The 59514-nt window shown below is 49.1% G+C and overlaps 1 protein-coding gene across 1 annotated transcript; it reads left to right on the top strand.

Moving 5' to 3' along the window:
* Nucleotides 1-25370: 25370 nt before the first annotated feature.
* Nucleotides 25371-59313, top strand: LAG3 (lymphocyte activating 3). The gene is made up of 8 exons (XM_073681301.1): nt 25371-25463; nt 42812-42944; nt 44125-44342; nt 49157-49402; nt 55168-55422; nt 55919-56170; nt 57839-57954; nt 59115-59313. Exons 1-8 carry the CDS (start codon nt 25415-25417, stop codon nt 59196-59198), a joined length of 1353 nt encoding a protein of 450 aa, XP_073537402.1. The 5' UTR covers nt 25371-25414; the 3' UTR covers nt 59199-59313.
* The last annotated feature ends 201 nt before the right edge of the window (nt 59314-59514 follow it).

Raw genomic sequence — 59514 nt, 5'->3', positions numbered from 1 at the left:
TCGGTCGTGCCTGCACTTCTGTCTAGTGGGAGCACCGTTGAGCTGTCCCTGGGAAATGGGGTGTGTGTGCTGCATGCAGCTAACTGAGCCCTGGTCCATACTCCATCCTTACCTGGGAGTGGAATATCACACCTCTGGCAGAGGTGCAATACCCCTGTAGCGGCCGAACCCTCGGGGCGCTACATTCCCCCCTGGTAAAGCACAGCACGTCCTCGGGCTGGAAAAGAGCAAAAACAGGTAATTACAGGACATGCAAAACTTTTTAAAACTTTTCACATCAGGAAACAGGTAACTTGGTTCAATTCCCTTTATGGGAAACACTCTCCTTTTCTTGTTACACTATTATAAAACATGTATTAATACTTCCGGAACTCTTTTGACATATCACACTATAGAAAACATTCACATCAATATCTAGCAGCATATAAAAACTTTTCATATAAAACACTTTTAATTAAAGCACATTCTTGTATTCTGGCTGCGGTGCAACTTGCAACCAGGTGCTCTTTCTTCTTCTAAGTGCAACAGTCCAGCAAATTTGCCTTGAGGTAGACGTTGCAGTCTTTTTTATAAAACCAGTAGGGGGCGCTTTAAGAAGCGCAACTATATACAAAGGGGTGGCCGCTCTCAGTCCTCGGCCAGTTTTGGGAAGGGAAATGGCTGCTCACAGTCCTCAGTCTGGTAGGGGATGTAGGGGATAACTTTCACACAGTCCTATATCAGTCCCAACGGGGACCACACTCAATTTGAAACAGTCCCACACAGTTCCTTTGCACCCTTACGGGTAACTACTTACAATGCCACTTGACCGTTCACTGGTAACGGTGTCTTCGTGACGCTCCTTCTTCCTCCTCATACGGACCTTCAGGCCCGTCCGGGCCCTCCTGGTACTCGGCGTCCGAGTAGTGTTGTTCCTCCTCCTCTACTACTCGGCGGACGTGTAGGGCGTACCATCCCTTCACGCCTTGGTGTCGGGTGTAAGAATAGATCCCGCCCACGATGGCCTTCCGGTAGGTGACTCTCCACATCTCTCCTTGTCACAAACACGTCGCTGATGGTCTCGGGGTCTCGGATGAAACCCCAGCCGCGCTCCATCTGGAACTTCACCACAGTCCCGGTGACTCGGGGTCTGCGGGCAGTTCGGGGATCTCGCCGCGCCTTCATTTTCTGCTCCGCGCTCTGGACCTGCAGCTTTTCTTGCTTCACCCGCCGCTCGCGCTGCTCCTTTTCAAACATCTCCAGCTGTTGGCGGCAGGCCTCTCGCCGCTCGGCTGCGCTCGCTCGCGTTTCCTTCGTGAACCCCATCAGGTCCTCCCCTGTGGGGTCCCATTCAAATTGGGCGTCTTCTAATGGCAGCTGGGGAATTTCTTGAGGCGCTGGAGCAGGTATGAGGGGCTCAGAGGGTACGTCGATCTCCGCGGACGGGCTCTTCCGGAAGCGGGGGTTGACAAACTCGGGGGGCCAGATGAAAGGCAGCCCCTCCGGAGTGGTGTGCTGGGCAAAGAGATCCGCGCCCAGTGGTGATACTGCAGCAGCAGGGGGCGCAAGTGGGTTGGCGGCGCCCGGGGGCACGTGACCTTGCGACCAGGCCCGTGCTGGTCGTTTCCTTGTTGCTCCCACAAGTGGCACAGCTGGTGCAGGAGATTCCGTCAGGGCAGCGGCGCCCGGGAGTGCAGGGCCTTGCGGCCGGGCCTGCGGTGGCGGTTGGCTGAGCACGCCCGGGGTCAGAGGGCACAGCGTGGGGCGGGGCTCGCTGGCAGCGTCGACGGCCTGGGGGCTGGTTGATGGCGGTGAGGGCACGGTGTCAACAGCGGGTCCCGGTGCGTGGGGCTCCGCGACGGGGTGCAGGGGCAGGTCGGCGGCCCTAGGATTCGGTGCAGGGGCGTCTCCGTTACCTGCCTCTGCTGTCGCGGCCTCCTCCGCGGCGTCGTCCTCGGCCTCCGCTCGGCCCTCACTGGCTGGTGCGCTGCTTGTTGCTGGCGCCTTCGGCTGCAGGATCACAGCCCGCCGGGCCACTTCCTCCTTCCATCCGGCGATCACTTCTTGCTGCGCCCGGACCATCCTCCGGTCCAGTTCTTCTAGCGCCGCCCGTGTGTATTCGGGATCCTCCTTGGGGAGATGGGCTAACAGCTCGGTCAGGCTGCATGGTGGTGTTGCTTGCAGCAGGCCCTTTACCAGGGTACCGGCACTGATTTCCCCCTCCATCTCCGGGTGCGGCCTGGCCACACTGATCCAGACCGCGCCCTGCCCCACAGTTTTCTTCTCTTTCCGCCCAGAGGGGGTGGTCCTGGGGCATTCTGCTGACAATCACTTTCAGGGGCAGCCCCCCCATGTTGATGGACATCTCCACTGCTGCATTCATGACTGGTGGGGGCAGGCTCCTTCTTTGGCGCCATTCTGGGACCTGGCCCACGATGGGAGGTGGCTTCCTGATGTCTTTTGGTGCGCCCATAATGGCGTCCGCTCTGCCAGGGCGGGAAAGACGGGTGAAGATGGCGGGAAACGGTCCAAGATGGCGTCTGATGGCGGGAATCGGCTCCGGATGGCGGGAAACGACTCCGGACGGCGGGAAACTTCTTTTTAAGGTACATGTGTAATTCTCTTCAGGCACGCAATACCCGTTTGTGGCGGGTTGGTCACGATCCTGCCGACTACGCCAAAGCTGACTCGCCCCCTGGGCCGTGGGGCACTCGGATCCGGGCAATTAAGGGAACGGTGGGAGTAGTAGTGGCAACCCGGTTCCGTGGCTCAGGGTGGTCAGGCCAATGGTAGTCTGCTACGTGCTTTAGATAATGTCCGACTACGCCACCCGTGGATTGCGGTTATTAGGAACCGCCGCTGCAAGGCAGTCCGCTGGGGCTGATGATGGGTGCAGCTGAGGTGATGTGACTCGCCACGGGAAGAGTGCAGCCCCAGGGCAGTGTAGTGGATGGTGGGAGTGATGGTAGTGAGAGTCCCAGTACCAGTAGTGCCGGAGGAGCGAAAAAGCACACAGACAACGTACTGCAGTCCAGCGTCTTTACTCACGGTTAATATCCAAGTCACTTCAGCTGGCAATGACTGCCCGAGCCGTGCTGCGTCCACCAGGTGTGGGGCTCGGTCAACTCCCAGGCAGTTCAGGAGCATGGCACAGGACCCCCTTTTATCCTTTCTCTGGCCTGCCTCACCAGTGACCCACTTTTGTCCAGCTGCCGCGGACCTGTGCGGTTAAACGTGGGCCCCGTCCTCCGCGGTCCTATATGGTGCCTTCCTAGCAGGTTTGATGAGGTGTCGCACCAATATATGATCACGACGACCGGTCTTTGGCTGAGGGTTGTTTCTCCTCCACCAGCTTGGGATCCGGTACCCTTAATCTGCCTGACCCTGCACCCTGGATTCTCGTGGGTTCTTAGGGTCCCTTCCACCTTCTTGTTCCTCAGCCCTTCTGTTTCTCTGCCTCTCCTTCTTTGCAGTTCCTTTCTGCTCCTTTTCCTTTCTCTTGGAGCTGAGATGAGCTAGAATCTCAGCTCCCCTTCACCTCCTCCTCGGCCTCTTCTCTAGGCCCACTTCTCCTTCTCCTCTCAGGCTCCGGCCTCTTCCCTAGGCTTGCCTCTGGAGCAGCACTCTGCCCGAGCTGCTGCTCCCTGTCAGCTCTCCTCTCCTCACAGACTGAACACTGTTCTAAGATGGTGCCCACCTTTTATACCTCCTTCTAGCCATGAGCCCAGGTGACCAGCAACCAATGGGCTCCTTCCTACGCTCGGGAACCGCCCCCTATCTGCCCCTACAGCACTGGGTGTTCCACCCCTCCCTCCCCACTCCAGCAGGGACATGGTCGGTCGTGCCTGCACTTCTGTCTAGTGGGAGCACCGTTGAGCTGTCCCTGAGAAATGGGGTGTGTGTGCTGCATGCAGCTAACTGAGCCCTGGTCCATTCTCCATCCTTACCCGGGAGTGGAATATCACACCTCTGGTCTGAGGTGCAATACCCCTGTAGCGGCCGAACCCTCGGGGCGCTACACATTAACCTGATGGAATAGAAAACTAATCTCACATGTAACTGACGGCACATCAGGACGCGTGTCTCACAGATCTGCAGATGCATTTGGGACGTCAATCCAGCTCTGCCATATCTGCGGGTTTTTACAGAGTGTGATGTCTATATCCGCGCCGCTGACCCAGATACGGCTGCAAACAACTTTCATACTATTTAAAGGGACTCCGTAGGGTATGTAGACTTTTGCAAAAGGCAGATTAATAGTCTAAAAGGAAAACTTCGTTGCCCCCGAAGCAACCAATCACAGCCCAGCTTTCGTGTTACCAGAGTTTAAAAGGGTATTCCCATCTCCAAGATCCTATCCCAATATGTAGTATGTGTAATTATAATAATATTAGCAAATACCTGCAATTATAAATGTAGTATAGTTCTTCTGATTAGCTATGTCACTTACCCCAAGTGCAGGGTATTACAGGAGCTTAGATATCCATGACTACGGCTGTTCGTATAGTGACAGTTAGTTGTTAGATATCCATGGTTACGACCACTTAGCTACTGCAATGCACTGCACATAGGGTAAATGACTTTTATGTTTGTTTTTTTAACTGTTCTTAAGTTTTCAAAACTTTTTTTTTTTACTTTTCACTTTATTTTTAACTTTTCAAAACTTTTTTTTTTTTACTTTTCACTTTATCTTTAACTTTTCAAAACTTTTTTTTTACTTTTCACTTCATTTTGTAGCCCTCCTAGGGTCCTGATACAGTTTGATCTCTTGAACTGTATACTGCACTTTATAGTAAAAATCCCAATCTGCTATGAAGTCCAACCTGGTGAGGGGCATCGCAAAAGCACCAACATGGCGGTAACTGGAGTACTGGACAGGCCCATGGCTGCCATGTCAACCCATCTGCACCCCCCGCAATTGCATTATTGGGTGGGTGGATGGGCACACAAACAGATGCTCCACCAGGATGGGGACATATAAGTAATTAAAGCTCCGATCGCCGCTGTTATACGTAGGTCCCCTATGGGGAGTGGGTTCAACTCTCAATCCCACACCATACACCTGAACCCCTTCCAAGGTCCAATAGTACATCATGAAGTGGGAAGGGGTTAAAAAGTGAAAGCTGAGCTCTGATTGGTTACGGTGTGCCAAAAAAAGCTTCTTTTTAGACAGTTTTGGTAAATGAGGCGCTAAGCGATTCTATTGAAGGATTGGTTGGTGTCTCGGCACCTGGAATCCCACCGATCTACTGCACGTTTATGGGGGGTACACCATGTCAGAAAATCATTTTAATAAGTGGTAGGCACACTTTAAAAATGTCCTGCCGTTTTGTGTACACAGCTCCTATGCAGAAATGCAAACCTATGTGTTTCCATAGAATATTAAACCTTGTTTTGTCTGAATCTGCAGTCCCAATCCCATTTCTTCTTGATACAGAGGCAGTGGAGTAATACAGGACTGAGGGATCAGGTTACACAAGGTCTGTATGGCTATGTGCACACTGAGTTTTTCAAGGAGTCTTTGGAGCAGAAACTTGAACGGAAACTGTCCAAATCTCAAAACCTTTTAGTTTAGATTGTTTCTGCTCCAAAAACTCAGCGTGCACAAAGCCTAACCATCCAACCATGGAAACACATAGCCTTACCTTATTCCCTGTATACACAAAACGGTAGGAAATATTAAATAAGGAATAAAAACTCAAAACTAGAATGAAGGTTTTCTTTTTACAGATTACCCGGCAAATGAAAGAGGATTGTCATTTAAAAAATCGGGGCATATCGGAAACATATTTTTTTTTTTCATCCCCCCCCCAAAAAAAAATCTAATATACATATAATAAACTCTAAAAAAAACTTTAAAAAAAGTAAATTAAAAATATAAAAAGATTTTTTTTTCCAAATCCAATTTGCATATAATAAACTAATAAAAAATAAAGAGAAGTAAATTAAAAATATAAAAATATAACATCATTAACGTTGGAGATACTTTATATTATAGTAATGATAGAAATAGAAAAAATAATAATATAAAAGTTGTGTAATTAATATTGTAACATAAGGACGATTTGCACATTTTAGGTGAAGTATGGGGGTAATAATTTGGTAATTATCTTATTTTTTTTTACAATTTTTAGATAATAATTTATTAATAATACAGATTATTAAAATAATAATAATAATTCTAATAATAATAATAATATATCATAATTATTAGAGTGCAGATAATGGCTGAATATTTATTTCAGCACTTTTCTGTTTTCATCATAAAACCAATAACCGTTATAAAGACCATAAATGAGTATAAATAACCTGCACGCTATATAAAACCATCTTACCAGAGCGAGTTGGAAAAAACTTATAACACGAGGTGTTAAATACTGAGCCACATGACGGTCGAACGTGCAGATTTTCCGTGCAGTTTAGATAAAAACAGAGAAATACAAATTGCTCAATCCAGCAGATTTTATTTGTGAGGAGTATGACAAAATATAGTGATAACTTTGCAAAATGAATGAATACATTGACCCTGATGGTTAGCTCCTAGGACAAGAGACAGACTTGGATATGTTTGCTGGTTAGTAGTAATTTAAGCATCGCTCAATGCCAAGAAGCTGCTGCGAAAGCAAGTACAAATTTAAGGGTGAATAAAAAAAAAAGGAACAATAAAGAATTGCGATTCACATATAACAATGATGCTTTATAGATTCCTGGTAAGAACATTTGGAATAGGGGGTGGCATAAAAAAAAGAGATAGGGTTCAAAAGTGGGCAGCTAAGACATTTTACTTTATTTCTTCGAGCTATAAAGGCACAACACACTTAGTAGTTACAGTGCATGGTCCTGGGCGCAGAAGTTTGACGGTTGCAGTACACACTAGGAGGCGCTATTTACTTCGGTTGATGCAGAATACTAAAACTTTCCAGAACATGACTATAAACCGTTAAGGGTTAAGTTAGAGCAGACCACTGTTGACTTCACACCGGCCTCGGAGGAATAGTTTTGCCTTCACACCTCTTTCTCCGGAACTTGACACAACAAGTGAAGTAAGAAGTTCAGAACAGCTTGTTCAGTGGAGAACTCCTACACCCAGCTCTAGTCCTGACAACCCTTTCTCTACCCGTCTCTCTAACCAGTCACGTACAGTCAACTACACAACCAAACGGGACCATCCAGATGACTTCACCGGCCCCTGAGCAGCCAATATCCCGGCACACAATGGTCACCAGTCCTTCCCAGGCTGATGTCCCACATAACTTTCATGACCCAAATCACCAGTCCTGTAACTTAAAGCTTGTGGCCCCCCAACATGAAATCTTCTAACTATCACTGGTCTTTAATAATCATGGTCTTCTCGTGGTCTTCTAGCGGTCTTCTCATGGTCTTCTAGCGGTCTTCTCGTGGTCTTCTAGCGCTCTTCTCATGGTCTTCTAGAGGTCTTCTCGCAGTCTTCTAGCGGTCTTCTTTGTCATACAGCCCAGTACCTCTCTCTTTTGAACAAACCTCTGTGATCTCAAGCTCAACAATTCGTTACTCATGGAGAACCCAGTCCTGACAATGACACTGACTAATCAGAGGTCTTCCAGGCTAAAAAGGCTCCCCAGCCCGTCCATGTAGCTTCAGCCACGTATGACTGCAGTTCCTGACAGAAGCCCTTTTTATAACCACCTGGATTCTGCTACAACACTAATATCTATTGGCATCTCTTAATATTCCACCTATAAATGCAATGGATTGCACACAGTGAGACGCACAATTCACATGAAACAATGGTCATGACTGAGTCATCTTAGAAAATCATTCAGGAAAAGAGAGATAAGGGCTGCAGCCCTACCATCAGAACAAGATCACTGACAGGTTCACTGTACACTCATTCTTTACCTTGCTATGTACTGTGATACATAGAGGATGTAGAAGCTCAAAGGTCCAAAAATCTTAATGAAACCTTATTGCAAAAGTTTTGTTTTTTTTATGAAAAATGCATGCGTTTGAGTAAAAACAAAATCTGTATCCTTTAAAAGGCTCTCTTATCGGGCCAGTGAGGTTGTCCTTATGGGGTGTGAAGGACCTGTGTAAGTCGGTTTTTGATTATTGGAATAATTGCAGCTGTCATTATAGGGCCACTGTGGCCGGCTCTATTGTGAGGGCACTGCATTAGTCTTTATGCTGGTGGTATGGGGGCAATGTGGAAGGCTCTGTTATGGTGGCACAGTGATGGTTGTAGCGTCGGCGTCCCTGCCTCCTGCTAGGCAGGGACGCTGTTCCCCTCACCTCTCCGCTCTGTGCCCGGCGTCTTCCTCCTGCTCTGCTGGCAGCGCGCGTGTGGCACCCCAGGGGTCTGGTTTCCACAGTAACAGCAATGTTATGTCTGAGAGCAGGTGGGAGGTCTCTTGGTCAGGGATCCTGTGCATGCCACACCTCCTGCCCAGTCCTGGGAGGGGAAGAACTTCCCCTATATAAACCTAGGACTGAGGCAGGGTTAGTGTGTAGAGAAGAAGTAGAGACAGAGAAGAGAAGCAGATCTAGGAAAAGAACATCAGGAGCTCTGTGGGAGCAGTGCTATAAGGAGTCAGGGCTGGCAGCTGCAGAGCTCGCCCTGACTGAGAAGCTATCACCGGACCCGGAGTCCGAGGCTGTGGGGACTAATCTTTACCCAGCAGCAGAAACCGCCCGGCAGGGGATTTCAGGTCCTCTGGCCAAGAAACCCGAAGGCACGGTCACACGCGTGGGACCAGCACCGCCGTCGTGGAGCGGACGCCACTAGAAGGCCCCGAGTCACCGGCCATACGGGTGAGCACCACACGGTACACTCAGGGACGTGGGCTACTTATACCCGCCTCTAGCAAGGTAGCCAGAAGAGTACAGTCAGTTTGGGAGGCCTACAACTCCGCCTGGACAGGGGAGATCCCATCTTCTCAAGGACTGACCAGGCCCCGATCGCTAGCCAGTACTCCGGGAGGGTCTATCTTTATCACCAGTAAAGACCCTGAATTACACCGCATCGTCTCTGAGTGATTCCTGCTACCCCCATCATCCACGTCGGCTGCCCTGAGGCCATACCCCTCCCGTTGGGGGTGATACTATCACGCTGCACAATCCTACCACCGGCCTCAGCGGTCTGCCCTGCAGCGGCAGCTCCTTCGCTGCATTCAATGGGTGGCGTAGTCGTCCAAAATCTACCGCTAATACATCGCCGCTCAGTTTGACTCCCTGGGCACGGACCGGGTCACCGCCACGAGACTACAACCCTCAACAGATCCGGCTCCGAGTAAGCTCCCGTGCGCGCGATGCCGCGCGACGAAGGCCCAGGGGTGCGTCACGCGCTGCTTCCCGGCCACGGTGCTTAGGGCGCGCGCGCTCCCCCTCTCTTAAAGGGGCCGCGCGCGCCGTCCTAAGGAGTCCCCGGCCAATGGCCGGAGGACTTCACCATATATAAGGCACCTCCTCCAAAATGTAGGTGCCCGAGCAATGGTGTTGCAAAGCCTTCACTCTGCTTCAGCCCTCAGGTCCCGTTTCCAGTTACCTGCCAGTCACCTGACAGATTCCTGCCTGTTACCTGCCAGTCACCTGCCAGATTCCTGCCTGTTACCTGCCAGTCACCTGCCAGATTCCTGCTTGATACCTGCCAGATATCCGTTTACCTGCTTGCAAGCCTGCGGTCCGACGGTCTGCCTTCCGACACCTGTCAGTCTGTCTATGGACCAGCCTGCCCGCTCACCTGGGAGCGCTCATCTGCTACCTGCCTGCTAGCCTACCTGGAGGCTCCGCCGTCACTTGCCGTGACCACCTGCCTGTCCAGAGACTCTTGTCTGCTCACCTGGGAGCGCTCACCTGCTACCTGCCTGCTAGCCTACCTGGAGGCTCCGCCGTCACTTGCCGTGACCACCTGCCTGTCCAGAGACTCTCGCCTGCTCACCTGGGAGCGCTCACCTGCTACCTGCCTGCTAGCCTACCTGGAGGCTCCGCCGTCACTTGCCGTGACCACCTGCCTGTCCAGAGACTCTCGCCTGCTCACCTGGGAGCGCTCATCTGCTACCTGCCTGCTAGTCTACCTGGAGGCTCCGCCGTCACTTGCCGTGACCACCTGCCTGTCCAGAGACTCTTGCCCGCTCACCTGGGAGCGCTCATCTGCTACCTGCCTGCTAGCCTACCTGGAGGCTCTGCCGTCACTAGCCGTGACCACCTGCCTGTCCAGAGACTCTCGCCCGCTCACCTGGGAGCGCTCACCAGTCACCTGCCTGCTGTCCTTCTACCCAGAGACTGTCCCTGTCACTTGCCGTGAGTACCTGTCCTTCTACCCAGAGACTGTCCCTGTCACTTGCCGTGACTACCTGCCCTTCTACCCAGAGACTGTCCCTGTCACTTGCCGTGACTACCTGCCCGTCTTCCCTGGGAGCCACCTGCTTCCTTACAAGGACCGCCCCCTTGTATAGTTGCTCAGAGGTTCCGCCTCCCAGACCCATTACAATGGTGTATTGGGGTGCTGTGACTGTTTCAGCTATGGGGCACAGTGGCAGGCTCCCACTGTTATGGGGGCACTGTGTCTGGCTCTATTATGAAGGCACTTTTGCAGTCAGTGTGGGGGCGCGACGAAGGCCCAGGGGTGCGTCAACTTTTGGCGTAGTCGGCAGGATCTCGTGCCCGCAACCACCGGGTACTGCGTGCCTGAAAAAGACTGTTCAAACTTACCAGTGGTGAAGATTCCCGCCATCCGGCGCCATCTTCTGTCTTCTTCCCGCCATCCGCAAAGTTTTCCCGCCATCCGGCGCCATCTTCTGCCTTCTTCCCGCCATCCGTGGAGTTTTCCCGCCGTTGGACGCCATCTTGAAGACGCCGCGCGGGAAGAAGAGGGGCGTGGACTCCGAAAGCGCGCGAGAACTGAAGCCCCGCCTCACGTCCGGACGTTGCGTAAGGTCCTGGAAGGAGCCCAGCAGACGCCGACGTCACAGGAGCGCGACGGAAGGTCCTCAACCCTGACGATCCACTGCGGAGCCGCGGCCTACGGAAGAGGATCATCGCAAGGTAGGCCACGGTCCACCAGGGGGGAGGAAGATGTCGGATACGGAGGAGAGCTTCACTGCCTCAACCCCCGCCAGCGCCACCGCTGCTGCAGTCATGCCTTTCACCATGCCCTATATCCCGGGAGCGGCCTGGCTACCCCAGTACTCAGGGGAGTCACATACCCTGCATGACTTTAGAGAAAAGCTGGATAGCCTCTTCCAGGTGTATCCCCTCACAGAAGAGCAAAAAGTGAGCATCCTGGTGGCCCAATTAACCGGGGCAGCCCAAAGGGAGGTAAAGTCCTGGCCACCTGGGGGAAGGACTGTTGCAGGGATACTAACCCGGCTGAGGGACACCTTTGATACCCGCACCTCAGCCGAGATCAAGCTTAGATTCTACGGGTGCAAGCAGCGAGCACACGAGAGTATAAGGGACTATGCCCTGAACCTACAAGAGGCCCTGAGAGCCATTAAGCAGACCGACCCTGACGGCGTGGGAGACGAGGACAGGCTGTTGACTGAACAATTTATAGAGGGTTTATATTGCAATGCCCACCGAACCCAGTTGCGGGCAATGGCCTTACAGGACCCTCATCTGGGATTTGCACAGTTCAAGGACAGAGCCATCCGGGTGCTCCGAGAACCGGCACCAGGTGGCGTTGTGACCCACAGACGCCCCACTACCACTTACCACCAGGAGGCGGCACCCTTGTCGGCAGGGCCTGTGGGAGCTGATGCGCAGGCTTTGAACAATGACCCGGCTCCAGACCTGCACCATCAGGTCCAAGAGCTAGCTAAAAGCGTTGCCGCGCTAACCCGAACTGTGCAGTCTTTACAGGTTTCCACTCCAGGGAAGATCCAGCTGGCATCCGGACCGGAGGACATCCCGTGGCGTCGACCAAGGAGGACCCCACCGGCCAGAGGAAGACCCAGCGACCGATACAACGAGGACGGACAACCCATCTGCCGCCGCTGCAATCAACCCGGACATATGGCACAACCTGGGGTAGAGGGCCAAACCCCAGGAAAAAGATCATCAGGCCCATCGAACTGGCGCGACAAATATGTGGGAGGACGTCCAGTCTTGCCCGTGGTACTGGATGGCATCCCCATGAGTGCCCTACTGGACACCGGGTCACAGGTTACCACTATCCCGTACGTGCTCTTCAAGCAGTACTGGAATGACTCGGATATCACCCGCTACCCTGACGACGACTTGAGTATCATCGCCAGCAATGGTCAGCCCGTGCCACAGATTGGATTTAAAGAGGTGACCATTAAAATCGGTAGAGTCGAATTGGCGGCACAGGGACTGATCATTGTAGACATTGACAAGCGCGAGAGTCACCCAAAGATAACTCTAGGAACTAATGTAATTGAAAATTGTCTTGCAGAGGTGATTTTCCTTTTACAGCAGGTTGCCAAGAACGCCAGCTCCGGCCAGCAGCGAGTGCTCCAGAAAGAAATCCGGGCACTGATGCGACGGCAACAGATAGAACTCTCCGGTGGTGAGATTGGTAGCGTAAGAATGTGTGACCCTTTTCCTATTGCCATGCCCCCAAAAAGTGAAATGATGATTTGGTGCCGGGCAGCTATTGGTCTGAGAGGTAGAGATTACCAGGCAATGGTAGAACCAGTTTACTCAGACAGTAGGCCCACCATTTTGACAGCACGGGGGGTGGTCAATGTACGCCATGGGAGGGTGCCTGTTCGCATAATAAATATCGGGAAGAGGGAAGTGTACCTGCCCCGGTATGCCACGCTAGCCAAATTGTATACCATCAATCAAAATTCCATACAGTCCGTAGAACCCTTGCCTCCATCTTCCCCGGAGGAAAGTAACGGCTCTAAGGAAACAATGGAGGACTGGTGTCAGCAACTACATTTGGGTACTGACTCCACTCCCTCACACCAGAGACAGGGAGTCTATCGGGTGGTTCAAGAGTACGAGAGAGTGTTTAGTAAACACCCGTTAGACTTCGGGCGAGTCAAGGGGGTAGAACACCACATCCCCACGGGAGACCATCTTCCCATAAAAGAGAGGTATCGACCCGTACCCCCTGCACACTACCAACACGCCAAGGGGATGCTTAGGGACATGAAGGAGGCTGGGGTGATCAGGGATAGCTGTAGCCCCTGGGCAGCTCCACTAGTCTTAGTCAAAAAGAAAGACAACACCATGAGGATGTGTGTAGATTACCGGAAAATCAACCGTATCACACACAAGGATGCGTACCCCTTACCAAGGATAGAGGAGTCTTTGGCTGCTTTAAGATCTGCTAACTTCTTCTCTACCTTGGATCTCACTAGCGGGTACTGGCAGGTTCCTGTAGCAGAGGCGGACCGGGAGAAGACCGCATTCACCACCCCGATGGGACTTAGCGAGTTTACCTGCATGCCGTTCGGACTCTGTAACGCACCAGGAACCTTTCAACGATTAATGGAGTGCTGTCTGGGCCACAGAAACTTCGAGACGGTCCTGTTGTACCTGGGCGATGTCATCGTATATTCCAAGACTTATGAGGACCACCTGAAACACCTGGCGGAAGTGTTCGAAGCTCTGGCAAACTACGGCCTAAAGGTAAAACCTCCTAAAACCAAAGGTGCAGTACCTGGGACACGTGGTGAGCGCTGACGGAGTGGCTCCCGACCCTGATAAGATCACCGCAATTAAGGAATGGCCAAGTCCCTCCAGTGTAAAGGAAGTGCGGCAGTTCCCCGGGTTGGTAGGCTATTACCGCAGATTCATCCCCGGTTTCACCAAAAAGGCAGCTCCTATGCAGGACCTCCTGATAGGCCAGTCCCGGAAGGCCAAGAACCAGAAGCCGCCCTTCAAATGGGAGAAGTTAGACGAAGAGTCCTTCCGCCAGCTGAAGATGGCCCTCACGGGGGATGAAATCCTGGCGTACCCTGATTACAGCCAGCCCTTTATCCTCTACACCGACGCAAGTAACATCGGGCTAGGAGCCGTACTGTCCCAGATCCAGCAGGGGAAAGAACGAGTAATCGCTTACGCCAGTCGAAAACTGCGACCCACCGAAAGAAACCCTGAGAATTACAGCTCATTTAAGCTAGAGTTCCTGGCAGTGGTGTGGGCAGTCACCGAACGCTTTAAGCACTACCTCGCTTCTTCCCGGTTCACCGTGTACACGGATAACAACCCGTTGACACACCTGGACACGGCAAGACTCGGTGCCCTAGAGCAGAGATGGATGGCCCGTCTGTCCAACTACGAGTTCACAATCAAATACCGGGCAGGACGCTCCAATACCAATGCGGACGCCCTGTCCAGGATGCCAAACCTACCGGACGTAGGAGAAGATTCAGAGGGATTGGAAGAAGTCGAACTCCCCGCGTTCCACCGTTATGGGACTATCCAGTATTCCCATCGGGTAAGGAGTAAGCAAGCCGCTATGTTTAACCCCTTGCCTCACTACAACTGGGAGGAAACGCAAGACAGTGACCCTGCCGTCCGACTGGTGAAGGAGATGCTCACTCAGCCAGATGCCCGCCTTGACCCAGACGCTCCGGAGGAAGCCAAACAACTGTGGGCTGAGAAGAGTCGACTGTTCCTTTACAAGGGGAAGTTGTGCCGCAGAATGGTTAACTCCCGGACGCATGAACTAATCTGGCAAGTAGTGGTGCCACGAAGAGACGCAGCCATGGTGATGGAGGCATACCACGACGGGGCTGGACACTTCGGATGGAAGAAGCTGGAGTTCCTGCTGCGCGGGCGGTTCCACTGGGTAGGCATGAGGGGAACCATCGAGAGGTGGTGCAGAGACTGTGGCCCGTGCAACCTAAGAAGGAAGGACCGTGCCAGCCAGAAGACCCCCCTTCAGTCCATTGTCACCAAGCAGCCGTTGGAACTGGTAGCCTTGGATCATGTAAAACTGACCCCAAGCAGAAGTGGCTACGTCTACGCGTTAACCATTGTGGATCATTACTCCCGGTTCTTGGTTGTCGTCCCCATTAAGGACTTAACAGCTCAAACAGCAGCTAGAGCTTTCCAGCAGCACTTCTGCCGTCCACACGGGTACCCGGACCAAGTGCTGACGGACCAGGGACCTGCCTTTGAAGCGGAGGTCTTCCAGGAATTCTGCAATCTGTATGGCTGCCGGAAGATAAGGACGACACCCTATCATCCGCAAACTAATGGACTTTGTGAGAAAATGAACCAGGTGGTAATGGATCTTCTGAAAACGTTGCCCCTGGAAGAACGCAGTCTGTGGCCTGAGAAGCTGCCCGACCTGGTGGACCTATATAACTACATCCCTGTAGGTTCCACCAACTGTACCCCGGCTTACCTAATGAGGGCAAGGCCTGGTAAGCTACCTGTTGACCTGGAGATGGGAGTCCTGACACCCGAGGACACTTCACCGGAAGCAGACTGGGACACAGAGAGGCAGCAGCAGTACCGGAAAGTACAGGAGAGCGTGGAGCGAAGTCTCTGTCTCGCTAGGGAAAGACAAGAGAAAAATTACAACCAGTATGCTCCCGCTGTTCCCCTGGTACCCGGAGAGCAGGTCTTGAAGAGGAAGAGACGGCTCCACAAGTTGGACGACCAGTGGGAGAAGGACCCGTACACCGTACTGCCCTCAAGCCACGACAACCCAAAGGTTTGTACCATCAGTAAAGACGGAGGGGAAACCACAGCCATTGTATCCCGGGATCACCTGAAGAAGTGTCCCGAACAGCTACGGAACCCAGAAGGAGAGCAAGAAGACCCTCGACCCGTAGAGGAAAGGGAAGATATGGTTAGTACTGTGCTCGGAGACTTCCCTCGATCCTGGACTCAAGTCAATGGTGCAGTTGTGGTACCCGTCCTCATGTTCCTCCAACCAGCATCCCAAGTGCCTACGGAGCAACAGGTAGAGCTGGAAGAGCAGCCGGTCCAGGAGGAAGCAGACTCCACACAAGCAGAACAGGAGGATCAACCCTCTGCTCATAGTGAGCCTGCCGTACCCCTAGTGAGCCAAAGAGCCCGTAGACAGCTGCCCAGTTTACCCTTGACAGCTCCTACACCCTGTAGTTCAGGGCCAGACAGTCAACTCCGTAGGTCCACTAGGGCCACTAGAGGCCAGTTACCCGCACGTTGGAGGATTTGAAGTGTTTAAATTGTTTTATTTGTGGTCACCTGTCTGTTACTTGTAAATAATTATGTGTTTCTAGTTATTTTTAGGAGTCCTTGGTGGATTTACCGGGAATCCTTGTACAATTGGTTGGAGCGTAACCCAGGAATGGACTAAAAGACTGTTAAGGACTCGGGGCAGGACAGACCCCTACCTGGTTACGTCTCCCTGTTTTGGTGAAATGGACACCTTTGTTTTCTTCAAAGACTGCACCCGGTTGCGGACACGCCGTAACCATCTTTATGTGTTTTTCTTATTGTATTATTATTGTTTATACCTTGTTATGTTTTTCTAAAAATATGTTTAGTCCCGGAGTACTAAATTTCACTAGGGGGGAATGTGGCACCCCAGGGGTCTGGTTTCCACAGTAACAGCAATGTTATGTCTGAGAGCAGGTGGGAGGTCTCTTGGTCAGGGATCCTGTGCATGCCACACCTCCTGCCCAGTCCTGGGAGGGGAAGAACTTCCCCTATATAAACCTAGGGCTGAGGCAGGGTTAGTGTGTAGAGAAGAAGTAGAGACAGAGAAGAGAAGCAGATCTAGGAAAAGAACATCAGGAGCTCTGTGGGAGCAGTGCTATAAGGAGTCAGGGCTGGCAGCTGCAGAGCTCGCCCTAACTGAGAAGCTATCACCGGACCCGGAGTCCGAGGCTGTGGGGACTAATCTTTACCCAGCAGCAGAAACCGCCCGGCAGGGGATTTCAGGTCCTCTGGCCAAGAAACCCGAAGGCACGGTCACACGCGTGGGACCAGCACCGCCGTCGTGGAGCGGACGCCACTAGAAGGCCCCGAGTCACCGGCCATACGGGTGAGCACCACACGGTACACTCAGGGACGTGGGCTACTTATACCCGCCTCTAGCAAGGTAGCCAGAAGAGTACAGTCAGTTTGGGAGGCCTACAACTCCGCCTGGCCAGGGGAGATCCCATCTGCTCAAGGACTGACCAGGCCCCGATCGCTAGCCAGTACTCCGGGAGGGTCTATCTTTATCACCAGTAAAGACCCTGAATTACACCGCATCGTCTCTGAGTGATTCCTGCTACCCCCATCATCCACGTCGGCTGCCCTGAGGCCATACCCCTCCCGTTGGGGGTGATACTATCACGCTGCACAATCCTACCACCGGCCTCAGCGGTCTGCCCTGCAGCGGCAGCTCCTTCGCTGCATTCAACGGGTGGCGTAGTCGTCCAACATCTACCGCTAATACATCGCCGCTCAGTTTGACTCCCTGGGCACGGACCGGGTCACCGCCACGAGACTACAACCCTCAACAGATCCGGCTCCGAGTAAGCTCCCGTGCGCGCGATGCCGCGCGACGAAGGCCCAGGGGTGCGTCACGCGCTGCTTCCCGGCCACGGTGCTTAGGGCGCGCGCGCTCCCCCTCTCTTAAAGGGGCCGCGCGCGCCGTCCTAAGGAGTCCCCGGCCAATGGCCGGAGGACTTCACCATATATAAGGCACCTCCTCCAAAATGTAGGTGCCCGAGCAATGGTGTTGCAAAGCCTTCACTCTGCTTCAGCCCTCAGGTCCCGTTTCCAGTTACCTGCCAGTCACCTGACAGATTCCTGCCTGTTACCTGCCAGTCACCTGCCAGATTCCTGCCTGTTACCTGCCAGTCACCTGCCAGATTCCTGCTTGATACCTGCCAGATATCCGTTTACCTGCTTGCAAGCCTGCGGTCCGACGGTCTGCCTTCCGACACCTGTCAGTCTGTCTATGGACCAGCCTGCCCGCTCACCTGGGAGCGCTCATCTGCTACCTGCCTGCTAGCCTACCTGGAGGCTCCGCCGTCACTTGCCGTGACCACCTGCCTGTCCAGAGACTCTTGTCTGCTCACCTGGGAGCGCTCATCTGCTACCTGCCTGCTAGCCTACCTGGAGGCTCCGCCGTCACTTGCCGTGACCACCTGCCTGTCCAGAGACTCTTGCCCGCTCACCTGGGAGCGCTCATCTGCTACCTGCCTGCTAGCCTACCTGGAGGCTCCGCCGTCACTTGCCGTGACCACCTGCCTGTCCAGAGACTCTCGCCTGCTCACCTGGGAGCGCTCATCTGCTACCTGCCTGCTAGCCTACCTGGAGGCTCCGCCGTCACTTGCCGTGACCACCTGCCTGTCCAGAGACTCTTGCCCGCTCACCTGGGAGCGCTCATCTGCTACCTGCCTGCTAGCCTACCTGGAGGCTCTGCCGTCACTAGCCGTGACCACTTGCCTGTCCAGAGACTCTCGCCCGCTCACCTGGGAGCGCTCACCAGTCACCTGCCTGCTGTCCTTCTACCCAGAGACTGTCCCTGTCACTTGCCGTGACTACCTGCCCTTCTACCCAGAGACTGTCCCTGTCACTTGCCGTGACTACCTGCCCTTCTACCCAGAGACTGTCCCTGTCACTTGCCGTGACTACCTGCCCGTCTTCCCTGGGAGCCACCTGCTTCCTTACAAGGACCGCCCCTTGTATAGTTGCTCAGAGGTTCCGCCTCCCAGACCCATTACAATGGTGTATTGGGGTGCTGTGACTGTTTCAGCTATGGGGCACAGTGGCAGGCTCCCACTGTTATGGGGGCACTGTGTCTGGCTCTATTATGAAGGCACTTTTGCAGTCAGTGTGGGGGCACTGCATCCATTTTTTCATGAAGCCATTGATTTGAATGGGTGAATTTGATCTGTGACTCCGATCAAAAATGGACATTTCTTAGTTGTTTTTTTGGACACTCGGTCTGCAAAATAATCTGGACACATGAATCTCCCCTTTTGCTAAGTATGAAAAATGTACCATTCATCCAAAAAAAAATTCTGTTTTTTCATCCCTATTTCATCAATTTTTTACGGTCATTTAAAAAAATAATAAAAGACCCTATTTATTATTTATTTATTAATCTTTGCGCACGGACGCCGTCCTGGTGGTGTCTGTACGGCTCTCTTATTTTTTAAGGGCCAAGTCTCCTCCAAAAAATGAATGAGTCTAGTGCACGCTGACATTTTTTTCCACATGGTCCTAGAAAAGTTCATGTGAACTTTAGCACCTGATTAACATCGGTCCACGTGCTGTTTCCGTTTTTACACAGACAGATAAAAATATATATATATATCTTTGTAACGTGTTAGCCAGTAGATAGAAAAATATTTAGATTTGAGAGTCCTCAGTGGTTGATACCTTTTAATGGATAACTGAAAAGATGGTAAATAGCAGCTTTCGAGACTCCTCTGGTCTCTTCATCAGGCTAGTATAACACAAAATCTGAAGAGTCACATATTTATACACAATAGGACACAGAAATAATGTAATAGATGAGACAGGTAACGTAAAGCAGAGCTGTTACTATGGGAGAGAGATAAAAATTCTGGCTGTAAATATTGGATTTGTTCATAGATAAGGACTGTTGATGACCCCAGCCAAGCCATCAGATACAATCGGATATGTTCCAACCTTATGAATAGAGACAAACACCTTGGTGGCCTCAGAAAGGCTATGTTCCCACGATGCAGAAATGCTCAGGATTTTTTCCTGAGCGTTTCTGCATCTCCCTGGCAGAAAAAAATGCATGCGGATTGTACATGCGGATTGTACATGCGGATTGTACATGCGTTTTCCTGCCAGGAACATGCGGATGTGAAGCGTTCTTCACATGCATTTCCGCATGCGGGTTGACAAGCGCTTCCCAAGTGATTTTAGCATCACTTGGAAAGTGCTTGTGACAACTAGGTCACACTATATAAATCCATGCTGCCGACATGGATTTATATACTGTGACCGAGAGAGTGGTTAAAAAAATATATATATATATACTTACCCTCCGATGGTCCGCGCTGGCTTGTTTTGCTCGGTCCAGGCTGCCGGCAGCGGTGAATTGAAAGACCTGCCGACGTCAGCGTCGCGTGACCCGTCACATGACTCTGACGTCAGCGCAGGTCCTTCAATCCACTGTGAAGTGCCAGGAAGCAAGTAGGAGCGCAGCGCGGGCCGCCGGAAGGTAAACATTTATTTTTTATTTTATTCTTTTTTTACAGATTTTATAATGGTACCTGGGTGTAGATGAGACTCTCCTCTCCTCTACACCCGGGTACCATCCGCACATTAGAACGCGCCAATTACGCAAGTACAGATGCAGTCTTGCGGTATTGGCGCGTTCTAATGCAAGTCAATGGCGGCGAAAACGCAGCATTTCCGCAAAATAATTGGTAGTGCTGCGTTTTTTTCCGCAATGATAATCCGCAGCCGAAATTTCCGCAGCATGTGCACAGCACATGCGGATTATCATTGGGGAACATGGCAGACCTTCTACCATGCGTTTTTAATGCGTTTCTGCAGCATTTCCGCAGCTGCAAAAACGCTGCAGAAACGCATTAAAAACTCATCGTGGGCACACAGCCAAAGACCTTCTTGAATTAGGGCTACCATCCAAGAACAATTGAGAACCAGATTACAAGAGCCACCAGAATATCAAGGAATCATCTCCTACATTGCAAAACCAAACAAGAAAGCAACCGGGTGCCTCTAGTAGTCACCTTCAACCCAAATCTGGAGGTGCTAAGAAGAGCTGCCTGGGAACTACAACCCTTACTACAAAAAGATGCCCGATTACAATCCAGATTTCCAGACCCCCCAGTTCTGTGTTTCAGATTGCCCCCAAATCTAAGAAGCATCATTGTCAGAAGCTCCCTGTCATCTCCACCAGCTACAGGAACCTTTCCCTGCAACCAGAAAAATGTGAAACCTGTCCATTTATAATGACCACAGACAAGATAAAGATCCCCAATTCACATCAGGACTACAAGATCCTAGGTACTTTCAGCTGCATCACATCTAATGTAGTGTACTTAATTATATGCACCAAATGTCCATCAGGGGGTCTGTATGTAGGGGAGACGGGGCAAAAACTTAGGACAAGGATGAATCATCATCGCCACACAATAAAAGAAGAAAAAATAGATCTACCTGTGGCCAAGCATTTTTATTCCACTGATCACAACATCACAGAATGAAATTACTGGTATTAAAAAAAGGTAACTTCAAATCTCAGAGAGACAGAAGAGTCTCGGAATAGAAACTGATGGTGACCTTTCACACCTTCAGAGCAGGAATGATTGTGATCCTCAGAACTTTGAGATCATCATAACAGTCCTTATCTATGAACCAATCCAATATTTACAGCCAGAGCTGTTTATCTTTCTCCCACAGTAATAGCTCTGCTTTCCGTCACCTGTCTCATCTATTACATTATTTCTGTGCCTTAATGTGTATAAATATGCAACTCTTCAGATTTTGTGTTATACTATGCCTGATGAAAAGACAGGAGGAGTCTCGAAAGCTGCTATTTACCATCTTTTCAGTTAGCCATTAAAAGGTATCAACCACTGAGGACTTTCAAATCTAAATATTTTTCTACACAGACAGAAAAATTGCTCGTGTGAACGCAGCTTTATACAAGGTATCGATTGGAAAAAATCTAAAAATTTGGAATCTGAGAATGGAAAAACAAAAAGGAAAAAAAAAGTGCATCCTTAAGGGGTCAAAATTCTGTCCCCGAGGGGTCGCCTTGGGGTCCGTGACCTCTTCGTGAGTTACATTGATGAGATATATCCAGAGTTCCCCCGCAGCCTCTACGGACGACGTCTTCCTTGTAGTTTTTCTGCCTAACTTTTTGACATTTTTAATTACCAAAGATGAAATAAAAATCTTGAAGTCGCTGGAACGGAGACTTGTGAAAGGAACAGACAGGGAAATTATTAAGCAGCGATACGAATCTGCCAAGTACATTAATCACATGGCTAATTAATTGAAAGTGCTAACATCAATGTTTCAGTTCAGCGGAAATCGTATTTTGTATTCTCATCTCCCATCTGACTCGGAGATAACGAGCAGAATCGTTCTGACTTCTCCGTGTGATTTACATAAAGCTTCTGGGTTTTTGTGTTTTTTTTTAGCTTGAATTTCCGTAATGTTAACACGGAATTTCGTCTTTAGAAAACACAAGCCGAACAAACAAAATAATATAAAAACAGACAAAGAGTGCAATAAAATGGAAGGAGGGACAGAATGTCACTGATTGCTTCAAAGGGTTTTCCAGGATTGTGTCCAGTATTGCAGCATAGCTCCACTGTGGCCGACCTGCAGTACCATACACAACCTGTGGATGTGTGTGGCGCTGTTTTTTGAAAAAAAAAAAAAAAAAAAAAGAGTTTCACTCCCAATAGGACAAAAACTAGAGAACAACTTTGGATTAGCTTTCCCCTGAGCTCCTTGTCACCCCCTGGTGAACGTGGTACTTTACGTAAGCTGCCAAGAGGAGAAATGCCTGGTCAATCGGCTGGCAGATTTCACTTTTTACTTGTCAGACCCACTTTACCATTAGACTCTTTACTCACTGGCATACACATTAACTGATAGCCCTGGGGCTATATCAGACGTCAGAAGTCTGAGCAGTCCGGCAAAGTGAGCGTGGGAGGACACTACTAATCGGGTGATCACTGTCTTGCATTGATAATTAGGACTTTCTTAGCCTATCATTATTATTTAGACTGAGTGCTCTTTGTCTAACACTGGTAATTGGGGATCTCCTTAGATGGTACTGTTAAAAGGTAACAATCTATTGCTGACACTTTATAAGGGTACTCCTTCCTTCCTTGTTACTGTTAAGGAAAATACTTTTAGTCTGACAGCGTTATAGTGGCTGAATAGGGAGATCTTGTCTGGATCTGTTAGTGGAAGCACTTAATGGCTGGTACGGTTAATGGTAGCACTCAGTGTCTGGCACTGATAATGGGAGCACTCTATGTCTTACACTGTTAATGGGAACACTTTATGTCTGACACTGTAAATGAGAGCACTCTATTCTTGCCATTGTGAATGGGAGCACTTAATTACTGACACTGTTAATGGAATCACTCTATGCCTTGTAATGGAAGCGCTCTATGTCTGGCACTATTAAGGAGAGCACTCTATTCTTGGCACTTTCAATGGAAACACTCTATGACTGATACTGTTAATGGGAACACACTATGTCTAGAACTATTAATGGGATCACTCTATGCCTGGTGACAGGAGCACTTTATTTCTAAAACTGTTAAAGGGAACACTCTATGCCTGGCACTGTTAATGAGAGCACTCTATTTCTGGCACTGTTAATGGAAGCACTCTATATCTGGCACTGTTAATGGGATCAGTCTATGCCTGGTAATGAAAGCACACTATTTCTAAAAGTGTTAATGGGAGCACTCTGTGCCTGGTGATGGGAGCACTCTATGTCTGGTGATGGGAGCACTCTATTTCTAAAACTGTTAATGGGATCACTCTCTGGCTGACAATGTTAATAAAAGTACTCTCTAGCAAGCTATGGTTATGTGAGTACTTCCATTTCAAGGGGATGTCCCACCACAGACATCTCTATAAATATCTTAAGACCCCCCTTCCCCGGCAAAACCAGCTGGAGTGAAGCATCCATTGCTCATCCACTACAGTGGTAATACAGTATTGCAGGGTTTCCTTTCAGAATAAACTCTCGGTCTGTCTTATTATATGTCTATACTATTATAGGTTTGTAATAATCCTTGAAGAAAGAGGCGTGGCATTGTCTGGAATGGGCGTGGTTTAGCAGGTTAAATGGGGTGGCCTAATTTTTCCTAGTTTTTCTGTGCTGGTGCAGAAGAGTGCCCCTTCCCCGGGTGTCAGGTGCGAGCGCTTCCTCTGGGCTCTGACACTCGTCTCGTTCACTTATTTGATGTTTTGAAGGCAGAGCTGTGGTTTGATCTGCGGTTGTGCCCAGGTGGAAGTTTCGCTGTGTACACAGACGCCTCCAGAGCTGCATTCACAGTGCAAACCCCCAAATATAAAATCATAGTGCTATTATTGTGCAGGAAGCCGCAGCCACCGCAGGAAATCCGTACATTCAGCAGACCCCGGAGGGTGCGTTTGACCCCAATTTGTTTTTTGTGCGCTTAGTTAAAATTCTTCAGATCTGTGCAAAGTATGATGGACTACAAGTATAAGCATACAAGAGCCTACCTACGAAACAGCAGCTGCAGTGGGATCCCTGGAGAGAGGGGCCAAACCTGCAATACTGTGGAGGAGGGGCATTAGTTCTAGGGTCATTAAAAGAGACGGAAGGGGGAAAAAAAATATTTTTCAAGATCCCTGCGTGCTGTCAATGAATAGAAACATTACATTAATTGTTTACATGGAGATGAGAACTCGGTCCTGTCCTTGTCCTGCCCACACAGCAAAGGGTTCGAAAAAAAAAAAAAATGGTGGAGAACTTTTAATCCCTTGCGTCCGTTTATTCTCTTTTCATTTTTTTCCCTCTTCTTCCAACAGTTTTTGACTTTCTTTTTCTTGCACGATGAGTTGTACCATTCACTTTACCATATAATATGCTGAAAATTGGGCGAAATAGCAGAAAAAAAACCATTGTTTTTTGGGGGGTTTGTATTTTTATGGATTGACAAAAATGTCCGCTAATACCATTCTTCAGGTTCGTACAGGTCCGGCTATAGTAGGTCCATGTAGTTGATTTTTTTTTTAATATAATTTAGTTATATTAAACCCACAGAAAACAGAACTTTGTAAAAAAAAAAAAAAAAAGAACAAAACAAAAAACATTGGTTTATGTCGCCATTTTCTGAGAACGGTAAGCTGCACGGGGCTCGTTATTTTCATGTTGAGATGTAGTTTTACTGATACTATTTTGGGTAAATACGACATTTACATCACTTCTTATCAAATTATTATTTTTTTTGTGCGTGAAGTGCGGCGACCAAAAAACATCAATTCTGTCATTTCAATTTTTTTTCTTTTTGGAGCTTTAATAATTTTAGCTTTTGATAGGACGGACATTTATGGAGACGACGATCCCATTTTTTTAATCTATTTTTTTTATTGAAAAAAGGGCGTAATTCAAACTTTTATACTTTGTAAAATATTTAAAAAACAAACATTTTACTTTATTTTTAATTTCCTTTTCTTTATTCTTTCATGCGATTCAAGCCTGTGGCATTCTGGGACTACTAGTTCCACCATAGCCTGTCCCCTTGGTGCACCCTACATTACCATGGCCCCCTGTGTACGATGGGGTGACTCCTCTCCTGTCGGCCGCGCTCTGCTCTCTCTCTAGTAAACAGCAGTCTCACATTTTCCAGTGACAGAGACAGTCAGAGACGGCAGCAGAGAGTGAGAGAGCGAGATGTACATTTTCCAGTGTCTCTCAGAGATGTCACTTCTCAGCTGCCTGTACTGACAGGCGGGAAGACAGTCAGCACAAAGTGTCTGTGACGTGTGACATACATATATAAGGGGAGACAGACGGCACCTGCCACTCACAGAGATGGATGCCAGAGCCGCCTGCCTCCTGCTGCTCGCCACCATAATGCCAGGTAAGAGAGGCTGGTGCACCGCTGATACTGTGCACCATAGTGTGTCCACCGCTGACACTGCGCAGCATAGAGTGTCCACCGCTGATACTGCGCAGTATAGAGTGTCCACCGCTGATACTGCGCAGCATAGAGTGTCCACCGCTGATACTGTGCACCATAGTGTGTCCACCGCTGACACTGCGCAGCATAGAGTGTCCACCGCTGATACTGCGCAGTATAGAGTGTCCACCGCTGATACTGCGCAGCATAGAGTGTCCACCGCTGATACTGCGCAGTATAGAGTGTCCACCGCTGACACTGCGCAGCATAGAGTGTCCACCGCTGATACTGCACAACATAGAGTGTCCACCGCTGATACTGCGCAGCATAGAGTGTCCACCGCTGATACTGCACAACATAGAGTGTCCACCGCTGATACTGCACAACATAGAGTGTCCACCGCTGATACTGCGCAGCATAGTGTGTGTCCACCGCTGATATTGTGCAGCATAGAGTGTCCACCGCTGACACTGCGCAGCATAGAGTGTCCACCGCTGACACTGCGCAGCATAGAGTGTCCACCGCTGATACTGCGCAGCATAGTGTGTGTCCACCGCTGATACTGTGCAGCATAGTGTGTCCACTGCTGATACTGCGTAGCATAGTGTGTCCACCGCTGATACTGCGCAGCATAGTGTGTCCACCGCTGATATTGCGCAGCATAGTGTGTCCACCGCTGATACTGCGCAGCATAGTGTGTCCACCGCTGATATTGCGCAGCATAGTGTGTGTCCACCGCTGATACTGTGCAGCATAGTGTGTCCACCGCTGATACTGTGCACCATAGTGTGTCCACCGCTGATACTGCGCAGCATAGTGTGTCCACCGCTGATACTGCGCAGCATAGTGTGTCGACCGCTGATACTGCGCACCATAGTGTGTCCACCGCTGATACTGTGCAGCATAGTGTGTCCACCGCTGATACAGCGCAGCATAGTGTGTCCACCGCTGATACAGCGCAGCATAGTGTGTCCACCGCTGATACTGCGCAGCATAGTGTGTCCACCGCTGATACAGCGCAGCATAGTGTGTCCACCGCTGATACAGCGCAGCATAGTGTGTCCACCGCTGATACTGTGCAGCATAGTGTGTCCACCGCTGATACTGTGCACCATAGTGTGTCCACCGCTGATACTGTGCACCATAGTGTGTGTCCACAGCTGGTACTGTGCACCATAGTGTGTGTCCACCGCTGATACTGTGCACCATAGTGTGTCCACCGCTGAAACTGCGCAGCATAGTGTGTCCACCGCTGATACTGTGCAGCATAGTGTGTCCACCGCTGATACTGCGCAGCATAGTGTGTCCACCGCTGATACTGCGCAGCATAGTGTGTCCACCGCTGATACTGCGCAGCAAAGTGTGTCCACTGCTGATTCTGCGCAGCATAGTGTGTGTCCACCGCTGATACTGCACACCATAGTGTGTGTCCACCGCTGATACTGTGCAGCATAGTGTGTCCACCGCTGATACTGCGCAGCATAGTGTGTCCACCGCTGATACTGTGCAGCATAGTGTGTCCACCGCTGATACTGCGCAGCATAGTGTGTCCACTGCTGATTCTGCGCAGCATAGTGTGTGTCCACCGCTGATACTGCACACCATAGTGTGTGTCCACCGCTGATACTGTGCACCATAGTGTGTCCACCGCTGACCCTGTGCAGCATAGTGTGTCCACCGCTGATACTGCGCAGCATAGTGTGTCCACCGCTGATACTGCGCAGCATAGTGTGTCCACCGCTGATACTGCGCACCATAGTGTGTCCACCGCTGATACTGTGCACTATAGTGTGTCCACCGCTGATAATGCGCAGCATAGTGTGTCCACCGCTGATACTGCGCACCATAGTGTGTGTCCACCGCTGATACTGCGCAGCATAGTGTGTGTCCACCGCTGATACTGTGCAGCATAGTGTGTCCACCGCTGATACTGCGCAGCATAGTGTGTCCACCGCTGATACTGCGCCGCATAGTGTGTCCACCGCTGATACTGCGCACCGTAGTGTGTCCACCGCTGATACTGCGCAGCATAGTGTGTCCACCGCTGATACTGCGCAGCATAGTGTGTCCACCGCTGATACTGCGCAGCATAGTGTGTCCACCGCTGATACTGCGCAGCATAGTGTGTCCACCGCTGATACTGCGCAGCATAGTGTGTCCACCGCTGATACTGTGCACCATAGTGTGACCACCGCTGATACTGTGCAGCATAGTGTGTCCACCGCTGATACAGCGCAGCATAGTGTGTCCACCGCTGATACTGTTCACCATAGTGTGTCCACCACTGATACTGCGCAGCATAGTGTGTCCACCGCTGATACTGTGCAGCATAGTGTGTCCACCGCTGATACTGTGCAGCATAGTGTGTCCACCGCTGATACAGCGCAAAATAGTATGTCCACCGCTGATCCTGCGCACCATAGTGTGTCCACCGCTGATACTGCGCAGCATAGTGTGTCCACCGCTGATACAGCGCAGCATAGTGTGTCCACCGCTGATACTGTGCACCATAGTGTGTCCACCGCTGATCCTGTGCACCATAGTGTGTCCACCGCTGATACTGTGCAGCATAGTGTGTCCACCGCTGATACTGTGCACCATAGTGTGTCCACCGCTTATATTGTGCACCATAGTGTGTCCACCGCTGATACTGCGCAGCATAGTGTGTCCACCGCTGATACTGTGCAGCATAGTGTGTCCACCGCTGATACTGTGCACCATAGTGTGTGTCCACCGCTGATACTGCGCACCATAGTGTGTCCACCGCTGATACTGCGCAGCATAGTGTGTCCACCGCTGATACTGTGCACCATAGTGTGTGTCCACCGCTGATACTGCGCAGCATAGTGTGTCCACCGCTGATACTGTGCACCATAGTGTGTCCACCTCTGATACTGCGCGGCATAGTGTGTCCACCGCTCATACTGTGCAGCATAGTGTGTCCACCGCTGATACTGTGCAGCATAGTGTGTCCACCGCTGATACTGCGCAGCATAGTGTGTCCACCGCTGATACTGAGCAGCATAGTGTGTCCACTGCTGATACTGCGCAGCATAGTGTGTCCACCGCTGATACTGCGCAGCATAGTTTGTCCACCGCTGATACTGTGCACCATAGTGTGTCCACCGCTAATACTGTGCACCATAGTGTGTGTCCACCGCTGATACTGTGCACCATAGTGTGTCCACCGCTGATACTGCGCAACATACTGTGTCCACCGCTGATACTGCGCAGCATAGTGTGTCGACCGCTGATACTAGGCACCATAGTTTGTCCACCGCTGATACTGTGCAGCATAGTGTGTCCACCGCTGATACTGCGCAGCATAGTGTGTCCACCGCTGATACTGTGCACCATAGTGTGTCCACCGCTGATACTGCCCAGCATAGTTTGTCCACCGCTGATACTGCGCAGCATAGTGTGTCCACCGCTGATACTGTGCACCATAGTGTGTGTCCACCGCTGATACTGTGCACCATAGTGTGTCCACCGCTGATACTGCGCACCATAGTGTGTTCACCGCTGATACTGCGCAGCATAGTGTGTCCACCGCTGATACAGCGCAGCATAGTGTGTCCACCGCTGATACTGTGCACCATAGTGTGTCCACCGCTGATACTGTGCACCATAGTGTGTGTCCACCGCTGATACTGTGCACCATAGTGCGTGTCCACCGCTGAGACTGTGGACCATAGTGTGTGTCCACCGCTGATACTGTGCACCATAGTGTGTGTCCACCGCTGATACTGTGCTGCATAGTGTGTCCACCGCTGATACTGTGCACCATAATGTGTGTCCACTGCTGATACTGTGCACCATAGTGTGTGTCCACTGCTGATATTGCGCAGCATTGTGTGTCCACCGCTGATACTGTGCAGCATAGTGTGTGTCCACCGCTGATACTGTGCAGCATAGTGTGTCCACCGCTGATACTGTGCACCATAGTGTGTCCACCGCTGATACTGTGCACCATAGTGTGTCCACCGCTGATACTGTGCACCATAGTGTGTCCACCACTGATACTGTGCACCAAAGTGTGTGTCCACCACTGATACTGTGCAGCATAGTGTGTCCACCGCTGATACTGCGCAGCATAGTGTGTCCACCGCTGATACTGTGCATTATAGTGTGTCCACCGCTGATACTGTGCATTATAGTGTGTCCACCGCTGATACTGTGCACCATAGTGTGTCCACCGCTGATACTGTGCACCATAGTGTGTGTCCACCGCTGATACTGTGCACCACAGTGTGTGTCCACCGCTGATACTGTGCAGCATAGTGTGTCCACCGCTGATACTGTGCATTATAGTGTGTCCACCGCTGATACTGTGCACCATAGTGTGTCCACCGCTGATACTGTGCACCATAGTGTGTCCACCGCTGATACTGTGCACCATAGTGTGTGTCCACCGCTGATACTGTGCAGAATAGTGTGTCCACCGCTGATACTGTGCACCATAGTGTGTGTCCACCGCTGATACTGTGCAGCATAGTGTGTCCACCGCTGATACTGTGCACCATAGTGTGTCCACCGCTGATACTGTGCACCATAGTGTGTGTCCACCACTGATACTGTGCAGCATAGTGTGTCCACCGCTGATACTGTGCACCATAGTGTGTGTCCACCGCTGATACTGTGCAGCATAGTGTGTCCACCGCTGATACTGTGCACCATAGTGTGTCCACCGCTGATACTGTGCACCATAGTGTCTGTCCACCGCTGATACTGTGCAGCATAGTGTGTCCACCGTTGATACTGTGCACCATAGTGTGTGTCCACCGCTAATGCTGTGCACCATAGTGTGTGTCCACCGCTGATACTGTGCACCATAGTGTGTCCACCGCTGATACTGTGCACCATAGTGTGTCCACTGCTGATACTGTGCACCAAAGTGTGTGTCCAGCGCTGATACTGTGCAGCATAGTGTGTCCACTGCTGATACTGTGCAGAATAGTGTGTCCACCGCTGATACTGTGCACCATAGTGTGTGTCCACCGCTGATACTGTGCACCAAAGTGTGTGTCCACCGCTGATACTGTGCAGCATAGTGTGTCCACTGCTGATACTGTGCAGAATAGTGTGTCCACCGCTGATACTGTGCACCATAGTGTGTGTCCACCGCTGATACTGTGCATCATAGTGTGTCCACCGCTGATACTGTGCACCATAGTTTGTGTCCACCGCTGATACTGTGCACCATAATGTGTCCTCCGCTGATACTGTGCACCATAGTGTGTCCACCGCTGATACTGTGCACCATAGTGTGTGTCCACCGTTTTACTGTGCACCATAGTGTGTGTCCACTGCTGATACTGTGCAGAATAGTGTGTCCATCGCTGATACTGTGCAGCATAGTGTGTGTCCACCGCTGATACTGTGCAGCACAGTGTGTCCACCGCTGATACTGTGCACCATAGTGTGTGTCCACCGCTGATACTGTGCACCATAGTGTGTGTCCACCGTTATACTGTGCACCATAGTGTGTCCACCGCTGATACTGCACAGCATAGTGTGTGTCCACCGCTGATACTGTGCACCATAGTGTGTCCACCGCTGATACTGTGCACCATAGTGTGTGTCTACCGCTGATACTGTGCAGCATAGTGTGTCCATCGCTGATACTGTGCAGCATAGTGTGTGTCCACCGCTGATACTGTGCAGCACAGTGTGTCCACCGCTGATACTGTGCACCATAGTGTGTGTCCACCGCTGATACTGTGCACCATAGTGTGTGTCCACCGTTATACTGTGCACCATAGTGTGTCCACCGCTGATACTGCACAGCATAGTGTGTGTCCACCGCTGATACTGTGCACCATAGTGTGTCCACCGCTGATACTGTGCACCATAGTGTGTGTCCACCGTTATACTGTGCACCATTATGTGTCCACCGCTGATACTGTGCACCATAGTGTGTGTCCACCGCTGATACTGCGCACCATAGTGTGTGTCCACCGCTGAAACTGTGCACCATAGTGTGTCCACCGCTGATACTGTGCACCATAGTGTGTCCACCGCTGGTACTGTGCACCATAGTGTGTGTCCACCACTGATACTGTGCACCATAGTGTGTCCACCGCTGATACTGCGCAGCATAGTGTGTCCACCGCTGATTCTGTGCACCATAGTGTGTGTCCACCGCTGATACTGCGCACCATAGTGTGTGTCCACCGCTGATACTGCGCACCATAGTGTGTGTCCACCGCTGATCCTGTGCAGCATAGTGTGTCCACCGCTGATACTGCGCAGCATAGTGTGTCCACCGCTGATACTGCGCAGCATAGTGTGTCCACCGCTGATACTGCTCAGCATAGTGTGTGTCCACCGCTGATACTGTGCACCATAGTGTGTCCACCGCTGATACTGCGCAGCATAGTGTGTCCACCGCTGATACTGCGCAGCATAGTGTGTCCACCGCTGATACTGTGCAGCATAGTGTGTCCACCGCTGATACTGCGCAGCATAGTGTGTGTCCACCGCTGATACTGCACACCATAGTGTGTCCACCGCTGATACTGTGCACCATAGTGTGTCCACCGCTGATACTGCGCAGCATAGTGTGTCCACCGCTGATACTGCGCAGCATAGTGTGTGTCCACCGCTGATATTGTGCACCATAGTGTGTCCACCGCTGATACTGCGCAGCATAGTGTGTCCACCGCTGATACTGCGCAGCATAGTGTGTCCACCGCTGATACTGCGCCGCATAGTGTGTGTCCACCGCTGATACTGCGCCGCATAGTGTGTGTCCACCGCTGATACTGTGCACCAAAGTGTGTGTCCACCGCTGATACTGTGCAGCATAGTGTGTCCACTGCTGATACTGTGCAGAATAGTGTGTCCACCGCTGATACTGTGCACCATAGTGTGTGTCCACCGCTGATACTGTGCATCATAGTGTGTCCACCGCTGATACTGTGCACCATAGTTTGTGTCCACCGCTGATACTGTGCACCATAATGTGTCCTCCGCTGATACTGTGCACCATAGTGTGTCCACCGCTGATACTGTGCACCATAGTGTGTGTCCACCGTTTTACTGTGCACCATAGTGTGTGTCCACTGCTGATACTGTGCAGAATAGTGTGTCCACCGCTGATACTGTGCACCATAGTGTGTGTCTACCGCTGATACTGTGCAGCATAGTGTGTCCATCGCTGATACTGTGCAGCATAGTGTGTGTCCACCGCTGATACTGTGCAGCACAGTGTGTCCACCGCTGATACTGTGCACCATAGTGTGTGTCCACCGCTGATACTGTGCACCATAGTGTGTGTCCACCGTTATACTGTGCACCATAGTGTGTCCACCGCTGATACTGCACAGCATAGTGTGTGTCCACCGCTGATACTGTGCACCATAGTGTGTCCACCGCTGATACTGTGCACCATAGTGTGTGTCCACCGTTATACTGTGCACCATTATGTGTCCACCGCTGATACTGTGCACCATAGTGTGTGTCCACCGGTGATACTGCGCACCATAGTGTGTGTCCACCGCTGAAACTGTGCACCATAGTGTGTCCACCGCTGATACTGTGCACCATAGTGTGTCCACCGCTGGTACTGTGCACCATAGTGTGTGTCCACCACTGATACTGTGCACCATAGTGTGTCCACCGCTGATACTGCGCAGCATAGTGTGTCCACCGCTGATTCTGTGCACCATAGTGTGTGTCCACCGCTGATACTGCGCACCATAGTGTGTGTCCACCGCTGATACTGCGCACCATAGTGTGTGTCCACCGCTGATCCTGTGCAGCATAGTGTGTCCACCGCTGATACTGCGCAGCATAGTGTGTCCACCGCTGATACTGCGCAGCATAGTGTGTCCACCGCTGATACTGCTCAGCATAGTGTGTGTCCACCGCTGATACTGTGCACCATAGTGTGTCCACCGCTGATACTGCGCAGCATAGTGTGTCCACCGCTGATACTGCGCAGCATAGTGTGTCCACCGCTGATACTGTGCAGCATAGTGTGTCCACCGCTGATACTGCGCAGCATAGTGTGTGTCCACCGCTGATACTGCACACCATAGTGTGTCCACCGCTGATACTGTGCACCATAGTGTGTCCACCGCTGATACTGCGCAGCATAGTGTGTCCACCGCTGATACTGCGCAGCATAGTGTGTGTCCACCGCTGATATTGTGCACCATAGTGTGTCCACCGCTGATACTGCGCAGCATAGTGTGTCCACCGCTGATACTGCGCAGCATAGTGTGTCCACCGCTGATACTGCGCCGCATAGTGTGTGTCCACCGCTGATACTGCGCCGCATAGTGTGTGTCCACCGCTGATACTGTGCACCATAGTGTGTCCACCGCTGATACTGCGCACCATAGTGTGTCCACCGCTGATACTGCGCAGCATAGTGTGTCCACCGCTGATACTGCGCAGCATAGTGTGTGTCCACCGCTGATACTGTGCAGCATAGTGTGTCCACCGCTGATACTGCGCAGCATAGTGTGTCCACCGCTGATACTGTGCAACATAGTGTGTCCACCGCTGATACTGCGCAGCATAGTGTGTCCACCGCTGATACTGCGCAGCATAGTGTGTGTCCACCGCTGACACTGCGCACCATAGTGTGTCCACCGCTGATACTGCGCAGCATAGTGTGTCCACCGCTGATACTGTGCAGCATAGTGTGTCCACCGCTGATACTGCGCAGCATAGTGTGTCCACCGCTGATACTGCGCAGCATAGTGTGTCCACCGCTGATATTGCGCAGCATAGTGTGTGTCCACCGCTGATACTGCGCACCATAGTGTGTCCACTGCTGATACTGCGCAGCATAGTGTGTCCACCGCTGATACTGCGCAGCATAGTGTGTCCACCGCTGATATTGCGCAGCATAGTGTGTCCACCGCTGATACTGCGCAGCATAGTGTGTCCACCGCTGATATTGCGCAGCATAGTGTGTGTCCACCGCTGATACTGTGCACCATAGTGTGTCCACCGCTGATACTGCGCAGCATAGTGTGTCCACCGCTGATACTGCGCAGCATAGTGTGTCGACCGCTGATACTGCGCACCATAGTGTGTCCACCGCTGATACTGTGCAGCATAGTGTGTCCACCGCTGATACAGCGCAGCATAGTGTGTCCACCGCTGATACTGCGCAGCATAGTGTGTCCACCGCTGATACTGCGCAGCATAGTGTGTCCACCGCTGATACAGCGCAGCATAGTGTGTCCACCGCTGATACAGCGCAGCATAGTGTGTCCACCGCTGATACTGTGCACCATAGTGTGTCCACCGCTGATACTGTGCACCATAGTGTGTGTCCACCGCTGGTACTGTGCACCATAGTGTGTGTCCACCGCTGATACTGTGCACCATAGTGTGTCCACCGCTGAAACTGCGCAGCATAGTGTGTCCACCGCTGATACTGTGCAGCATAGTGTGTCCACCGCTGATACTGCGCAGCATAGCGTGTCCACCGCTGATACTGTGCAGCATAGTGTGTCCACCGCTGATACTGCGCAGCATAGTGTGTCCACTGCTGATACTGTGCAGCATAGTGTGTCCACCGCTGATACTGTGCACCATAGTGTGTGTCCACCGCTGATACTGCGCAGCATAGTGTGTCCACCGCTGATTCTGTGCACCATAGTGTGTGTCCACCGCTGATACTGCACACCATAGTGTGTGTCCACCGCTGATACTGTGCACCATAGTGTGTGTCCACCGCTGATCCTGTGCAGCATAGTGTGTCCACCGCTGATACTGCGCAGCATAGTGTGTCCACCGCTGATACTGCGCAGCATAGTGTGTGTCCACCGCTGATACTGCGCACCATAGTGTGTCCACCGCTGATACTGTGCACTATAGTGTGTCCACCGCTGATACTGTGCAGCATAGTGTGTCCACCGCTGATACTGCGCAGCATAGTGTGTGTCCACCGCTGATACTGTGCACCATAGTGTGTCCACCGCTGATACTGCGCAGCATAGTGTGTCCACCGCTTACACTGCGCAGCATAGTGTGTCCACTGCTGATACTGCGCCGCATAGTGTGTGTCCACCGCTGATACTGCGCACCGTAGTGTGTCCACCGCTGATACTGCGCAGCATAGTGTGTCCACCGCTGATACTGCGCAGCATAGTTTGTCCACCGCTGATACTGCGCAGCATAGTGTGTCCACCGCTGATACTGCGCAGCATAGTGTGTCCACAGCTGATACTGCGCAGCATAGTGTGCCCACCGCTGATACTGTGCACCATAGTGTGTCCACCGCTGATACTGTGCAGCATAGTGTGTCCACCGCTGATACAGCGCAGCATAGTGTGTCCACCGCTGATACTGTTCACCATAGTGTGTCCACCGCTGATACTGTGCAGCATAGTGTGTCCACCGCTGATACTGTGCAGCATAGTGTGTCCACCGCTGATACTGTGCAGCATAGTGTGTCCACCGCTGATACAGCGCAAAATAGTGTGTCCACCGCTGATACTGCGCACCATAGTGTGTCCACCGCTGATACTGCGCAGCATAGTGTGTCCACCGCTGATACAGCGCAGCATAGTGTGTCCACCGCTGATACTGTGCACCATAGTGTGTCCACCGCTGATCCTGTGCACCATAGTGTGTCCACCGCTGATACTGTGCAGCATAGTGTGTCCACCGCTGATACTGTGCAGGATAGTGTGTCCACCGCTTATACTGTGCACCATAGTGTGTCCACCGCTGATACTGCGCAGCATAGTGTGTCCACCGCTGATACTGTGCAGCATAGTGTGTCCACCGCTGATACTGTGCACCATAGTGTGTGTCCACCGCTGATACTGCGCACCATAGTGTGTCCACCGCTGATACTGCGCAGCATAGTGTGTCCACCGCTGATACTGTGCACCATAGTGTGTGTCCACCGCTGATACTGCGCAGCATAGTGTGTCCACCGCTGATACAGTGCACCATAGTGTGTCCACCTCTGATACTGCGCAGCATAGTGTGTCCACCGCTCATACTGTGCAGCATAGTGTGTCCACCGCTGATACTGTGCAGCATAGTGTGTCCACCACTGATACTGCGCAGCATAGTGTGTCCACCGCTGATACTGCGCAGCATAGTGTGTCCACCGCTGATACTGCGCAGCATAGTGTGTCCACCGCTGATACTGTGCACCATAGTGTGTCCACCGCTAATACTGTGCACCATAGTGTGTCCACCGCTGATACTGCGCAACATACTGTGTCCACCGCTGATACTGCGCAGCATAGTGTGTCGACCGCTGATACTAGGCACCATAGTTTGTCCACCGCTGATACTGTGCACCATAGTGTGTCCACCGCTGATACTGCGCAACATACTGTGTCCACCGCTGATACTGCGCAGCATAGTGTGTCGACCGCTGATACTAGGCACCATAGTTTGTCCACCGCTGATACTGTGCAGCATAGTGTGTCCACCGCTGATACTGCGCAGCATAGTGTGTCCACCGCTGATACTGTGCACCATAGTGTGTCCACCGCTGATACTGCGCAGCATAGTGTGTCCACTTCTGATACTGCGCAGCATAGTGTGTCCACCGCTGATACTGTGCACCATAGTGTTTGTCCACCGCTGATACTGTGCACCATAGTGTGTCCACCGCTGATACTGCGCACCATAGTGTGTTCACCGCTGATGCTGCGCAGAATAGTGTGTCCACCGCTGATACTGCGCAGCATAGTGTGTCCACCGCTGATACTGCGCAGCATAGTGTGTCCACCGCTGATACTGTACACCATAATGTGTGTCCACTGCTGATACTGTGCACCATAGTGTGTGTCCACTGCTGATATTTCGCAGCATAGTGTGTCCACCGCTGATACAGCGCAGCATAGTGTGTCCACCGCTGATACTGTGCACCATAGTGTGTCCACCGCTGATACTGTGCACCATACTGTGTGTCCACCGCTGATACTGTGCACCATAGTGCGTGTCCACCGCTGAGACTGTGCACCATAGTGTGTGTCCACCGCTGATACTCTGCACCATAGTGTGTGTCCACCGCTGATACTGTGCTGCATAGTGTGTCCACCGCTGATACTGTGCACCATAATGTGTGTCCACTGCTGATACTGTGCACCATAGTGTGTGTCCACTGCTGATATTGCGCAGCATTGTGTGTCCACCGCTGATACTGTGCACCATAGTGTGTGTCCACCGCTGATACTGTGCAGCATAGTGTGTCCACCGCTGATACTGTGCACCATAGTGTGTCCACCGCTGATACTGTGCACCATAGTGTGTCCACCGCTGATACTGTGCACCATAGTGTGTCCACCGCTGATACTGTGCACCATAGTGTGTCCACCACTGATACTGTGCACCAAAGTGTGTGTCCACCACTGATACTGTGCAGCATAGTGTGTCCACCGCTGATACTGCGCAGCATAGTGTGTCCACCGCTGATACTGTGCATTATAGTGTGTGTCCACCGCTGATACTGTGCACCATAGTGTGTCCACCGCTGATACTGTGCACCATAGTGTGTGTCCACCGCTGATACTGTGCACCATAGTGTGTGTCCACCGCTGATACTGTGCAGCATAGTGTGTCCACCGCTGATACTCTGCATTATAGTGTGTCCATCGCTGATACTGTGCACCATAGTGTGTCCACCGCTGATACTGTGCACCATAGTGTGTCCACCGCTGATACTGTGCACCATAGTGTGTGTCCACCGCTGATACTGTGCAGAATAGTGTGTCCACCGCTGATACTGTGCACCATAGTGTGTGTCCACCGCTGATACTGTGCAGCATAGTGTGTCCACCGCTGATACTGTGCACCATAGTGTGTCCACCGCTGATACTGTGCACCATAGTGTGTGTCCACCACTGATACTGTGCAGCATAGTGTGTCCACCGCTGATACTGTGCACCATAGTGTGTGTCCACCGCTGATACTGTGCAGCATAGTGTGTCCACCGCTGATACTGTGCACCATAGTGTGTCCACCGCTGATACTGTGCACCATAGTGTGTGTCCACCGCTGATACTGTGCAGCATAGTGTGTCCACCGTTGATACTGTGCACCATAGTGTGTGTCCACCGCTGATACTGTGCACCAGTGTGTGTCCACCGCTGATACTGCGCACCATAGTGTGTCCACCGCTGATACTGTGCACCATAGTGTGTCCACTGCTGATACTGTGCACCAAAGTGTGTGTCCACCGCTGATACTGTGCAGCATAGTGTGTCCACCGTTGATACTGTGCACCATAGTGTGTGTCCACCGCTGATACTGTGCACCATAGTGTGTGTCCACCGCTGATACTGCGCACCATAGTGTGTCCACCGCTGATACTGTGCACCATAGTGTGTCCACCGCTGATACTGTGCACCATAGTGTGTCCACCGCTGATACTGTGCACCATAGTGTGTGTCCACCGCTGATACTGTGCAGCATAGTGTGTCCACCGCTGATACTGTGCACCATAGTGTGTCCACCGCTGATACTGTGCACCATAGTGTGTGTCCACCGCTGATACTGTGCAGCATAGTGTGTCCACCGTTGATACTGTGCACCATAGTGTGTGTCCACCGCTGATACTGTGCACCATAGTGTGTGTCCACCGCTGATACTGCGCACCATAGTGTGTCCACCGCTGATACTGTGCACCATAGTGTGTCCACCGCTGATACTGTGCACCATAGTGTGTCCACCGCTGATACTGTGCAGCATAGTGTGTCCACTGCTGATACTGTGCAGAATAGTGTGTCCAACGCTGATACTGTGCACCATAGTGTGTGTCCACCGCTGATACTGTGCACCAAAGTGTGTGTCCACCGCTGATACTGTGCAGCATAGTGTGTCCACTGCTGTACTGTGCAGAATAGTGTGTCCACCGCTGATCCTGTGCACCATAGTGTGTGTCCACCGCTGATACTGTGCATCATAGTGTGTCCACCGCTGATACTGTGCACCATAGTTTGTGTCCACCGCTGATACTGTGCACCATAATGTGTCCTCCGCTGATACTGTGCACCATAGTGTGTCCACCGCTGATACTGTGCACCATAGTGTGTGTCCACCGTTTTACTGTGCACCATAGTGTGTGTCCACCGCTGATACTGTGCAGAATAGTGTGTCCACCGCTGATACTGTGCACCATAGTGTGTGTCTACCGCTGATACTGTGCAGCATAGTGTGTCCACCGCTGATACTGTGCACCATAGTGTGTGTCCACCGTTTTACTGTGCACCATAGTGTGTGTCCACCGCTGATACTGTGCAGAATAGTGTGTCCACCGCTGATACTGTGCACCATAGTGTGTGTCTACCGCTGATACTGTGCAGCATAGTGTGTCCATCGCTGATACTGTGCAGCATAGTGTGTGTCCACCGCTGATACTGTGCAGCATAGTGTGTCCACCGCTGATACTGTGCACCATAGTGTGTGTCCACCGCTGATACTGTGCACCATATTGTGTGTCCACCGTTATACTGTGCACCATAGTGTGTCCACCGCTGATACTGCGCAGCATAGTGTGTGTCCACCGCTGATACTGCGCAGCATAGTGTGTCCACCGCTGATACTGTGCACCATAGTGTGTCCACCGCTGATACTGTGCACCATAGTGTGTGTCCACCGTTATACTGTGCACCATTATGTGTCCACCGCTGATACTGTGCACGATAGTGTGTGTCCACCGCTGATACTGCGCACCATAGTGTGTGTCCACCGCTGATACTGTGCAGCATAGTGTGTCCACCGCTGATACTGTGCACCATAATGTGTCCTCCGCTGATACTGTGCACCATAGTGTGTCCACCGCTGATACTGTGCACCATAGTGTGTGCCCACCGTTTTACTGTGCACCATAGTGTGTGTCCACCGCTGATACTGTGCAGAATAGTGTGTCCACCGCTGATACTGTGCACCATAGTGTGTGTCCACCGCTGATACTGTGCAGCATAGTGTGTCCACCGCTGATACTGTGCAGCATAGTGTGTGTCCACCGCTGATACTGTGCAGCATAGTGTGTCCACCGCTGATACTGTGCACCATAGTGTGTGTCTACCGCTGATACTGTGCACCATAGTGTGTGTCCACCGCTGATACTGTGCACCATAGTGTGTGTCCACCGTTATACTGTGCACCATTATGTGTCCACCGCTGATACTGTGCACCATAGTGTGTGTCCACCGCTGATACTGCGCACCATAGTGTGTGTCCACCGCTGATCCTGTGCAGCATAGTGTGTCCACCGCTGATCCTGTGCAGCTTAGTGTGTCCACCGCTGATACTGTGCACCATAGTGTGTGTCCACCGCTGATACTGCGCAGCATAGTGTGTCCACCGCTGATACTGTGCACCATAGTGTGTGTCCACCGCTGATACTGTGCACCATAGTGTGTCCACTGCTGATACTGTGCACCATAATGTGTCCACCGCTGATACTGTGCACCATAGTGTGTCCACCGCTGATACTGTGCAGCATAGTGTGTCCACCGCTGATACTGTGCACCATAGTGTGTCCACCGCTGATACTGTGCACCATTATGTGTCCACCGCTGATACTGTGCACCATAGTGTGTCCACCGCTGATACTGTGCACCATAGTGTGTCCACCGCTGATACTGCGCAGCATAGTGTGTCCACCGCTGATACTGTGCACCATAGTGTGTCCACCGCTGATACTGCGCAGCATAGTGTGTGTCCACCGCTGATACTGCGCAGCATAGTGTGTCCACCGCTGATACTGCGCAGCATAGTGTGTGTCCACCGCTGATACTGCGCAGCATAGTGTGTGTCCACCGCTGATACTGTGCACCGTTATGTGTCCACCGCTGATACTGTGCACCATAGTGTGTCCACCGCTGATACTGTGCACCATTATGTGTCCACCGCTGATACTGTGCACCATAGTGTGTCCACCGCTGATACTGTGCACCATAGTGTGTCCACCGCTGATACTGCGCAGCATAGTGTGTCCACCACTGATACTGCGCAGCATAGTGTGTCCACCGCTGATACTGCGCAGCATAGTGTGTCCACCGCTGATACTGTGCACCATAGTGTGTCCACCGCTGATACTGTGCACCATTATGTGTCCACCGCTGACACTGTGCACCATAGTGTGTCCACCGCTGATACTGTGCACCATAGTGTGTCCACCGCTGATACTGTGCACCATTATGTGTCCACCGCTGACACTGTGCACCATAGTGTGTCCACCGCTGATACTGTGCACCATAGTGTGTCCACCGCTGATACTGCGCAGCATAGTGTGTGTCCACCGCTGATACTGCGCAGCATAGTGTGTCCACCGCTGATACTGCGCAGCATAGTGTGTCCACCGCTGATACTGCGCAGCATAGTGTGTGTCCACCGCTGATACTGTGCACCATTATGTGTCCACCGCTGATACTGTGCACCATAGTGTGTCCACCGCTGATACTGTGCACCATTATGTGTCCACCGCTGATACTGTGCACCATAGTGTGTCCACCGCTGATACTGTGCACCATAGTGTGTCCACCGCTGATACTGCGCAGCATAGTGTGTCCACCACTGATACTGCGCAGCATAGTGTGTCCACCGCTGATACTGCGCAGCATAGTGTGTCCACCGCTGATACTGTGCACCATTATGTGTCCACCGCTGATATTGTGCACCATAGTGTGTCCACCGCTGATACTGCGCAGCATAGTGTGTGTCCACCGCTGATACTGCGCAGCATAGTGTGTCCACCGCTGATACTGTGCACCATAGTGTGTCCACCGCTGATACTGAATAAACGATAAAATATAATAATGCGGTTTATCGTCGCTTCCAATATCCAGTGACACCGAGGACCGGAGAACAGAACATATAATATTAATTAGAGCAACGCGTTTCGGATCAGATTTAACTCTTTCATCAGCTGCGTCCAGGCAGGAGGAAGGTTTGGTGTGATACATTATTCACCTCCATAATCACATCACCTGGTTGTTACCTGTAATCACTACAGCGATATAAAAAGATTAGATTATTTTTTAAATTAATGATGAAGTGAATGATAATAATGAATGAATAATTAAACCTGCAGTATATGAGACTCAGCGGAGATTCTCTACGGTTTCCTTAACCCTTTGAAATGACACAATTCATTTTAACCCTGTGATGAATCTAAGAGCCCCCCGCAGAGCATTTATATGTAGGAAATTGATAAATGTATATAAAAAACAAATAATGACACAGATGATACAATATGTGTGATGCATCTTGTGAGGTGTCTGCTGGGTGGATGTTTCTTGCAGTGATGTATCTTCTAGGATGTATCTCCTCGGCTCTCGCCCGCACGTCTCACCATCTCTCTCCCCCCATAGTTTCGGCTGTGCTCGTCACCGGTGTCCTCGGGGGCCGTGTAATTCTTCCATGTAACATGAAGAACAATGTGGTGGAGGCCGGACGTCAGGATAAATACCCTACGAGCTTTGTGCGCTGGCAGAGAAACGATGGGTAATGAAATACCTCCGGGCGGCCATGAGGATGCGTTTTATCTAGAGCGTTCTGTCTTCTTCTTCTTCTCAGAAGCTTTGATATAATTTGTGTGATTATATCTATTTGGATCTTACTAAAATTTACTAAAAATGACAATTTCAATAGGTCCAATCCACCGTCTAATGTGGATTGCAGTGTCTTTAATGTTACCTGATAAAAGGTGTCAGGAGAAAAAAGAGTTGGGCATGTTGGATGTCAATATGCCCAATCCTTTTGTTTTTATTGGAGAGATAAGACGTCATCAGGTGTCCAGATTATCTTCTTGTCCCAATTAAAAACACATGCACACATGGCTGAGCCCAGTGTTAATATGAATGGGGGGCAAAATTCCCATTACTGTCTCATTATGTTCTGTAGCTGATCTTCTATCCTAAAGCCTACCTAATAGCAGATCCCTGAGAAAGGAAGGATTAGGCATGTTGTATTTTTACATGCCCAGTCCTTTCCTTACGCAAAAGAGAACCAGTTGTGACACCATATATACTTATTTATATATATATACGGTCTATCTATCTATAAAGATGCATATGTATATATATATATATATATATAAATATATATATGGTTGATCCCACTGAAACAGAAAATATATATATTGTTGATCCTACTAAAATAGATTTAGATAAGATACACATTGGTGTATCGGAGCCTCCCGTCTGTTTTTCAATGTCAGATATAAGGAGAAGGAAGGATCGGGCATGTTAAAATCGATATGTCTAATCTTTGCTTTTGCAGTCATCTGCTATCGTAGAGTCAGGTGACCTCTATACATTAGATAGCAGATTGATCTCACTAGAGTAGACAGATTTACATCCAATACACATTATATTTGGTGGGATTGGCTGATCGTCCAATGTGCAGAGGAAACTCTCATCCACTCTCCATTAGCAGATATTGGGTGAAAGAAGGATTGGGCATGTTTGATTTCAACATGTCTGATCTTTTGTTACAAGGAGAAATAAGCAGATAGCAGAAATGTCTGGAAGCAGCTAATTCCCCTTCTACCCAATGAAAAATACTTCCAAATTTCCCTCTCATCTTCTCTTCCAACTCATCAGTTTCTCTCTGTCCATCGCCTCTTCCGCCCTAAGTCTTACGTCTCGTGCCACGTCTCAGTCTGCTCCTCTCACTATTTCAGGACTCCGAGACCGGTGCTCAGGTTGCTTCCTAATGGAGTCACTTTCAGGGGTCTCCCGTTCATGTCTCGTGCTTCGGTCCCAACATCTTCGATCCATCAAGGAATTTTCTCGTTGCACCTGAAAGATTTGAAAGAAGAAGATGCGGGAAAGTACAATGCGGTGGTCAGATATGGGCAAAGCCAGCGGAGATGTGCAGTGTCTCTGAGAACCATACTAGGTGGGTACTCCGATGCTCTTCAACCTGAGGGTCCCGTTAGGGTTATTATTATTATTTTTTTTTCGATTTCATGAACTATATTCTGCACTCTATAAATATATTATAAAATGCCATTCAAATGTTCTCTGTTTTTACTTTCCATCTGAACATGACATTATTTTTTAAGAATTTGATAAAACATTAAAAAAAAGATTTTTTTTTTCTTATTTCCACTCGAAATTCCTGATAAGGAAAGTTCACCACTAATGAAATGTAAGGAAGGTAAAGCGCGGCTCAGGTCCCTTCCATCAGATAAGCGCGCCTCATTTAATTTTTGACATTTCTTTGGAGTGATAGCGGATGGTAGGGACACTAGAAGGTAGCGAGGCTTCGTAGCAACTTTCAAACACAGCCAGAAATTGCACCCTCCAAACTAAGCGTAGTACAACTGTGTGATTAGTCAGTTTTTGGATGCTTAAACGTATCTGTCGATCAGGAGACTTTTCAAAATAACCTGTCATGTCTGAATATGAGGAATAACACTATTTCTGGCAATTATATGACTTGGATCCTACATTTTTCACTAGTTTTCACCTCTGCAGACTCTATTTCTAATTTTCAGTTGTCCCTGAGCTAGTGGGTGAAGACTATCTGGTATGATATCTACCATACACAACACACAGACTGCTCTCCTGTCTCTATGCAGCAACACACAGACGTGAGGGATTCCTGCTCTCCTGTCTCTATGCAGCAATCATTCAGAAGAAGAAGAATCATGGATGATATTATACAGCTGTACATAGCATTGTAGCTGTGAATCTAGCTTTAGGGTGAGATAAAACACTAATTAGAAAGGAGCAGCAGCATGAACGACATTATACAGCAGTACTGAGCAGTCAAGCTGTGAATTTGGCACTGAGTAACATAACGCTTACTAGAATGCAGCAACGATATCAAGGACATTATACAGCAGTACTGAGCTGTGAAGCTGTGAATTTAGCTCTGGCATGAGATAAAACACTTACTAGAATGGATCTGCAGCATGGAAGACATTATACAGCAGTACTGAGCAGTCAAGATGTGAATCTGGCACTGAGTAAGATAACACTTACTAGAATGCAGCAACGATATCAAGGACATTATACAGCAGTACTGAGCTGTGAAGCTGTGAATTTAGCTCTGGCATGAGATAAAACACTTACTAGAATGGATCTGCAGCATGGAAGACATTATACAGCAGTACTGAGCAGTCAAGATGTGAATCTGGCACTGAGTAAGATAACACTTACTAGAATGCAGCAACGATATCAAGGACATTATACAGCAGTACTGAGCTGTGAAGCTGTGAATTTAGCTCTGGCATGAGATAAAACACTTACTAGAATGGATCTGCAGCATGGAAGACATTATACAGCAGTACTGAGCAGTCAAGATGTGAATCTGGCACTGAGTAAGATAACACTTACTAGAATGCAGCACCGATATCAAGGACATTATGCAGCAGTACTGAGCAGTGCAGCTGTGAATTTAGCTCTGGCATGAGATAAAACACTTACTAGAAAGGAGCAGCAGAATGGAGGACATTATACAGCAGTAATCAGTGGTTAGCACTGTTGCTTTGCAGTGCTGGGGTTCTGGGTTCAAATCCCACCAAGGACAACATCTGCAAGAAGTTTGTATGTTCTCTCCGTGTTTGCGTAGGTTTTCTCCCATACGCCAAAGACCATACTGATAGAGAATTTAGATTGTGAGCTCCAATGGGGACAGTGATGGTAATATCTGTAAAGTGCTGCGGAATATGGTAGCTCTATATATAATAAATAAATGTACTGAGCAGTTAAGCTGTGAATCCAGCACTGAGTAAGATAACACTTAGTAGAAGGCAGCAACAATATGATGAACATTATACAGCAGTACTGAGCAGTGTAGCTATGAATCTAGCACTAGGTTTGATAAAACGCATACTAGAATGCAGCAGAAACATGGAAGACATTATACAGCAGTCTGAAGCAGTGTAGCTGTGAATCTAGCACTGGGTGTAAGATGAAATGCATACTAGAACGCAGCAGAAATATACAGGACACTATACAACAATATTGAGAAGTGTATCTGTAATTCCAACCCTGGAGTGAGATCAATCACTTTCTGGAAAACAGTAATTTTTCTCCTCCCCCTCCCATCCACATAGACTTTAATTGGCAGCTGTAATCTGATTCCTCAGTGAACAGGCTGTCCATTTTGTTTTGACCAAGTCGAATTTGAGCAGTTTTTTTTTTGTTTTAGAGTGGACGATGAGTTTAAGGCTGTGTGCCCACGTAGCATTTTTCAAGCGTATATGCTGCGGAATTTCCGCAGCGTAAACGCTTGAAAAACGCATGTATATCCGCACCCCATGGTCCCCAATGGGATTCCGCAAGTTCTATGCACATGCTGCGGATTTTTCCACAGCGTTTATGCCGCGTTCAAAAATCCGCAGCATGTCATTTAATTTTGCGTTTCCGCAAGCGGAATTGCCTTTGTCCAATGCATAAAAAACGCAAGGCAATTCCGCATGTGGAAAACGCGTGATAAACGCGCGAAAAATGCGCGATAAACGCGTGCGGAATTCCGCATGCGTTTTTCCGGGAGAGGACTTGCATTTATGCAGCAGAAATTTTCTGCTTCATAAATGCAACGTGGGCACATAGCCTTAGAGGCAGGGGAGATGGAGAAGTGGCTCATAAGGGGAGAAAGAAGCAGATTTCTTTGATAAGATATATTACAAAGTTTTTGTTGTATATTCGCTTATACTAATGAAAGTACACAATCGTAATAAAGATAATTCTGCATCCGGGGAAGCATTTGCAGAATTTGTGTTCAGCATTGTGCGGCTGAGATTGAATGTGATAGAAGTGGGCGCTGGATTTTTTCTTGCAAATTTCTATTGTAATCTCTCATAATATACAAACAGCTACATAATTCCAATCTGTAATTTGGGTTTGCAATAGTCTGTAGGCTGCAGAGCGTTACTGTGGGACGTATCGGTACTGAGCAGAGAGATTATACAGGGCAAACTGAGAATAGTGCGGGGAAAACGGGGAGCGGTGGAAACAGTGAACCATCCCCGTGTCTTCATTGTACATCTCTATGGGATATACTGCAACAATGTGGGCACAAAGTAGATCAAGCTGTCTCCTCGGCAGATGTCTCATAGCGGTGCCCCTCACCCAGCCCACATCCTGTTATTATCATCTGTGTATAAGGGGCTTCGTTGACGCACACGGAGGGGATTCAGGAAACTGGTGACACATCGACTGCGAGGGTCCCCGCTATCAGTTTCCTTTAGGTCATAATATTAAATATAAACCATTAGTAATAAGACTGAAGGCGGAATAAAAGAAACAAGGGGAACGATGAGACAAAGGCCAAGGAAGAAAAGATGAAAAGTCAAATATTGTAGAGTGGGAGAGAAAAGTTGAGAAAGTTGAAGTTTGGAAAAAAAGACATCTTTGTAGGTAGGTGGTCTTATCAGACGATCTAAATATACCCAGGGTCAGTGTAAAATAATCTACTGTACGTGATTCTTGTGCTAGGGACATTGGGTAGAAATATAAAAGGATTCTTTCCAGTAAAAGCAGTAGAATTGTGAATTGACATATTGCTTTTGGTGTTGGCACCAAAAAGTCGCTTTTTTGTCAGTGTATTTTGCCATTCAGACTTACATTTTACGCAGAACATTTGTCAGCTTTGTGTTACACGCACTCCGCTAGGTTCAGATAGCGGCAAGACGAGTGTCATGAATTCTTTGGAATCTTGGGGGAACTGTTACTCAGGGCGACCATAGACCATGTGCTGCAGCTTCTCTCAGGCGCACAATAGATTCAATTGCTGACCAGACACATTTGACAAGAGTCTTTTTCAACAGTGGCATTTAATCTGAAGCACGGCCAGTGCAATTCAGGGATATTACAGCAACAATCTTCATTACAGTACAGTCTGAGTTTCTTGAGCAACCGGCTCCAGTAACAATATAGTAGTTTCTTCACAAGGCACAGTATTACAGTCTCTTCAGTAGCATAATTCAGCACAGATTAGATCTCTTAGCAGCACACTTCTATGCATACACAACCACAGGCTTTTCCTTCACAAGGACACAATAGTACACGGCATTCTTTATCCTGCATGTAGATGGAGAGGGGGAGGGTTTGATGAGGGAGATGATCCCTGTGACACAATTTTTTCCAGTCCTTATCTGCCTGCCTGATAATACTTTGCACTACTAGTTCAAGGAGTTTATCTGACCTGTGTATAGTTTCTCTCCTGATCTGAATCCTGTTCAGTCGCCTTCTGTCAGATCCAGATAACACACCACCTTTCTCTTGGGCTTCAGCGCCAGACTACAATAACAAGTTCCCCACAATCCCCCTGGAGCTCTGCTAAAACACTCCCTGTCTCCTGGATGCTGGATGCTTCTGAAGCACAACACTTCCTATCTCTTGTGACTGTGTTAACTCTTATAGTTGCTGGATGCTTTTGAAGCAACAGCACTACTTCTACTTGTCACATTTGCCATATAAAATGGGGGCGAATGAGGAGAGTCATCTCATTATTATTAGAGGACAAGGGAGATAGTAGCTTTATTGAACTGCTAGAGTCTTAGATAAGGCAGGATAGTAATTTTCTCTCTATATAAGGCCCTGTACAAATCTCCCCTGTCACTCCCAGGTCTGGGGAAAGACTGTACTCAATCACTTCCAGGAGACTGTATTAGTCTATTGACTTTTCACTGCCATAAAGTGCACACACTGCTATAATGTCTAGTCTGATCGTGATCTAATTATTGACTGTTCTCACAGTGATTCAGTCTCCCGATGGTCCTCTACCCGAGAACAACTCGGTCATCCTAACATGCAAAATTGTCAATCCCTATGGTTCTTCCACCTCTGTACGTTGGTTACATCATGGAATCCGTGTCCGGCCATCCATCCGAATATCAGAGAATGGGAGTAGACTGCACCTCCATCGTCTTTCTCAAGAAGATCATGGCAAGTGGAGCTGTGAGGTGGACGGTGTTCAATCAAGTATCACCCTTTTGGTGGTTGGTGAGTCATCATCGAAGTGTCTAACATAAATATTATATTATATATTATTTATTATTATAGCGCCATTTATTCCATGGCGCTTTACATGTGAAAAAGGGGTATAATACAAGAACAATTACAATAATCTTGAACACAATGTGACAGCGACTGGTACAGGAGGAGCGAGGACCCTGCCCGCGAGAGCTGACAATCTACGAGGGATGGGTGAGGAACAGTAGGTGAGGGTAGAGGAGGTCATGCAGCGGTATGGTGGAGCGGTGGTTACTGCAGGTTGTAGGCTTGTCAGAAGAGGTAGGTCTTCAGGTTCCTTTTGAAGGTTTCCACGGTAGGCGAGAGTCTGATAAGTTGGGGTAGAGAGTTCCAGAGTAGGGCGGAAGCACGGGAGAAATCTTGTATACGGTTGTGGGAGGAGGAGATAAGAGGGGAGTAGAGAAGGAGATCTTGTGAGGATCGGAGGTTGCGTGCAGGTATGTAACGGGAGACTAGGTCGGAGATATATGGAGGAGACAGGTTGTGAATGGCTTTGTATGCCGTGGTTAGGGTTTTGAACTGGAGTCTCTGAGCAATGGGGAGCCAGTGAAGGGATTGACAGAGAGGAGAGGCCGGGGAATAGCGGGGGACAGGTGGATTAGTCGAGCAGCAGAGTTTATGATAGATTGGAAGGGTGCAAGAGTGTTAGAGGGGAGGCCACAGAGCAGGAGGTTGCAGTAGTCAAGGCGGGAGATGATGAGGGGGTGCACTAGTGTTTTTGCAGATTCATGGTTTAGGAATGTGCGGTCCGGGAGATATTTTTGAGTTGGAGTCGGCAGGAAGTGGAAAGGGCTTGGATATGTGGTTTGAAGGAGAATTCCGAGTCCAGGGTTACCCCAAGGCAGCGAGCTTGAGGGACTGGGGAGAGTGGGCAGCCATTGACGTTGATAGATAGGTCAGTTGGGAGGGTTGAATGAGATGGCGGAAAGATGATGAATTCTGTTTTGTCCATGTTAAGTTTTAGAAATCTGGCAGAGAAGAAGGATGAAATAGCAGACAGACATTGTGGGATTTTGGTTAATAAGGAGGTGATATCAGGTCCAGAGAGGTAGATCTGTGTGTCATCGGCATAGAGGTGATACTGAAAGCCATGAGACTCTATGAGCTGTTCCAGGCCTAAGGTGTGGATGGAGAAAAGCAGGGGTCCTAGAACTGAACCTTGGGGGACACCGACAGATAGGGGGCGAGATGAAGAGGTGGTGTGCGAGTGGGAAACATTGAATGTCCGATCTGTTAGGTATGAGGAGATCCAGGATAGGGCCAAGTCTGTGATGCCAAGAGATGAGAGAGTCTGTAGTAAGAGGGAATGGTCCACTGTGTCGAAGGCAGATGACAGGTCTAGGAGGAGGAGGACAGAGTAGTGTCGCTTAGATTTGGCGGTTAGTAGGTCGTTTGTGACTTTAGTCAGTGCAGTTTCAGTAGAATGGTGCGGTCGGAAACCAGATTGTAGGCGGTCAAAGAGGGAGCAGAAGGAGAGGTGGGAGGACAGCTCAGAATGGACGTGTTGTTCCAGTAGTTTTGAGGCATAGGGGAGAAGTGATATGGGGCGATAGCTAGACACAGAGGATGGGTCAAGGGAGGGCTTTTTGAGGATGGGTGTGATCGAGGCATGTTTGAAGCATGAGGGGAAAACACCAGTTGTTAATGACAGGTTGAAGAGGTGGGCTAGGGCTGGGATGAAGATAGTGGTAAGGTTGGGGGATGAGGTGGGACGGGATTGGGTCAAGTTTACAGGTGGTGAGGTGTGATTTGGAGAGTAAGGAGGAAAGTTGATCTTCAGAAATGGTGGAGAATGTAGTTTTGGAGGAGGAGGGTTGAGTAGGTGTGGGGAGGGGCGGTGGGGACTTTAGGCAAAAGTTTTGTCTGATGGTGTCTATCTTCTGCTTGAAGAATGAGGCAAAGTCTTCGGCTGAAATAAGAGGAGAGGGAGGAGGCACTGGGGGACTGAGGAGAGAATTGAAGGTGTTGAATAGTTGTTTAGGGTTGTGAGACAGGGAGGATATGAGAGATGCAAAGTATGTTTGTTTTGCTGCAGTGAGTGTGGACTTGAAGGTAGTGAGGGACTGTTTGAATGCGATGAAGTGCTCATGGGAGTGGGACCTTTTCCATCTACGTTCAGCAACCCTGGTGGCCCGTCGCAGTTCTTTAGTTAGGCTGGTGTGCCAGGGTTGTCTGTTGATTGTGCGAGCTTTGGTATGCGTGAGGGGGGCAACCGAATCGAGAGCTGCAGCTGTTGTGGTGTTGTATAAAGTGGCAGCAGCATCTGCATCATGTAAGGAACTAATGTCTGTAAGAGGGAGGAGGGATTCAGAGAGAGAGTGTAGGTCAAGGTGTTTGAGATTTCTACGAGGGTATGCAATTTTGTGGAGTGGGGATTGTTTCCCCGGGGAGGAGAGAGAAGAGAATGTGAGTAGGTTGTGGTCAGAAAGAGGGAGAGGTGAGTTAGAGAGGTTAGATAGGGAACAGAGGCGGGTGAAGATGAGGTCCAGTGTGTGGCCATCTTTGTGGGTGGTGTGTGTGGAAGACCACTGGGTAAGACCAAAGGAGGAAGTGAGGGATAGAAGCTTAGAGGCTGCTGAGAGGGAAGTGTCAATGGGGATGTTAAAGTCGCCCATGAGGATAGTGGGGATGTCAATGGAGAGGAAATGAAGTAGCCAGGTGGTGAAGTGGTCAAAGAAAGTGGTGGCTGATCCTGGGGGGCGGTAGATGACAGCCAGTTGGAGGTTGGATGGGGAGTAGATGCGCACGCAGTGCACTTCAAAAGACGGGAGAGTAATTGCGGGCGGCAGTGGCATATGGGTGAAGGAGCAGTTTTCTGAGAGGAGGAAACCTATTCCTCCACCGTGCTTGCCGGTTGGGCGGGGGGTATGGGAGAGGTGGAATCCGCCATACGAAAGTGCAGCAGGAGAGGCTGTGTCGGAGGGGGTGAGCCAGGTTTCAGTGATGCCGAGGAAGGAAAGCTTGTTAGTGATGAAGAGATCGTGAATGTAGGAAAGTTTATTGCAGACGGAGCGAGCGTTCCATAGAGCTCCTGTTAGGGGGATTGGGGAAGCGGGGGCTGGGCGGATGGGTATAAGGTTAGAAGGGTTGCGAGAGTTTGGGATAGATCGGGGGTAGGAGGTGGAAGTGAATGTAGGGATGTGGTGAGGAGGGCCAGGATTTGGAGAGATGTCGCCGGCAGTAAGGAGGAGAAGAGAAAGCGTTATTAGGTGGGAGCAGGAGAGGACATGAGGTGGCTGTCTGTGTTTGGAGACAAAGGATTTTATGTTGTGGAATAGCTCTGAGGAGGAGGTGAGATGGGTGGGGAGAATGGAGGGAGAGATGAAGAGTTCCTTTCCAGGTGTAGGGATTAGGGGTGGTTGTAAGAAGTGAAGGATTAAGGGGGTGAGAGTGAAAACAAAGACAAACATTGTTTACTGCGACTTAGTATCCAGTTACCTTCAGTTCACTTCATATTATTCAGAATTAATTCAAATTTCAGACACTTCAGCTCATGGACACTTAAGTTGAGGGACACAGACTGTAGTCTGACACAGACTCCTAGTTCTCAATATATGGCCTACAGAATGCATTCAGCTGTGAACCAGAGGGGAGTGGTCTGTGCTCATCTTGATCAGCTGATTAAGGATACTCAAAGGTTCTGTAAACAGGGTCATAAATGAAAGTTGGGGGTGGATAGTGTAACTTGGGTCACGTACCATTAGTATATAGTAGGAGCAGAGAGATATAGGGAAGGCTGCATGGAAATCAGGATGGCAAAGTTGGGTCACGTAAATCTCATTTATGATGCTTTTGGGTGCCCCTATACAGTGGTGGCCAATAGTATTGGCACCCCTGTAATTCTGTCAGATAATACTCAGTTTCTTACTGAAAATGATTGCAATCACAAATTCTTTGGTAGTATTATCTTCATTTAATTTGCTTGCAAGGAAAAAAAACAAAAAGAATTGTCCTAAAGCCAAATTGGATATAATTCCACACCAAACCTAAAAAAGGGGGTGGACAAAAGTATTGGCACTGTTTGAAAAATCCTGTGATGCTTCTCTAATTGGTGTAATTAACAGCACCTGTAACTTACCTGTGGCACCTAACAGGTGTTGGCAATAACTAAATCACACTTGCAGCCAGTTAACATGGATTAAAGTTGACTCAACCTCTGTCCTGTGTCCTTGTGTGTACCACATTGAGCATGGAGAAAAGAAAGAAGACCAAAGAACTGTCTGAGGACTTGAGAAACCAAATTGTGAGGAAGCATGAGCAATCTCAAGGCTACAAGTCCATCTCCAAAGACCTGAATGTTCCTGTGTCTTCCGTGCGCAGTGTCATCAAAAAGTTTAAAGCCCATGGCACTGTGGCTAACCTCCCTAGATGTGGACGGAAAAGAAAAATTGACGAGAGATTTCAATGCAAGATTGTGCGGATGGTGGATAAAGAACCTCGACTAACATCCAAACAAGTTCAAGCTGTCCTGCAGTCCGAGGGTACAACAGTGTCAACCCGTACTATCCGTCGACGTCTGAATGAAAAGGGACTGCATGGTAGGATACCCAGGAAGACCCCACTTCTTACCCCAAGACATAAAAAAGCCAGGTTGGAGTTTGCCAAAACTTACCTGAGAAAGCCTAAAACATTTTGGAAGAATGTTCTCTGGTCAGATGAGACAAAAGTAGAGCTTTTTGGGAAAAAGCATCAACATAGAGTGTACAGGAAAAAAAAGAGGCATTCAAAGAAAAGAACACGGTCCCTACAGTCAAACATGGCGGAGGTTCCCTGATGTTTTGGGGTTGCTTTGCTGCCTCTGGCACTGGACTGCTTGACCGTGTGCATGGCATTATGAAGTCTGAAGACTACCAACAAATTTTGCAGCATAATGTAGGGCCCAGTGTGAGAAAGCTGGGTCTCCCTTAGAGGTCATGGGTCTTCCAGCAGGACAATGACCCAAAACACACTTCCAAAAGCACTATAAAATGGTTTTAGAGAAAGCACTGGAGACTTCTAAGGTGGCCAGCAATGAGTCCAGACCTGAATCCCATAGAACACCTGTGGAGAGATCTCAAAATGGCAGTTTGGAGAAGGCACCCTTCAAATATCAGGGACCTGGAGCAGTTTGCCAAAGAAGAATGGTCTACAATTCCAGCAGAGCAGTGTAAGAAACTCATTGATGGTTACCGGAAGCGGTTGTTCGCAGTTATTTTGGCTAAAGGTTGTGCAACCAAGTATTAGGCTGAGGGTGCCAATACTTTTGTCTGGCCCATTTTTGAAGTTTTGTGTGAAATGATCAATGATTTGATTTTTGCTTCATTCTCTTTTGTGTTTTTTCCTTGCAAGCAAATTAAATGAAGATAATAAGACCAAAGAATTTGTGATTGCAATCATTTTCAGGAAGAAACTGAGTATTATCTGACAGAATTGCAGGGGTGCCAATACTTTTGGCCACCACTGTATATCCAAGACTCTTTAGTTAAGTTCTTTAAAGAAGGTTTTCCCATCATTGATAACATATTGATTGGGGCATGAATGGGTTTCCGACCTCAGGGAGAAAACCTTATCTTGACTGATGCTATCTCCATTGGGCCAACAGTATAGAGTATCCTCTAGTTGGCCAAAACCCTGACACCATATTGGGCACCAAGGTCCAGCAGGAGACAATCCCATTTGGAGCTGAACTATGGACCCAGTTATTTGCCATTGGATGGTTCAAGGAACCTCACTTACCAATTTATTGTCTTTTTCAGGTATCACCCGTCCGGATCCTATCTTGCTCTACACTGGTGTGGGTTCTTCTGTCGAGCTTCCTTGTAACATCACACATTTGCCCAGGGAACAACAACTGAGTTATCATTGGAGCAAAGATAAAAAAAGCATTCATGACAACAAACAAGCGCTGGTCTTAAATCCCGTGAGACCAGAAGATGCTGGAACTTACCGATGTGACACCACCTATAAAAGCCAAAGACTGACCAGACGGATCGAGCTGAGGGTGATCCAAGGTCAGTGGTGGACTCTTTATACCGGGTTGTTTTTGCCTTCTAGTCCACGTCCAATAACTAAGGCGATGGATACAGTTCCTAGAGAGGTTCATCTCATGAACACATATTCTGTTGAGATCACATTAATTAGTGGATGTGTTGGTGTGGTCCATCGTACAGACACATCTTCTAGATTGGTTGGTCTCAATGATACTTGTTTTGAGGGGGGGGGGGGGGGTTTGAGCATCATTTTTTTTTGCACATTCATGTTGAGAATGCCGTCCAATAATAGAGAAGATCTGAGCAGAGCGACATATGTTTTAGGGAAAAGACTCATTTCTCCATTTTAATTTTTTGATTTTTCTAAGATTAGGAGTCCAGTGGGCGGTTCTCCTGGACTCCTAAACTCAGCAGGAATCAAAATCAATCTGCTCCGCTCCCCTCGCTCTGTAACGGACCTGTCATCTCCGTGTGCTTTCTTCCTTGTATACCTGAAACTTGTCTTTTTGGTCCTCAGTGTCACCCGCTGGTCCTACGTTCACCAAAGAAGGTTCCTACCTGCAGATGCTGTGTAGCATCAATGGTTCAACCGGGAAAGAGCGCTTTCACTGGACAGGCCCAGCTCTTCCAGACGGACAGAGAAAAGTCATTAAAGGAGCCTTTGTGGATCTGTGGGACGTGCAAACACAGGACTCCGGGGCCTGGACCTGCTCGGTTTATGATGTAGATAGATTACTAGGAGAAGTGGAGCATTGGGTCTATGTGCACGGTAAACCTGATGACTATTATTACTACTGTCACCTTCACTGTCTCTACTCCTCAGGGGCTGTCCGCCATTGTCCCTCTTATCTCTGCTGTCCAGCGTAGCATCTTCTTACCCTACTTTGATCATCCTCCATTGTCTCCCAGGTTCTGTCTTCTTTACCTTCTCCTATCACAATCCATTATCAACAAGGTCTTCTCCCCATATCTCAGTGTATATCAGCCTCATAACCTCATACATTTTCTCTTCTTGGTCGAAGCATCTTTTCTCTGCTTCCTGCACCGCCACACTACTACCTACTACCTTCATTACTTTATCTCCTCCAGCTTCGTATCTCACCATCTTAATATTATTTTAGCTGCTCTGCCTTCTTATCTCACCATCTCCTTAATATTATATTTCCTTTACATTTTTATCTCATCATCTTCTTACAATAGTATCTCCTTTAAATTCTTATCCCAACATCTTCTTATTCTTATTGTATCTCCTCTTATTTCCCTAACCTTTTATTATTATATCTCCTTTTCCTTCTTATCTCTCATCTTAATATTATTTTAGCTGCTCTGCCTACTTATCTCGCCATCCTCTTATTATTGTATGTCCTTTATTGTCTTATCCCACCATCTTCTTATTCTCATTATACCTCCTCTTATTTCTCCATTGTCTTATTATTATATCTCCTGGACCTTCTTATCACACCATCTTATTATCTCCTCTGCCTTCTTATCTCACCATATTCTTAGTTTTATATCTCCTCTACCTCCTAATGCCATGATCTTATCGTCTCTTCCTTCTTATCTCACCATCTCCTTATTATTGTATCTCCTCTGCCTTCTTCTTATTATTGTATCTCCTCTGCTTTCTTATCTCGCCTTATTCTCCTTATTATTGTACCTCCTCTGCCTTCTTATCTCGCCTTCTTCTTATTATTGTACCTCTTCTGCCTTCTTATCTCACCTTTTTATTATCGCATCTTCTTTGCCTTCTTATCTCGCTTTTTTATTATTATTGTACCTCCTCTGCCTTCGTATATTGCCTTTTTATTATTGTATCTTCTTTGCCTTCTTATCTCACCATCTTATTATTATTGTATCTCCTCTGCCTTCTTATCTCGCCTTCTCCTTATTATTGTACCTCCTCTGCCTTCTTATCTTGCCTTCTTCTTATTATTGTACCTCCTCTGCCTTCTTATCTCACCTTTTTATTATTGTATCTTCTTTGCCTTCTTATCTCACCATCTTATTATTGTACCTCCTCAGCCTTCTTATTTCACCTTTTTATTATTGTATCTTCTTCGCCTTCTTATCTCGCTTTTTTATTATTATTGTATCTCCTCTGCCTTCATATATCGCCTTTTTATTATTGGATCTTCTTTGCCTTCTTATCTCACCATCTTATTATTATTGTATCTCCTCTGCCTTCTTATCTCGCCTTCTCATTATTGTACCTCCTCTGCCTTCTTATCTTGCTTTCTTCTTATTGTATCGCCTCTGCCTTCTTATCTCGCCTTCTCCTTATTATTGTACCTCCTCTGTCTTCTTATCTCACCTTCTTCTTTCTATATCTGCTGTAACATCCTCCTCACCTCTCTTCATATTATAATCTCCACCATCTTGACACCTCCCTGTACATGCTCCATTACGTTTCACTGACTCCTGTTATTCACTTTCTCAGCTGCCCAAACTGCAGATGTCGGTGCGTTCACCTCTTGGCGCGTCATCCTCCCCCTGTTGGTTATATTTGTGTCCTGCCTGGCAGCCATCGCTTTTATAGCTTTCCGTAATCACAAGGTAAGCAGTTAAAAAAAAGCAAAAAAAAAATTAAGTGCTGAAAATTATTATTTGCATCTAATACATACATATACTAGTTGTACCTTATCTTGAGAATGGGACCCCATGGCTCGCTGCTGTGTTGGTCGTAATCCCCATCCGACCACCTCTTCACTGTGTATAATAATAGTACCAGCGCTAGTAGTGCCCGTATACGATTTTGCAAGCCACATATCAGTGCCATTACGATAGAGCCAGCTATCGCCATCTGAATGGCTGCCAAGTCATACTACATTTATACTGCGGTTCTCCCTGGCAAAATCAGCTGCATATGGGAATGTTGGGAGTGATGGACTTTCGGTGCCAATATAGTAGTGCCATTAACAGTTCCAGCTCTAGTAGTGCTGGTTAACCCTGTCAGCTATAGTATTGCCTATGAAGGCTCTATGCACATGACATCTTTTAAACTCGGGCGAACCCATGAGGAAGATGTTTCAGGATATGTCGGTACTTTTTGGTTTTTTTGCATCCTTTTTGGTCGATTTCCAGAGCGCTCGCTTCATCGTTTTTGAACGGCAATGTATTTTCGAGCATTTTTCCATACTTTTTCGGACATCTTTTTTTTACTGATGTTTTATGGTCTTTTTTTTCTCTATGCATCACTGAATAATCCACTAAATTAAAAACGCTCCAAAAAAAATGCATGAGCGTCTTTTGAGCCTTCCCATTGAATTGTAATGTAAAGTACACTGCAAGAAAACGCCTGAAGAATGGTCCGCTCACTTTTTTTTTTTAGCCACTTGGCTTCTTTGGAAACCTGAAGCTGTTAAAAAATGCTCAATAACTTGAATGTATGAACAGCGAGTCGTTTTTAGTCGTTGTATATGTTCAATCTTTTGAGCGTATTTGCGGCACTTTTTCAGCAGGTTTCAGGCTCAATCTGCCTGGGGAAAAAAAAGTCATGTGTACATAGCCTAAAAGTCTCATCGCTAATGCCTTTTAGTATCCAGAGCGGTCAATACTTTCTGTATATAGCCTAGTCGACGCAACCCCTTTAATTTGCCATCTGCCAACACTAAGCGCAATCGGCTTTCCCACCCTTCCAAATGATTACATCGTCACATCTACGCCGATCATTAATCTTATCTCTCCGCTAACACTTTTGTCTTGTGTTTTTTCAGAGGCGATTGTCTCACCTGGCCGCTCTGACTTCTATAGAAGTTTCTACAGTCTCTCCGCCCAAGAAACTTTCCGTCTCGGAATGACACCAACCTTACCCGTACCCTGGACCCCTAGACCTTATCGCGTCGCACCGACCACCCCCTGTGTTCAACTTGCTTACAATTATGTAGGATATTCCCCCACATATGGTGGAGGATGCGGGCTGAGATTGTATTCCTGCAATATGTTGTATATAAAATATTTTCAATTTATCTCTGTAATTTATTTTTATTATGGTTCTTATCTACCTTTAAAGATCAATAAAAAATATGAAATACATGGTAATAGTTTTATCATCAACTTCTAAACCGCTAATACAAAGGAACCAATATGGTGCATTTCTTGTTGCCACTTTTGAAA

This window comes from Phyllobates terribilis, unplaced genomic scaffold (assembly GCF_046119375.1).
Source record: "Phyllobates terribilis strain yellow unplaced genomic scaffold, ASM4611937v1 Scaffold_5__5_contigs__length_657084704, whole genome shotgun sequence".
NCBI classification, from domain to species: domain Eukaryota; kingdom Metazoa; phylum Chordata; class Amphibia; order Anura; family Dendrobatidae; genus Phyllobates; species Phyllobates terribilis.
The sequence above is the reverse complement of the archived record's forward strand: the minus strand, read 5'-3'. Positions and strand labels throughout refer to the sequence as shown.

What these genes read in the sequence shown, in the direction of transcription:
- LAG3 (XM_073681301.1), top strand. Translation starts at nt 25,415, where the DNA reads ATGGATGCCAGAGCCGCCTGCCTCCTGCTGCTCGCCACCATAATGCCA. An exon ending in GCTCGCCACCATAATGCCAG is followed by an intron (nt 25,464 to 42,811) that starts GTAAGAGAGGCT and finishes CTCCCCCCATAG; the next exon opens with TTTCGGCTGTGCTCGTCACC. An exon ending in TAGCTTTCCGTAATCACAAG is followed by an intron (nt 57,955 to 59,114) that starts GTAAGCAGTTAA and finishes GTGTTTTTTCAG; the next exon opens with AGGCGATTGTCTCACCTGGC.